This window comes from Melozone crissalis, unplaced genomic scaffold (assembly GCF_028551555.1).
Source record: "Melozone crissalis strain CALT ecotype California unplaced genomic scaffold, PUWL_Pcris_2 ptg000424l_1, whole genome shotgun sequence".
Taxonomy (NCBI): domain Eukaryota; kingdom Metazoa; phylum Chordata; class Aves; order Passeriformes; family Passerellidae; genus Melozone; species Melozone crissalis.
This window is the reverse complement of record NW_026536152.1, coordinates 186,765-256,971: the sequence shown is the minus strand read 5'-3', so window position 1 is coordinate 256,971 and position 70,207 is coordinate 186,765. Positions and strand designations below refer to the sequence as shown.

The 70,207-nt window shown below is 51.8% G+C and overlaps 2 protein-coding genes across 2 annotated transcripts in view; both read right to left on the bottom strand.

Annotated features, from left to right (window-relative positions):
* Nucleotides 1–13,512, bottom strand: part of MFSD4A (major facilitator superfamily domain containing 4A) — a 25,271-nt gene extending 11,759 nt beyond the window's left edge. The window contains exons 1-3 of the mRNA XM_054294973.1: nt 13,070–13,512; nt 4,848–5,046; nt 3,954–4,193 (exon numbers count right to left, since the gene is read on the bottom strand). Of these exons, the coding sequence (XP_054150948.1) occupies nt 3,954–4,193; nt 4,848–5,046; nt 13,070–13,509 (879 nt within the window). The 5' untranslated portion in view covers nt 13,510–13,512. The remainder of the gene's footprint in view (nt 1–3,953; nt 4,194–4,847; nt 5,047–13,069) is intronic.
* A 10,773-nt stretch (nt 13,513–24,285) lies between these two features.
* Nucleotides 24,286–64,061, bottom strand: CDK18 (cyclin dependent kinase 18). The gene is made up of 16 exons (XM_054294971.1): nt 63,765–64,061; nt 44,072–44,226; nt 37,240–37,367; nt 35,888–36,013; nt 33,991–34,047; nt 32,343–32,457; nt 32,166–32,260; nt 32,029–32,091; nt 30,603–30,726; nt 30,399–30,519; nt 29,113–29,210; nt 27,655–27,760; nt 27,438–27,480; nt 26,746–26,836; nt 25,314–25,391; nt 24,286–24,333 (listed from the first exon to the last, which is right to left on the bottom strand). Exons 2-16 carry the CDS (start codon nt 44,193–44,195, stop codon nt 24,299–24,301), a joined length of 1,404 nt encoding a protein of 467 aa, XP_054150946.1. The 5' UTR covers nt 44,196–44,226; nt 63,765–64,061; the 3' UTR covers nt 24,286–24,298.
* Between the last annotated feature and the right edge of the window lie 6,146 nt (nt 64,062–70,207).

The window sequence follows — 70,207 nt, the reverse complement described above, 5'->3', positions numbered from 1 at the left end:
CCCATTTCCCAGTCCCACTCTGGGTGTATCCCAGTCCCCAGTTTGGGATTCCCCAATTCCCAGTCCCACTGTGGGGTTTTCCCTGCTCTCCTGGACAACCAGATTTTGGTGCCATTTTCTCCCAGAATTCCTTCCCAGGATATTGTTTGCTGCTTTTTGGGTTTGTTTTTTGGGGTTTTTTTTGGTTTTTTTTTTTGGCAGGAAGATTTTCTTTTCCCTAGGGAAAAAGGGACACCAGAGCATTCCCCACCAGGAGCCAAGGGCCAAGCAGAGCACCCAACACTTACCAAATTTCCAGAGCTGCTCCCACCATCACCTGGTCAAGCAGAATTCCCAATTCCCAGCACCCAACACTTCCCAAATTCCCAGAACTGCTCTCTCCCCACCTGGCCAAGCAGAGCCCACAATTCCCCAATTCCCAGCACCCAAAATTCCCAAAATTCCCAGTACTACTCCCTCCTTCACCTGGCAGATTTATCCATCCCCAAAACCCCTCAAGCTGCTGCATCCCCCAGCTCAGCATAGGGATATTCCAGCTCCCTCCTAAATTCCCAGAGCTGCTCCCTCCCTCACCTGGCCAAGCAGAGCCCCCAATTTCCTGCACCCAAAACTTCCCAAATTCCCAGAGCTGCTCCCTCCCTCACCTGGCAGATTTATCCATCCCCAAAACCCCACAAGCTGCTTCATCCCCAGCTCCCTCCTTCCCTCCTGCTGCTATTTCTGGCTGTTCCCACCAGGAATCCGGGATCCTTCCCTGCCATTGTGTCCCAGGCTCCCGCAGAGCACAATGGAGAGTCCCACACTTCCCCTGGGACAGCACCTTCCTGACCAGCACCTCCCTCTGCACGGACATTTCCCCGATTTCCAGCCCCTTCCAACGCGCTGGGCGATGAAATTTCCGTTCTGTGGGAGAGCTGAACTCTAAAATATGGGGGGTTTTGTTCCAAAATCTGGATGAAAAGGCACAAAATTTTTCTCGTTGAGTGAAAGATTTTGGCTGGGAGTGCTCCAAGCGCTTTGTTTTGATTCTGCTGAGCTGCTTCATTTTCCCAAAGCAAACCCATTTTGCTTCAAAAACATCGGCACAGCTCCGCTGTCAGCTCGGCACCGAGCGCTCGTGCCAGAGTCAGATTGAGACATTTCCACTCGAAACAAAAGCAAGAGCTCGAAATGAATCATTTCAGCTCGTGCCTTGTCAGAATCCACACAAAAACCGGGCTGGGAATGTGGGATTTGGCCATTTTATAACCAAGCTGCTGCTCCTGGTTTCCATTTCTGTTGTTAACTCTTTTCACCCACGTCCCTGGAGGTTTAAAAACCCCTTCCCATCATCTTCCTCTGCTGTTTCCACCTTGAAAAGGGTCAGGACTTTGGAGCTGAGCTGCTCCCAGCAGGTTGGGGGGGATAAATAGAATAGAATAGAATAGAATAGAATAGAATAGAATAGAATAATAAAAAATAAAAATAAAAATTAAAAAATATAAAATAAAAAATATAAAATATAAAATCTAATAAAATATAACCCAGCATCTCCAGCAGGTTGGGGTGGTTAAAATAAAATAAAACACAATAAATAACATAACATAAAATAAATAAAAATAAATAAAATAAAAATTAATAAAAAATAAATAAAATAAATAAAATAAAATAAATAACATGAATAGAATAGAATAGAATAACCCAGCATCTCCAGCAGGCTGGGGTGGTTAAAATAAAATAAAGCACAATACAATAAATTAAATAAAATAAATTAAAAGAAATTAAAATAAAATATAAAATAAAATATAAAATAACCCAGGATCTCCAGCAGGCTGGGGTGGTTAAAATAAAATAAAACACAATACAATAAATTAAATAAAATAAATTAAAAGAAATTAAAATAAAATATAAAATAAAATATAAAATAACCCAGCATCTCCAGCAGGTTGGGGTGGTTAAAATAAAATAAAACACAATAAATAACATAAAATAAATAAAAATAAAGAAAAATAAATAAAATAAAATAAAAATTAAATAAAATAAATTAAAAAATAAAATAAAATAAAATAAAATAAAATAAGTTCCCTCCATGAGGATTTGGGGAAGGCATTCACAGCTTGGCTCAGGAGCTGAGCACATCCAACTCCCCACTGGGTGTTTGTTGTTTAACCCTTATTCCAAAACCTCCTTTCCACGTTCTGGTGTTCCTCCACAGCCTGTGGGAATCCTGGCAGTTCTGTATTCCACCCACCCACTGGTGCATGCAGCACTCCAGCGTGTCCTGATGCACAAACCCACAGCCCCTGGTGCCATCCCACCCCAAAAATCCCCTCAGGACACAGAGAGGGCCCTGGAAATTCCCAAATCAGACCAAACATCAGGTTCAAAGCAGGTGTGAAACTCTGCCTCCCAACTAAATGGGTTTGCTCGGGATCTGCTGGCTCTGGAGTAATTAAAATCACATTTCCCGCGGCACAGACAGAGCTGGAGGTGATTAAAGCTGCCCCTCCTCCCAGGCTGGGCCTTTTTTGGGTGATTCTACCCAGAAACTCAGCCCAGCACCTGCCCGAGCTCCTCCCACAGGAGGAAAACCCCCGGATGGGGGAAATTTGGGATGTTTTAATAATTTAATGAATGGAGAGAGCCCAAGGAAAGGAGGTGCAGCTCCCCTTGCTTGGTGCTGGTGGAGGGGTGGCAAACAGGGACAGGAGAAGGGGAATGTGCACATCCTCAAGCTCTGAGAGCTGAATTGCACAGGGAAGGAGCTGCCAGGCAGGATCACCCGTTTTACTGCTCCTGGGATGGGCAAAAGGGACACCAGGTCCCTCCTGTCCCCCTCAGAGGAAGGATTTTCACACCTGCTGGGAGCTCCAGGGAAAATAATAACCAGAGAAAGGCCCTGATCACTTCTGTCCCGTCATCCAGGGCATTTTCCTGGGAATGTTTCCAAATCTCCTCTTGCCAGGCCAGCCCCAGCTGAGCGGGAAGGAAAAACTCTGGATCTGAGCAGAGTTTGCTGCTCCAGCTCCTGCCTGGGAGGTGCTGGAGGCACCAACTGCCCCCAGCGAGCCTGGAGAAACCCCAGAATGGATCCCAGCAGGGGAAGAGCCCTGATAAAATCAGAATTTGGCAACAAATGATCCTTTCCTTGTTTCTCACCCCATTCCAGGACCCCTAATACCCCAGAATTGATCCCAGCAGGGAAGAGCCCTGATGGAAAAAGGATTTGGTAACAAATGACTCTATCCCTGCATCTCACCCCATTCCAGAACCCCCCCAAACCCCACAAACCCCAGAATTGATCCCAGCACATCCAGCAGGGAAGAGCCCTGATAAAAACAGAATTTGGCAACAAAAGATCCTTTTCCTGTGTCTGACCCCATTCCAGGTCCCTTCAAACACCACAAACCCCACAAATCCCTGGAGGAAGGACAATCCCAGCTGGATACTCCAGGGATGATCCCAGCTGGGAACTGTCACAGATGTATTTTATGAAAAATCCTTCCCTTAGGATCTTTTCTCCTGAGAAGCCTCAGGAACAAAATGTAAACATTGATTATCTGCTGCTGTGGGATGCAACAGGTGCATCTGTGATAGGTCTCATGTGGTTGTTTTTAATTAATGGCCAATCAAAGTGTGGCTGTCTCGGACTCTCTGGAGAAAAAATCCGAACAAAAGGATTTTTCATAAAATATGTCTGTGACAGGGTACTCCTGGGGGGATCCCAGCTGGATATTCTGGGATGATCCCACTGGATACTCCCAGGATGATCCCAGCTGGATATTCTGGGATGATCCCAGCTGGATCCCCCCAAACACCAGAAACCCCACAAATCCCTGGAGCAGGGATGATCCCATTGGACACTCCCAGGACGATCCCAGCTGGATACCCCAGGGATGATCCCATTGAATATTCCCAGAACGATCCCATTGGGTACTCCCAGGACGATCCCAGCTGGACCCCGCAGCACTCACGTTGATGAGGGCCATGATCCAGAAGGCGTAGGACACGCGTGTCACCACCATGCCCTTCATGGGCAGGGCGTAGTGGGACAGGTTGCCGGGGTGGTGCGGCAGCAGCGACTTGCGGATGTGCGGCAGGTTGCTGGAGGCGTTGGCCGTGCCGTTGGCCAGGATGCAGTTGGTGTCCGACAGGAAGGGGTCGGCGATCAGGGGGCTCAGCAGGGCCCCGAAACCCACGAAGAAGTGCAGGGCCTGCAGGAGGGGTGACATGCTGGAGCAGGAGGGTGGCAGAGCTCCCCCAACTCCTCCTCCTCCTCAGAATCACAGAATTAATTCAGTTGGGAAAGACTTTTGGGGTGATCGAGTCCAAACTGTGAGCTGACACCACTGTGTCTCCAGATCTGAGTGGCACTTTCCACAGACGCCTCTAGGGATGGTGATGCCACCTTCCCAATGACCAACCACCCATTCTGGGGAGAAATTCTTCCTAAACTCCAACCTAAACCTGCCCAGGGCAGTAAGGGCACCACGGTGCCACAGCCAGGCTTTCCAGGGATGGTGATGCCACCCTCCCAATGCCAAAGGAGCCTTTCTGGGAAGAATTTCCTCCTAAAGTCCATCCTAGAGCTGTCCTGGGTGGTGAAAGCACCACGGTGCCACAGCCAGGCTTTCCTCAAACACCTCCAGGAATGGTGATGCCACCCTCCCAATGCCCAAGGACCCTTTCTGGGGAGAAATTTCTCCTAAACTTCATCCTAAACCTGCCCAGGGTGGTGGGGGCACCACAGTGCCACAGGCGGGAATGGTGATGCCATCTTTCCAATGCCCAAGGACCCTTTTTGGGAAGAATTTCCAACTAAAGTCCACCCCAGAGCTGCCCAGGGGGGCTGGGGACCCCGCTGTCACCTGCAGGAAGATGGCAGAGTCCTTCTGGTAGATCTTGACCAGCTGCATGTTGGAGATGGTGTCGATGCAGCCCATGGCCAGCCCGGCCACGGCCATGACCACGGCCAGCACCACCACGTTGTGGCACAGGGGGATGATGGCAAACACCAGAGAGATGGCCAGGGACGAGGCAAACAGGGCCAGCAGGGACTGGGCCAGCCTGGGGACAAGAGAGAGGCAGGACAGAATCAGGGACATCACCAGGGCAGCAGTTAGAGGTGGGAAATGGATTTATAGAAAATTGCATGGTGTGGGTAAAGCTGATAAAGTGCTTTGTGATTAGGAGATACCTTCTGATTGTGATGGTGAGAATTGTAACACCTGTATTGTCTCACTCTTCACATGAGACTGAAAATTGAATAAAAGTTTTCAAAACACCTCTCAAAAACTCCATTTCTGGGTAAGAAAAAGATATAATCCAACAGCCACGCTGCCCCCCATCTCATTGATCTCAGCTCCTGCAGCCCCAGGTTTCCTGGTGAGAGGAGGGAGATGCTGCACAGCCCAGTGTCACCCACCCCTGGGCACTGCCACCTCCTCCTGCAGGGAAATTGAAATACGGATCTCCTCTCACAAGCTCTTGGAGATCTATTTCACACCCAAGATAGCTCAGCTACCTTAGAAGGCATAAAAGCAGCAGGATGGCTTTTGTGGGAGCGTTGGAAACAAGAACATTTTAATAAAAGGCAAAATAACAAAACTCTTTACAGAGAAAAACCCAGCCAGGTGCAAGAGGGATGGGATCTGTCCCCTCTGAGTGATGGGATCTGGAGGGGATCTGCAGTGTCCCCTCCAGATCCCATCCTTTGGAGGGGATCTGTCCCCTCAGGATTGGATCTGTCCCCTCGCAAGGCCAGGATCTGTCCCCTCCCAGAGATGGGATCTGTCCCCTCCCAGCTCTGGCAGTGAGCAGTGCCCAGGCTGGCACTGCATGGCCCTGGGGCTGCCAAGAGGGAAGGCAGGAAAGAAGGAAAGGAGGGAAGGAAGCAGGGAAGCAGGAGCAGAGAGTGAAGCACTGAGATGAGCTGAGATGGGGCTGTTGTGTTACAGCAGACAGAGTGGCACTGGCAGGTCCCTGTCACACCAGGGTGGTGGCAGTTGGTAATTATCAGTAATTGGGGAATGTGTGTCTGAGCAACGAAAACCCTGCAAGGAAAAACCTTATCCCTGCTCCACACCCCCAGCCTGGCTGGAGAAGGCTCTGAGGAGGAGGAGGAGGAGGGTGGAGGAGACCCAGCTGCCAACCAGGCCCTCCTGCCCGGCCAGGACAGCCTGGCCATGGCCATGTCACTGTCCCTGGGCCATGTCACAGATCTGGGCCTGTCCCTTGCCATGTCACTGTCCCTGGGCCGTGTCACTGTCCCTGGGCCATATCACAGGTCTGGGCCTGTCACTGTCCCTGGGCCATATCACAGATCTGGGCCTGTCACTGCCCTGCCGTGTCACTGTCCCTGGGCCATATCACAGCCCTGGCCCTGTCACTGTCCCTGGCCATGTCACTGTCCCAGGGCCATATCACAGATCTGGGCCTGTCACTGTCCCAGGCCTTGTCACTGTTCCTGGGCCATAATCACAGATCTGGGCCAGCAGCTGTCCCTGGGCCTTATCACAGATCTCAGCCTGTCTCTGGCCTTGTCACTGTCCCAGGCCCTGTCACTGTCCCCGGCCATATCACAGATCTGGCCCTGTCACTGTCCCTGGGCCTTATCACAGATCTCGGCCTGTCCCAGGCCATGTCACTGTCCCTGGGCCATGTTACTGCCCCTGGGCCATATCACAGCCCTGGCCCTGTCACTGTTCCTGGCCATTTCACAGATCTGGGCCCTGTCACTGTCCCTGGCCCTGTCAGAGCCCTCCTCCATCTGCAGCCCCACAGTGACCTGGCCCTCCATGTCCTGCTCGCTGCTCCTGCTGGTGCTAAGGGCACCTCCTGCCCCTCTGGCCGTGCCAGAGCCTCCCGGTGCCCAGCCCAGGGCAGGAGCAGCCAATGTTTTCCAAGCTGTGACTGCTGATGGTCCTCTGACAGCAGAGCCGTGGGATTTCTGGGGGAGGGAAGGAGGGAGGGAGCTGGGAGATGTGCACAGTCACGGCAGGAAAAGCGCCTGGCAAATGAGACAGGAGCAGCTCCGAGGCTGCTCCCTCCAGGGTGTGCAGAGGCACCAGAACTGGGGAGCCCAAGCCTGGGAGTGATGGGAAAACCTCCCAGAGAATCCTCAAAACTGCAAAATGTTTGGGTTTTTTGTGGAGATTTGGACTATCCTACATTTCATGGGCTGTCTGATGGGGCAGGGTGGGATGCAGGGTCATGCACACCCTGAAAAGAATGAAGAAAACTGCAGGACCCCCTTGCTGGCTGGGGAGCAGCTTCATCACCAGTGAAACACTGATTGGAAGGGTTAAATGTCCTTAATGAGCATTAAAAATGTCACCTTGGGTCAAAACTCCTGCCTCCAGCCATGGGTTAATGACACAATGGTGCCCCCTGCAAATGCCACCAGCCCAGGGTGGTGGCACGAGGGGGGACCAAAGCATTGCTGCTGCCAGTGCCAGGCCCAGGTGGGGTTGGGGACTCAGCTGAAGGATCTCCAGCACAGCCCCAGTTCCCCCAGTGCCCTCCTGGTCTCTGCCCACAGCACTGGGATCAGCCCAGGGCTGCCCCAAAAAAGCAAATTTTTAACAAGACACAAAAATGCCGTTTCTGAATTAAAAAAACCAATCCCAACACCAATCTGGGGCACTCTGGTGCTTCTGCCAGCAGCGTGTGCAGGGCTTCAACCTCACAATTCAAGCCTGAAATGCCCAGAGATGATTTCCTGAGACACAAAACCCTCAGGAAGCACCCAAAATGAGGCGCCCCGTGAACTCAGCCTGTCCTGATGATGCCAAACCTTTCCAAAGGGCTGGAAAAGCAGCCCTGGTGTCACAGCCTGGTCTCTGTGTCCCCAGCACAGGCCAGGCTCCCCTCCAGCAGGGTGTGAAATGTCCCAAATTTCATTTCAGAGCGCCCACAGCATGTCCTGCTCCATCCCAAACCCACAGGAGAGGTTTGGGCAGATCCTTGTAGAATCAGGATGGGAAATTCTCTTCCAGCAGGGTGTGAAAGGAGCCCTGCAATGTCCCAAATTCCATTTCAGAACACCCAGAGCACCTCCTGCCTCCATCCCAAACCCACAGGAGAGGTTTGGGCAGATCCTTGTAGAATCAGGATGGGAAATTCTCTTCCAGCAGGGTGTGAAAGGAGCCCTGCAATGTCCCAAATTCCATTTCAGAGCACCCAGAGCACCTCCTGCCTCCATCCCAAACCCACAGCTGCCCAGGAGAGGTTTTGGGCTGATCCCTGTAGGATCAGGATGGGAAATTCTCTGCCACAAGGTGCAAAATGAGCCCTGCAATGTTCCAAATTTCATTTCAGAGCACCCAGAGCACCCAGAGTGGTTTGCCTCCATCCCAAACCCACAGGAGAGGTTTGGGCTGATCCCTGTAGGATCAGGATGGGCAATCCCAGAGCCAATCCTGCACCCCCAGCCATCAAATCCCTCCCACAGGGATTTAGGAGCCCCCACCTCGGTGTTCCCGTTGGATCTCTCCAGCTCCCAGCACTGTTTTATTTTTTTTCCCCACCTCAGGGAGCGTTTTCCAAATCCCCGAGATCAAGAGGAAAAATGATAATCAGGCCAGCTCAGACTTGCAAAAGGGATCATCAGAAAGCCAAAGGCCCGAGGGGACAGGGACGAGGTGAGGATGTGGAGGAGGAGGAGGTGAGGATGAGGAGGAGGTGAGGATGATCTCACTGCAGCTCCTCTCGGCTCCTGCAGGCAGCAGAGCCACCCTCGGGGGGTTTGTGTCCCCAAAGGGCTCAGCCTGTGCTGCTCGCTGAGCCACAAAAGGTGGCAGTGACAGTGAAGGGTCCTGAGAGCTCCAAAAGCTCCAGGAGATGGGAATCTGACAGAGCAGGGGCTGTGAAAGGACAAGAAAAGGGTCCCATCCCCTCAGCCCTGCAGGAATGGGGTGGGTCAGGCTGAGAGGAGCCTGCCCAGGGCTCCAGCACAGCCCCAGTTCCCCCAGTGCCCTCCTGGTCCCTGCCCACAGCACTGGGACCAGCCCAGGGCTGCCCCAAAAAAGCAAAATTTTAACAGGACACCAAAATGCTGAACTTCTGAATTTAAAAAAAATCCCGACACCAATGTGGGGCACTCTGGTGCTTCTGTCAGCAGCGTGTGCAGGGCTTCGACCTCACAATTCAAACCTGAAATGCAACAAAATGGGGAAGGAAAATGAAATGCAGGAGCACTGAGCTCCCCAATGGAGCTGGCAGTGCCAGGAATGAGGATTTCCCCAAAATTTCACTTTCCCTTCATGTGTCTGAGTCCATCCCCTCAGCCCTGCAGGAATGGGGTGGGTCAGGCTGAGAGGAGCCTGCCCAGGGCTCCAGCACAGCCCCAGTTCCCCCAGTGCCCTCCTGGTCCCTGCCCACAGCGCTGGGATCAGCCACAAACCCTGGGAGCAAAAGCAAAATTTTAACAAGACACAAAAATTTAAAAATTGTTTTTAAAAATCCCAACACCAATGTGGGGCACTCTGGTGCTTCTGTCAGCAGCGTGTGCAGGGCTTCGACCTCACAATTCAAACCTGAAATGCGACAAAATGGGGAAGGAAAATGAAATGCAGGAGCACTGAGCTCCCCAATGGAGCTGGCAGTGCCAGGAATGGGAATTTTCCCAAACCTGCCCAGGGCTCCAGCACAGCCCCAGTTCTCCCAGTGCCCTCCTGGTCCCTGCCCACAGCACTGGGATCAGCCCAAGGCTGCCCCAAAAAAGCAAATTTTCAACAAGACACAAAAATGCCATTTCTGAATTAAAAAAAAAAAAAAGAAAAAATAAAAAATCCCAGCACCAATGTGGGGCACTCTGGTGCTTCTGTCAGCAGCGTGTGCAGGGCTTCAACCTCACAATTCAAACCTGAAATGCAACAAAATGGGGAAGGAAAATGCACAGAACTCCCCTCTGGAGCTGGCAGTGCCAGGAGTGAGGATTTCCCCAAAATTTCAGCTCCCCCTGGTGTGTCTGAGCCCAGGCTGCTCCTCCCAGCTCTCCCATCCCATTTCCATCGCTGGAGCTGCTCCTGCTTCCCCATCAGGGGCTCCTGGGGGTCTTTTCCAGCTGATTCCAGGCATGAAGAGTCCTTGGGGTGCTCAGAGGAGCTCAGGGCTCCTTTTGGGGCTCTCTGTGCTCCTGCAGGAGTCTCCAGCCCCATCCCAGGGATGCAAACCCTGGGAAAATCTGCATTTCCTGGGGCAGAGCTCCTCACACCTCCCAGCAAACCCCAGGGAGCTCAAACCCCATTTCCTGGGGGGCTGCTGCCTCTGCACCCCCAAAAAGGGACCAGCAGCAATCCAGGACTGCAGGACAGAGCAGCAGCATCGTTCCTCCATCCCCTGGCAGTGCAAACTTTGCATTTCCGTGAAATCGTGGAGCTGGGTCGTGCTGAAGGGACAGAGCGGCGCTGAAATCCCTGTCCCAGAGCTCCAGGAGCAGCTCCCAGCAGCTTCTCTGGGGACAGGAGAGCCTGGGTTCAGGTGCCACCACCCATTGCTGGCACCGCTGTCCCCCATGGGTCACCCAGAGCGATTTAACCCAAAGGAAGCTGTCACAGACATCTTTTCATGGAAAATCCTTTCCTTAGGGTTTTTCCTCCTGAGAAGCTGAGAGGCCTCAGGAACAAAATGCAAACATTGGTTATCTGCTGCTGTGGAATGCAACAGGTGGATCTGTGATTGGTCTCATGTGGTTGTTTCCAATTAATGGCCAATCACAGTCATCTGGGTCGGACGCTGTCCCAGCCACAAACCTTTGTTGTCATTTTTTACTATTCTATTCTTAGCCAGCCTTCTGATGAAACCTTTTCTTCTATTCTTTGAGTATAGTTTTAATGTAATATATATCATAAAATAATCAATCAGCCTTCTGGAACATCGAGTCAGATCCTCATCTCTTCCCTCATCCTGGGACCCCTGTGAGCACCAGCACAGGGAACAGCAAATTCTGCATCAGGAACCACCCTCAGCTCCCAGCCAGGCTCCAGGGATGCTCCACAGCAGGTTTCCATCTCCCAGCTGGAAAAATGACCTGCCCAGTGCTCCTCCCTGGCGGCCCCGAGGCCTTGAGGGTGCCATAATTTGATTTATAAAGCCTTGGCAGGCCGGCTCAGCCCATCCATCCCTGCAGAAGGGATTGCACCGGAGCTCCTGGAGCCTGAACAATTCTTGTTCCCACACATTTGGAGGCTGCGAGGCTCTGAGGGACCTCCCCACAACACTCACAAGCTCCAAATATCCCAAATATTCCCTCCTGCCTGCCTGGCAGCGCTGTCACTCCCCAGTGGGGACTCCACAAATCCCAAACACATCCTGCTTCCCAACCAGCACCGAACACACTTTTTCCCCCCCCCCCAAAACGCAGCTCAAACTTTGCGAATCCCAAGTCACAAAAGCCCCGATGGGTTCTGTGGGGCTTTGGGAAGGAGCTGGCAGCGGGAATTCTGCGTTTTCCTCCAAACATATGCGAGGCAGCCCCGGGGGCTGGCAGAGGCTCCGCTGCTGAGCCAGCGCTGCCGGAGCTGTGGCAGAGCCGCAGCAAAGTCCCCACGTGCTGTCCCCAATGCCCCAATTGTCCCCTCCACCCTGGTGGCACCAGCTCGCAGCTGCTCCAGCATCCAGGACTCCCCTCAATCCACAAATATCCCACACCCAGCGCGTTTTAAGGAGGTTTTCCCGAGGATTCCCGGGGGGTTCTCCCCGTCGAGGTGCGTGGATCTCACACACACACACACACAGGTTACATCACCGCCCCGGGATCGGTGACAACGTAAATTATCAGCTGATGCCCGAGCTGTCACCCAGCTCCAAATCAAACGCCTCCCTGGCAATCCTCAGCCCTGAGCCAGCCCGGGTGGTTTATTTGCGACACATCCTGGGCACGGGGCTGGCTCTGAGTCCCTTTTGGGGCTCCCCCCTTCCCCGTGTCCCCCCCTCCCCATCAGGACACCACGAGGACCACTCGCATCCCTCCACGTGTTCTCCCGAACTCCAGCCAAACGCGGCGCTGCCTCCATTTCCGACGCCGAGGTTATTAAAGCACGCTGCCAAAAATATTCTTGGTTGGGCGATAAACAACCAAGGTTAAGGAGGAAAAAAAAAAAAAATCCAGAAAACAACAAAACAAATAATTCCTGGCGGGAAGTTCTGGCTGGAACTCCACGCTGGGGCTGCTCCGGGGATGGAACCGCACCGGGAGCCGAGCGGGGCTGCCGGGGGAGGGAATCCCTCAGCGAGGGGGCCCCGAGGGCTGCGGACCCTCCGCGACGCCCCCCGTGCTCGCTTCCACTCGGGAGTGGTTTTTTCCTAAGCAACATCCACGGCTCGGTTCAGCCCCCAAGCCCGGCTCAATCCCCTAAACCTGTCTCAGCCCTCTAAGCGCGGTTCAGCTTCCCAAGCTTGTTTTACTCCCCCAAACCCGGCTCAATCCCCCAAACCCGGATCAATCCCCCAAACCCGGATCAGCTCCCCAAGCCCGGCTCAATCCCCCAAACCCGGATCAATTCCCCCAACTCGGCTCATCCCCACAAACCTGGCTCAGCTCCTCAAATCCGGCTCAATCCCCCAAACCCAGTTCAGCCCCCAAACCCGGCTCAGCTCCTCAAGCCTTGCTCAGCCCCCAAGCTCGGCTCATCCCTCCAAGTCCGGCTCAGCCCCAAAAACTCGTCTCAATCCCCTAAATCCGGTTTATCCCCCAAGCCTGGCTCAGCCCCCAAACCCGGCTCATCCCCCAAGCCCGGCTCAGCCCCCAAGCCCGGCTCAGCCCCCAAGCCCGGCTCAGCCCCCAAGCCCTGCTCAACCCTTGAAGCCCTGCTCAGCCCCCCAAGCCCGGCTCAGCCCTTCAAGCCCTGCTCAGCCCTTCAAGCCCTGCTCAGCCCCCAAACCCGGCTCAGCCCTTCAAGCCCTGCTCAGCCCCCAAGCTCGTCTCAACCCCCCAAACCTGGCTCAATCCCCCCCAAACCCAAATCAGCTCTCCAAGCTCCTCTCAGCCCCCCAAGCCCGGCCGGCGCTGCCCACCGCGCTCCGGGCTAAGGGCGGGGGGTCCGCGGGCAGCCCCCAGGGAGCAGCGCTGAGTTCTCCAGGCTCTTACGTCCTCTTGAAGACCCCTCCGAGGCAGCTGCCGAGCAGGAGGCAGAACTGCTGCGAGAAGAACACCCAGGTGATCTGCGAGAGCGAGCTCTGGGTCTGGCAGCGCAGGTCCAGCAGCGTGGGCCCCAGGAAGGCGATGCAGAGGCCGAAGCTGAAGAAGACGCTCCAGTAGGTGAGGGTGGGCTGCAGGTTCCTCCGGAACCGCGCCGACACCCGCTCGTCCCACCACATCCTGCGCTGCGGCGCTGGCGGCGGCGCGGGGCGGCCCCGCTGCTGGAGCTCCGAGCTCCGGGCTCCGGCTCCGGCCCCGCTGCCGCCGCCCCGCTCCCCGCTCCTCCTTCCCTTGCGGGATGTGGCTGCTCCCGATCCCGCCGCGCCGGGCGCTGGCTCCGCCTCCGGGGCCGGGCGGAGCGGGGCCTCCCTCCCCATCCTCATCCCCATCCCCATCCCCGCCGCCCCCGGAGCCGCCCCGCCGGACTCCGCGCATCCCTCGGGCACTGGAAGCAGCGCTTTGCTTCCCTCCCCCTCCTCCTCCTTATCCCCCTCATCCCCCTCATCATCGTCATCATCACCATCCTCATCCTCCTCATCATCCTCCTCCCAAAATGGGGCGACCCCTCTGCTCCCCCCCCACCCCGGCATTAAAGCACAGCCACAGCGGCTACACCCGCTGGAACAGAGCACAACGGAGCAGGAAATCAGAAATCGCGAAATCCAGAAACCCCGAAATCCAGAAATCCCGAAATCCAGAAATCCCCCCCTTTTTTTTTTATTTTTTCTGACAAGGTGCCACGGTGCCAGACAAACGCAATTAAAGTTGCCCCATCGCTGGGTAAAGCAGCACAAGGCGCCTTGGGGCTGGGGGAGGGCGCGGGTTTTGAAGCCGGAGCGGTTGGATGCTTACGCAAAAGGTTCTTCTCTAGAGGATGGGTTTATAAATATTTCACCTACTTTAGCTGGGGAAGGCTGGCAATTTTTAGAACGCTCTTTCCAGGCAGAGCAGCGCCGGTGGAGCCGGGCCGTGGCGGGGCGCTGGCTGCAGGTGGCCGGGCACGCTCGGGGACTCGCCCATCCTGTGACCCTGCGCCTCTGGAATGTCGCTCCGGGGCCGCAGGTGCTCATTCCCACCTGGCCGCGGCTTAATCTTTAGCCAACCCCAAATTACATGCCAGCCCTTGTTCTTCCGTGCCGAGAACACGGGGAGCCACCACCACCGGGACACAAAGGGATTGTGGCAGCGAGGGACGGTGATAACCGCGCCCCAAACCTCCCAAAATGCCCCAAACCCGAGGTTCCTGCGGCTGCCGGGCGCCTGAGGCCATTAAACAATCCAAGAGCGCCCCGAGGGCCGGCAGCGGTGTCCTTGGGCTGCGTGACCGATGGGGACAGCCAGGGCCAGGCGGGAATGAGGCGCAGGGACAGGGCGTGACTCAACAACGGCACGGCGGAAATGGGGTTTTATGGTTAGGGCATCGCACACCTCCCGAACCAGCCCGGATGGGGACGCTGAGCCGCAGCCTGGGGCTCTCCCTGCCGGCCAAAAACTCGGTTTGAGGCCGCGCTGCTGCAGCAGCCTCTGCTTCCCTTCCCCTGGCAGAAGGGGAAAAGGGTTGGGATAAAAAAAGCCTTTCCACCAAAAGGATTGGGATAACAAAGCCAAAGGGTTGAGATAACAAAGGGTTCGGATAAAAAGCCTTTCCACCAAAAGGGTTGGGATAACAAAACCTTTCTACCAAAAGGATTGGGATAACAAAGCCAAAGGGTTGGGATAACAAAGCCTTCCCATCCAAAGGATTGGGATAACAAAGCCTTTCCACCAAAAGGAAAAAGGCGGTAACAAAAGCTTTCCACCAAAAAGATTGGGATAACAAAAGCTTTCCACCAAAAGGAAAAAGGCGATAACAAAAGCTTTCCACCAAAAGGATTGGGATAACAAAGCCTTTCCACCAAAAGGTTGGGGCAACAAAATCTTTCCACCTAAAGTATTGGGATAGCAAAGCCTTTCTACCCAAAGAATTGAGATAACAAAACCTTTCCACCAAAAAGGTTGGGATAACAAAGCCTTTCCACCAGAAGAATTGGGATAACAAAGCCTTTCCACCTAAAGGGTTTGGATAACGAAGCCTTGCCACCAAAATGATTGGCATTACAAAATTTTCCATCAAGATTTTCCATCAAAAACTGCCGGGGAAGGCAGCCAGGAGCACCGGAGCACGCACCTGGGTGCGCTCCTGTGTCAGCTTCTCCAGGTGACCCTGGCTGGGTGATCTCCAGAGGTCTTTTCCAACCTGAACAATTCCAGGATTTTGCCTTTTCCCATCCACCTCCCTGCGCTGATGGAGGAGCTGATCCTCATCTCCCACACTCCAGGGGCTCTGCCCCAAAGGAACCACTGACAAAGCTTCCCCTGGGCCACATTCCTGATCTTTATCTGGAGATAAGGGACATCCAGGGACACCTGAGCTCGCTGCTCAGGGCATCAGCTCCCCGGGGCTTGAATTCCCACCCTGGAATGGCCCAGCCGTGCCCTCCCCAGCTCTGCAGCCTCTCTGCACCACCCCAGACACAAAGATGGCATCCAGAGGTGACAAATACAAATGTCAACCCAACCCCTACCCAGAGCCACACCAGTGACCCGGGTGATCCTGGGAATGTCAGAGTGCCACTCCTGGGAATATCAGTGCCAGCTCCCAGGAATATCAGAGTGCCAGCTCCCAGGAATATCCCAGTGCCACTCCTGGCAATATCAGAGTGCCAATCCTGGGAATATCAAGTACCATCTCCCAGGAATTACAGAGTGCCATTCCTGGGAATACCACAGTGCCAGCTCATGGGAATATCACAGTGCCAGCTCCCAGGAATATCACAGTGCCAGCTCCTGGGAATGCAATATCAAGTACCATCTCCCAGGAATTACAGAGTGCCATTCCTGGGAATACCACAGTGCCAGCTCATGGGAATATCACAGTGCCAGCTCCTGGGAATGCCAGAGTGGCAGCTCCTGGGAATGCCAGAGTGGCAGCTCCCGAGAATACCAGAGTGCCAGATCCCAGGAATATTAAGGTGCCAGCTCCTGGGAATATCAGAGTGCCAATCCTGGGAATATCAGAGTGCCAGCTCCCAGGAATATCAGTGCCACCTCCCAGGAATGTCACAGTGCCATCTCCCAGGAATACCAGAGTGCCAATCCTGGAAATATCAGTGCCAGATCCCAGAATATCAGAGTGCCAGCTCCCAGGAATATCAGTGCCACCTCCCAGGAATGTCACAGTGCCAGATCCCAGGAATACCAGAGTGCCAATCCTGGGAATATCACAGTGCCAGCTCCTGGGAATATCAGTGCCAGCTCCTGGGAAAACCAGAGTGCCATCTCCCAGGAATATCAGTGCCATGTCCCAGGAATATCACAATACCATCTCCCTGGAATACCAGACTGCCAATCCTGGGAATATCCCAGTGCCATCTCAGTGCCATCTCCCAGGAACGCCAGGCCCTTCCACCAGGGCTGCCACAACCCCTGCAGGATCTGCTTGCAAATAAGCCCCGAGGCGTGGGTGGGTTTAGTCAGCACAAGAACACCCAGATCCCTGCCGGCTGCACAGAAACGCGGCTCCCCTCCCCGGAGGGAGCTCATCAAAATGCGAGCCACAGGGGATGCGGGCCCCGAATTAGCTCCACGAGGAGGCACTTCCAGGCTGCTTTCCAAACTGGAATCGCTGTTGTGCTTGCGCTGAATTGAAACACCCCCAGCCCTGCACTTGCTGCAGGGGGAAGCCGTGAATGGAGGGAGGGCAGGGCTGCAGCCACGCGGTGCTCCACAGGGTGCGGGTGGCCTTTGGGAAACGCCTTCCTTCGCTTTTGCACGTTCCTGGGGCAGAAAGGATTTTTTTTTTAGACACATAAATTATTCTTTTCAACCAGAGGAACAATTTTTACAGTGCTGGGTCCTGCTTGAAGTGACTGCAGAGCTCCAGCCCCGATTTGTTGTGCTGTTGGAATCACCTCTCTCAGCCCAGGCTCAGCACAGTGGGGAAATCCAGCTCCAAAAATAAATTTTCTAAGGGTTTCCTTGGGGTGGAACCACCTGAGGCCCCACAGGACAGCAGATTCCTGGAGCTCCTCCAAGGCTCTCCCAGTGTTTGGGTTGGCAGCTTGGCCAAGGACTCGGAGCTCAGAGGTTGGGGAAGTTCTCCCTGTGCCCATTTAGGGCAAATTGGGGCTGAGAGACCCCTGAGACCCCCAGAGTTACCCCAGCAGCCACGTGTGATGGGCCCAGGAGCCCCGCGTGCGTTTGGAGATGGGACCAAACAAAAATCCCAGTGTCGCAGACATCTTTTATGGAAAATCCTTCCCTTGGGAATTTTCCTCCTGAGAAGCTGAGAGGCCTCAGGAACAAGATGTAAACATTGATTATCTGCTGCTGTGGAATGCAACAGGTGCATCTGTGATTGGTCTCATGTTGGCTGTTTCTAATTAATGGCCAATCACAGCCCAGCTGGGTCGGACTCTCTGAGACAGAAGCTTTTGTTATCATTCCTTCTTTTTCTATTCTTAGCCAGCCTTCTGATGAAATCCTTTCTCCTATTCTTTTAGAATAGTTTTAATATAATATATATCATAAATATATAAATATTTATATATCATAAATATATATATCATAAAATAATAGATCAGCCTTCTGAAACATGGAGTCAGATCCTCATCTCTTCCCTCATCCTGGACCCCTGTGAACACCAGCACAGGGGACAGTGGTGGCAGTGGCTCCAGGGATGTCCTGTACCATATACCCTACTGTATATATGACATTTTCTAAAAAATCCTTTCCTTAGGATTTTTTTCTCCTGAGAGGCCTCAGGAACAAAATGTAAACATTGGTTATCTGCGGCTGTGGAATGCAACAGGTGCATCTGTGATTGGTTGTTTCTAATTAATGGCCAATCACAGTCAGCTGGCTCAGACACAGAGCCTGAACCACAAACCTTTGTTATCATTCCTTTCTATTCTATTCTTAGCCGGCCTTCTGATGTAATCCTTTCTTCTATTCTTTTAGTGTAGTTTTAATGAAATATATATCATAAAATAATCAATCAGCCTTCTGAAACACGGAGTCAGATCCTCATTTCTTCCCTCATCCTCAGACCCCTGTGAACGCGGTCACACCCCAGCGCCACCTGAGCTGATAAGGAAATAACTCTGAAGCACTGAAGCAGCTTGAGGAATTCCTGAGGACACAGAGAAAGAGCTGCACCTGTTTGGCTGCAGGAAGGATGCTCAGCAAAGCAGAGACGGGACAGGGAGTGTTTGTTCACCTCGTGTTTTTCGGGGTCAGAGCTCCCGGCCGGGCTGGTTTGGGGAGCTCCCGTTCTAGGTCAAACCCCAGCCTGGAAGCCGCGGCAGAGCTCGTCACACTCGTCTGCAGGAGGAAGCGCTGCCTCCTCATCCCCTCCCTCCCATCCAGCTGGAATTGCTCCCACACCCTCTCCCTGCAGCCGCCACCCCGGTGCCTCCTCACCCCTGCCCCAAATCCGTGCCAGGGAGGGCAGCTGGGGGGGGGGCACGTTTATTTTTTATTTATTTTATTGATTATTTTTAAAGTTTTTCTAAGCCTTCTGATGTTTGCATTCCTGTAAGGAGCTTTCTCATGCACTTTCTGTAAATAACTGATTGCTTGGCGTTCATTTGTGGAGGAGGAGAAATCTGATGGGCTGCTGGTTTGTCCAGTGTCATTGGAGAGGTGGCACTGTCACCCCCCAATCCAGGGTCACTTTACTCGAAAATAATGGTGTAAATCCATCCTAAATGTTGGAGTCAGAAATTCAACCTCTTTCTTTTTTTACCTTGGAGATTCCAGTGTCCACGTGGATTTATTTCATGTCCTAAAGCAACGAGAGCCCACAGATCCCCCAAAAAGATCTCCCAAAGACCCCCACGGATGATCCCCCCAAAAACTCCAGATCCCTCAAAGATCCCACAGATCCCTCAAAGACCCCACAGATGATCCCCTAAAGACCCCACAGATAACCCCACAAAGACCCCAGAGAGTCCCCAAAGAACTCACAGAGCCCCCAAAGACCCCACAGAGCCCTCAAAGACCCCACAGAGCCCTCAAAGACCCCAGAGAGCCCCCAAAGACCCCACAGATGATCCCCTAAAGACCCCACAGAGCTCCCAAAGATCCACAGATACTCCCACAAAGACCCAACAGAGTCCCCAAAGACCCCACAGATCCCTCAAAGACCCCACAGATAACCCCACAAAGACTCCAGAGAGTCCCCAAAGACCCCACAGATCCCCCAAAGACCCCACAGATAACCCCACAAAGACCCCAGAGAGTCCCCAAAGACCCCACAGATGATCCCCTAAAGACCCCACAGAGCTCCCAAAGACCCCACAGATAACCCCACAAAGACCCCAGAGAGTCCCCAAAGACCCCACAGATCCCCCAAAGACCCCACAGATCCCCCAAAGACCCCCCAGCCGATCCCCCAGAGCCCAGCCTGGCTCTCCCCACCTCCCTGCAGTGCTGAGGGCTCTCTCCAGGAACGCTGCACAACAGGAACACCCCAAAAGGATATTCCAGAGCCGGGTATCCCAAATCCCGGGGGATTTTAGCAGCTGGATTTGTGGGGAAAAGGAAAATTTTTTCCTGAATAATTTGTCCCTGGTTCCTTCCTCACGCCTGGGCAGGGCCCGGCAGCTTTGGCTGTATTTGCCCACGGGGTTGTGCCAATATTGATTCAGGGCTCCGGGATCCCTGCGAAGGACACCAGGGACGTTTTCCCCGCCCAGCTCCATTCGTGTGGCATTCACATTTCTGTAAAAATCCCTTTGCACAGGATTTGTCTCTTGGGAAGCTGAGAAGCCTCAGAGAAAAAGGAAAACAATAATTATCTGATTTGCTTCTCCTGTGTTTTGCTGCTTTGGAATGTGGTTGGAGAATGTTTACCCACAGGTGATTGTTTCATTGGTTTTATACGAGTTATTTTGGCTCTTTGGCCAATCAGGGCCAAGCTGGAAAAAGTAATGAGTTCACATTATTATATTTTCCTTATTTCATTATCATATTTTCATTATTTCATTATTATTTTTTCCTTATTGCATTATTATCCTTTCGTTATTTCATTATTATATTTTCATTATTCCATTATCATATTTTCATTATTTCATTCTTATTTTTTCATTATTGCATTATTATCTTTTCATTATTTCAATATTATATTTTCATTATTTCATTATTATGTTTTAGCCTTCTGTAAGTATCTTTTCTGTATTTAGTATAGTTTTAGTATAGCATATAATATAATGTAATGTAATGTAATGCAATGTAATGTAATATAATATAATATAATGCAATGCAATATAATGTAATATATAGTATAATATAGTATAATATAATATAATATAATATAATATAATATAATATAATATAATATAACATAATATAATATAATATAATATAATATAATATAATATATAATATAATATAATGTAATGTAATATAATATAATGTAATATAAAATAATATAATATAATATAATATAATGTATGATATAGTATAATATAGTATAATATAGTATAATATAATATGGTATAATGTAATGTAATGTAATGTAAAGTAATGTAATGTAATGTAATGTAATGTAATATAATATAATATAATATAATATAATATAATATAATATAATATATTTTTAGCCTTCTGAGAACATGGAGTCAGATCCATCATTCCTGCCATGAGGATCCCTGTAAATAAAAGTTTTTTTCTCAAAATTCCAGCAGGAAAAGGGGCTGGAGCTGCAGGAAAAACTGATTTCCCTGGCACTTCCCACCTTCCTTCAACCCTAAAACACCCCAGATCTTTCTCCTATCAAAATTTAAAAAAAGAGGAAAAATCCCATACAAAAGATATCCCATAAAAATCCATCCCATATTCCATAAATTTTACTTTGGAGAATTCACAATCCAACGGGTCGGATGGAAAAACCCAACTAAAACATTGGAAAAACTTGGGAAAATGCTCTTTAATGGCTTTTTTTTCTTTCTATGTAAGGAGAAAAAAAAAAGAAGCACAAAATAATCTGGGAAAAAAAATAGAAACCTTATAAATTAAAAAAAAGAAATATATAAATATATAAAAATAAAAATAAAAAATATAATATATAATATATAATATATAATATATAATATATAATATATAATATATAAATAGAAAAAAGAAAATTAGAATCTTTTTCATCTGAAAAATTAAAAATAGAAATTTTTTTCAATTCTATTTTTCTGAAATAGAAAATTTGAAATATTCTTATAAAATATAGTCCAGACACTGACAGATGGATAAAATCCTTTATTATTATTATTATTATTAATATTATTATTATTATTAATTTTTTTGTACCTTTCCATTTATTCCAGAAAAACTCTCTCTCTCTATATATATATATAAAAAATCATTACTTCTTTCGGAATAAATCCTTAAAATCATTTATTTTAAAACAAGTCTTTTGTTTGTACAGCACTACTTAAATACATTTATTCTCAGTTTTCTGCCAAAAAATCACCCCAGAGAAATTCACAGCTTGGGATCCATCCCGGCCCCTTCCATCGATTTTCCTGCTTGAGGATGAGCTGAGGATGGAGGAAGGCAATGAGGAAATGTGAATTTTTATTTTTTATGCTCCAAAACCCGATTTTGAAGGGACATCCAAAATCCAAATCCAATTTTAGACCATTTGAGCGTCCAGATGTGCAGCACAGCTGCAGAAAAACCCAAACAAAACCACTGGAAAACCTTGGGAAAACGCTCCTTAATTCCACTTTTTTCACCTTTTGTGCAAAGAAAAAGGGGAAAAATTTATTTATTTTGTCCCGAATCTCCAAAACCCAAAGGAATTTTGTTGTTTGGATTTTCCACATGGAAGTGTTGGGCCAGGAGAGGAGGAGCCATGTGGGAATGCACACAAGAGTTGTTTTTTTGTTGTTTTTGTCCCAAACCCTGATTTAATTCTATTCCTTCACCCATTCCATCATCTGGCCAGACAAAAGAATACCAGGAATCCAAATTTCCTGAAGGCACAGCCAAAAATCCTCTTTTCTGCTAATAAAAAAAAGGGAAAAAAATTCCAAGAAAAACCAGCACAAGACAAAGCAACAATTTCCTTTTGCCTGCCCCCGCTCCTGGATGTGGTGGATGGCAGAATCCATGAAATGAGGGAGGAAAAAAAATGCTGGAAAACCACAGAAATTCCCAACATTTTCATGAAAATTCCAAAAAACCTGGGAAATCCTGCCCAGGGATGGGGTTTTTTTAATGGATGGGGCTGGAATTTTATGCCAGGCTTGGAAAAGAGGGATTTAATTCCAGGATTTAATTCCAGGATTTAATCTCCCCCTAAACCCAGCCTAAAAGGGCTGGAATTTTATGCCAGGCTTGGAAAAGAGGGATTTAATTCCAGGATTTAATTCCAGGATTTAATCTCCCCCTAAACCCAGCCTAAAAGGGCTGGAATTTTATGCCAGGCTTGGAAAAGAGGGATTTAATTCCAGGATTTAATCCCTGCTCTGTTTTTTTTTCCAGCTGTGGACATCAGAGAGTGGCACCAAATATTTACACTTCAAATGGGAATCAAATATTGGGATAAATGGGATTACCTGGAATTGGGAGCTGATCAGCAAAAGGGGGATTGGAAACCTCTGGAATTCTCTGGAATTCTGTAAACTTGGGGGGTTCTGGGTGTGATTCCAGAGGGAAAAAATCCCCAAAAAATCTCACAAAAATTCCTTGGAAAAGCTGGGATTCTAAAGAAAGGAAAAAAAAAAAAGTTTAGGAGGGAAGAAATTCCTGTTTTTCCCAGGTTTTGGGTGTTGCCAAATATTGGGAATTCTCTCACGAGGTGGAAACCTTAACCCCTCACCCTTTTGGGGGGAATTAAAGGGAAAAAGGGAAAGCCTGTGCAAGGATAAACAGGATCCAGCCGGGCTTTTCCTAATCCTGGGAATGTTGTCCTGGTTCCATGGGATTCTCCCAGCAGTTTGCCTTGATCTTCAGCATTTCAAAATTTCAGGAATTTTGGATCTGGATGCGAATTTCTCCCCCTGGTGATGTGGGGTGGCTCAGTGTCCTTGGAAATTCATTCCCACTCCCAGAGTTGGAAAACCTCGGGAAAACGCCCTTTAGTTCCATTTTTTAAATCTTTTTTGTAAGGAAGAAGGAAAAAAATGCACTTAATGATTGAATGTCCAATATCCAAAGGAATTTTGTTGTTTGGATTGTGGGAATGGGAAAACAGAGCAGGAAAACGGAGCAGAGACAGGGCAGGGATGCCCAGAGTGGGTTCCTGCCCTGCTCCAGGCTTTTCCCACTCCTGGGAATGTTGTCCTGGTTCCATGGGATTCTCCCAGCAATTTGCCTTGATCTTCAGCAGGAATTTTTGGATCTGGATGTGAATTTCTCCCCCGGGGGATGTGGGGTGGCTCAGCACCCCTGGAAATTCATTCCCAATCCCAGAGTTGGAAAACCTTGGGAAAATGCCTTTTAGTTCCATTTTTTCATCTTTTTTGTAAGGAAGAAGGAAAAAAAAAAAAAAATGCATTATTTTGTCCTGAATCTCCAAAATCCAAAGGAATTTTGCTGTTTGAATTGTGGGAATGGGAAAAGTGAGCAGGAAAACGGAGCAGAGACAGGGCAGGGATGTGCAGGGAGGGTTCCTCCAAATCTCGCAAATCCTCATTCCGAGTCCCCAAACGCCACAAATCCCCACTCTGAGCCCCCAAACCCCACAAATCCCCTTCCCAAAACCCTCCCAGGTGCCAGCAGCTCCTCCCTGGGGCTCCTCTCAGCGGGGACACCCCCAAACAAAGGGGGGACAATGCCCCAGGTCCGTGCAGGGGGGTTTGGGCGCTGCTGCCGGGGTTTGGGAGCTGCTGCCGGGGTTTTGGGGGTTTGGGAGCTGCTCCTGGAGTTTGGGAGCTGCTCCCGGGGTTTTGGGGGTTTGGGAGCTGCTCCCGGGGTTTTGGGGGTTTGGGCGCTGCTCCCGGGGATTTTGGGGTTTGGGAGCTGCTCCCGGGGATTTTGGGGTTTGGGAGCTGCTCCCGGGGTTTTGGGGGTTTGGGAGCTGCTCCCGGGGGTTTTGGGGTCCTGCTGGAGCCGGGAATTGTGCCCAGGGCCGGGTGGGAGCCGCTCCTTTCCAGCGTTTCCGTCTCCACGGCAGCCGGGGCGACGCCAAATCCCAGCTCAGAAGATGCTCTGCCTCCTGTTCTTGCCGCGGGCTGGGGAGGGGACACGGACAGGGGGGTCAGGTGTGCCCCAAGTGTGCCCAGGTGTGCCCCAAGTGTGCCCCAGATGTGCCCCAGGTGTGCCCAGGTGTGCCCAGGTGTGCCCCAGGCACTCCCTGTGCCAGGCCAGGCCGTGCCCAGCAGTCCTAATGTGGTCTCCCCAAAAACCAGAGGGTGCAGGGCAGCTTATCTGAGCAAAGGAGCATTTCCAGTAACTCCTGCCTGAGGCAAACCCCACAAATCCCCACCCTGAGGCCCCCAAACCCCCCAAACTCCCACCCTGAGGCCCCCAAACCTCACAAATCCCCACCCTGAGCACTCAAACCCCACAAATCCCCACCCTGAGGCCCCCAAACCTCACAAATCCCCACTCTGAGCCCCCAAACCCCACAAATCCCCACTCTGAGCCCCCAAACCCCACAAATCCCCACTCTGAGCCCCCCAAACCTCACAAATCCCCACTCTGAGCCCCCAAACCCCCCAAACTCCCACCCTGAGGCCCCCAAACCTCACAAATCCCCACTCTGAGCCCCCAAACCCCACAAATCCTCACTCTGGGGAGGGGATTCCGAGCCAGGGGCATTGCCAGCATCAGGGGAGGTGCCAGCCTGTGCCCATTCCCTGCCCATCCCCTGCCCATCCCTTCCCCATCCCATGCCCATCCCCTGCCCAGCCCTTGCCCAGCCTGTGCCCATTCCCTGCCCATTCCCTGCCCAGTCCTGCCCATCCCCTGCCCATTCCCTGCCCATCCCATGCCCATTCCCTGCCCATTCCCTGCCCATCCCATGCCCATTCCCTGCCCATTCCCTGCCCAGTCCTGCCCATCTCCTGCCCATTCCCTGCCCATTCCCTGCCCATTCCCTGCCCATTCCCTGCCCATTCCCTGCCCATCCCCTGCCCATTCCCTGCCCATCCCCTGCCCATCCCCTGCCCATTCCCTGCCCATCCCATGCCCATCCCATGCCCAGCCGTACCCGAGTGCTGGAAGGCCGAGCCGCGGTGCCCGGGGTCCTTCTGCAGCTGGATCTCCTTCAGGGAGAAGATGGAGGCGGCTGGGCAGAGAGGGCACAGACACAGGGTCAGGGCTGGCACAGGGGGCACCGCCACGGGGAGCTGCTGGCACCGCCCAGCCCGTCCCGTCCCACACAAATTATTTTTAATTTTATTTTTATTTTTATTTTTATTGTTGTAGTAGAAGTAGCATTTATGGTTACTATTATTATTATGCTATTATTATAATGACATTATTATTATTAATAATTTTTTAGTAGTAGTAGTAGTAGTATTTATGGTTGTTGTTATTATTATATTAGTAGTAGTGGTGTTCATTATTATTATTATTACTAGCATTATTAGTAATTATTATTATTATTAGTAGCAGCAGCAGCAGCATTTATGGGTATTGTTATTAGTAGTAGTATTAGTAGAATTAATGTTTTTATTATTTATTATTTTTATTTAATTACTATATTATTATCAGTAGTATTTATTGTTATAACTATAATTATAATATTATTAGTAGTAGTGCTTATTATTATTTTTATTAGTAGAAATATTAATATTATTAGCATTATTTGCAATTATGGTTCTTATTATTATAATATTATTAATAGCAGTAGCATTTATGAGTATTATTATTACTATTATAACTATTATTTTAATTTTTATTAGTAGTAGCATTTATGGTTCTTATTATAATTATAATATTATTAGTAGTAGCAGTGTTTATTATTATTACTTAGTAGTAGTAGTAGTAGTAATAATATAGTATTATTAGCATTATTGGTATTTAAGATTCTTCTTCTTATAATATTTGTTATTAGGAGTAGTAGCTATTATTACTATTATTATTATTATTATCATTACCATTATTCACTCCCACAGCCATCAGCCCCTGCCCCACCCTGCTGCAGAGACGCCCCTGAGGGAGCAGGGAGGTGCCTGCAGCCCCTGTTTTACCCTCTTTTACCCATTTTTACCCATTTTTGGGGGCACTCACTGTCAGGCAGGAGGTGCCTGCAGCCCCTGTTTTACCCCATTTTTACCCTTTTTACCCATTTTTACCCATTTTTGGGGGCACTCACTGTCAGGCAGGAGGTGCCTGCAGCCTGTTTTACCCATTTTTACCCATTTTTACCCATTTTTGGGGGCACTCACTGTCAGGCAGGAGGTGCCTGCAGCCTGTTTTACCCCATTTTTACCCTTTTTACCCATTTTTACCCATTTTTGGGGTCACTCACTATCAGGCAGGAGGTGCCTGCAGCCTGTTTTACCCCATTTTTACCCTTTTTACCCATTTTTACCCATTTTTGGGGTCACTCACTGTCAGGCAGGAGGTGCCTGCAGCCTGTTTTACCCCATTTTTACCCTTTTTACCCATTTTTACCCATTTTTGGGGGCACTCACTGTCAGGCAGGAGGTGCACGCGCTCTCCCAGGCTCCTGAAGTAGGGGTGCTGCAGGGCGGCCTCGGCTGAGATCCGGCCCTTGGCTCTGTACTGCACAACGCCCCAGAGAAAAACAGAAATACTCAGCTATGGCACACATCTGGGCACCTTTCTACATCCACACCACACATCTGGGCACCCCTGCACATCCACACCACACATCTGGGCACCTTTCTATATTTACGCCACACATCTGGGCGCCCTTGTACATTCAACTCGCACATCTGGGCACCTCTCAACATTTTTATCACCCATCTGGGCACCCCTGCACATTTACACCATAGATCTGGACACCTCTCTACATTTACACCACACATCTGGGCACCCCTGTACATTTATATCACACATCTGGACACCTGTCTACATTCACCTCACACATCTGGGCACCCCTGTACGTTTCCACCCCACATTTCCTCTCCACATTTATACACCTTTCTACGTTTATATCGCACGTCTGGGCCCCCCTGCCCACCCCAGCGGTGCCACCCGCCCGCCCCGTGGCACTGCCCTGCTCCAGGTGCCCCTTCCCTTCCCTTCCCTTCCCTTCCCTTCCCTTCCCTTCCCTTCCCTTCCCTTTTCCCCATTCCCATTTCCCCATTCCCATTTCCCCTTTTTTCCCCTTTCCCCTTTTTTCCCCTTTCCCAGCACCCACCAGCAGCAGATTTGTCAGCAGGTCGACGCCTTCCGAGTCCAGCCTGGGAGAGAGGGGAAACAAAACCAAAACTGCCCCAGGGCTGCACCCAGGAGGCTGCAACGACCACAGGGAGGAGGCACGAGTGGCACTGCAGCCTCGAAACGAGCCTGGGCTGCCCAGGCTGCCCCTTCCACCCCTCGAACCCCCCAATTTTCTCTGTCCTGCCCTGGGGTACCTTGGGGCGTGATTGATCAGGGGCTGGGCTCGGTACTGGCTGAAGTTGTAAGCCTTGAACTCCTCGTTGGACGTTATCCCAGGCCAGGTGTCCTCTGTGGGAGTTCCTGTGGGGGGACAAGGGACCTGCCACGGGCTCTGGGTGGGATGGAACCTCCAGGAGTGTGGGGCTGTCCCTGAGAGGGCACTGATGTGCCCAGGGGTGGCAGTGCCAGCAGGGAGCCGCTCATCCTTACACCCGTGCCAGCCTGGAGGGGCTGCGGGCAGCTTCTGTCCGTGCCAGCTGACCCTGGCCCAACCCAGCCATGTGTGCCCATGTCAGCCCAGCCCTGCCTGTTTCATCCCATCCCTTCTCACCCCATCCCATCCCTTTTCATTCCTGCCCATCTCATCCCACTCCACCCCATTCCTTTTCCCTCCTTCCCACCTCATCCCATCCCATCCCATCCCTGTTCATTCCTGTCCACCTCATCCCATCCTTGTTCCCTCCTTCCTATTGCATCCCACCTCATCCCTGTTGATCTCATTCCACCCCATCCCTGTTCCTTCCCTCCTTTCCTTTCCACCCCACCCCTTTTCCCTCCTTCCCACCCCATCCCAGTTCATCCCATCCCTTTTCCCTCCTTCCTACTGCATCGCACTTCATCCCTGCTCATTTGTCTCCACTCCATCCTATCCCTGTTCCCTTCTTCCCGCCCCATCCCTGTTCATTCCTGTCTATCCCATCCCATTATTCCATCCTATTATCCCATCCCATCCCATCCCATCCCTTTCCCCTCCTTCCTACTGCATCCCACCTCATCCCTGCTCATTCCATCCCACTCCACCCCTGCTCATTCCTGTCCATCCCATCCCTGTTCCCTCCTTCCTATCCCATGGATCCCATTCTATCCCATCCTATCCGACCCCATTATCCCATTTTCCCAGCCCGCTCCCATTCCCGTTCCTGCTCCCGCTCCCGGTGCGGTTCCCGCTCCCATTCCCGTTCCGTTCCCGTTCCCGGGCAGGCAGTGCCCCCGCGCGGAGAGCGGGCTCGGCGCTCGCTCCCGTTCCCGTTTCCCGTTCCCATTCCCGTTCCCAGTGCGGTTCCTGCTCCCGTTCCCGTTCCCGTTCCCGTTCCCGTTCCCATTCCGATTCCCGTTCCCATTCCCGTTCCCGGGCCGGCAGTGCCCCCGCGCGGGGAGCGGGTTCAGCGCACGGCGCTCGCTCCCGTTCCCGTTCCCGGTGCGGTTCCCAGTGCGGTTCCCGTTCCCGTTCCCATTCCCGTTCCCGGGCCGGCAGTGCCCCCGCGCGGGGAGCGGGCTCAGCGCACGGCGCTCGCTCCCGTTCCCGTTCCCGGTGCGGTTCCCAGTGCGGTTCCCGTTCCCATTCCCATTCCCATTCCCGTTCCCGTTCCCGTTCCCGTTCCCGGGCCGGCAGTGCCCCCGCGCGGGGAGCGGGCTCGGCGCTCGGCGCTCACCCAGCAGGCGGAAGATGAGGTGCAGCTCCTCCTTCACCGTGGAGCCGGGGAACATCGGCCGGCCCGTCACCATCTCGTAGTGGATGCAGCCGACGCCCCTGCAGGGCAGGGGACACCCGGGGGTCACAGGAGACACCCGGGGTCACGGGGGACAAAGGCCGCGGGTGGAGCGGGACCGGCTCCGGGAGGAGGAACCGCTCCCAGCGGGGTGGGGATGGCACGGAGCGACCCCGAATGCCAGGAGATGGGGAAACTGCAATGGGGACATGGGGACAGGGAAATCTGCTCTGGGAGAACCTGGGGACAGGGAAATCTGCTTTGGGAACAGGGAAATCTGCACTGGGAGAGCTCCGGGGACAGGGAAAATTGTTCTGGAAGAGCCCCAAACCCTCTGGTGTAAAAAGCCTCAGGGGACAGGGGAAACAGCTCTGGCAGAGCTCCAAGGACAGGGAAAACAGGTTTGGAAAAGCTCCCAAACCTCTGGTGTCAACAGACCCAGGGGACAGGGAAACTGTTCTGGGTGAGCCCCGAGGACATGGGGACAGGGAAATCTGCACGGGGAGAACCCCAAGGACAGGGAAACTGCGTTGGGAGAGCTCTGGGGACAGGGAAACTGTTCTGGGAGAGTTCTGGGGACATGGGGACAGGGAAATCTGCACTGGGAGAGCCCTAGGGACAGGGAAATCTGCAATGGGACAGCCTGGGGACAGGGAAACTATTCTGGGAGAGCCCTTGGGGCAGGGAAAATCTGCTCGGGGAGAGCCCCAAAACCTGTGATGAAAAAGCCTCAGGGGACAGGAGAAACAGCTCTGGGAGAGCCCCAAGGACAAGGAAACTGTTCTGGGAGAGCTCTGGGGACATGGGGACAGGGAAATCTGCACTGGGAGAGCCCTGGGATCATGGGAACAGGGAAATCTACACAGGGAGAGCTCTGGGGGCATGGGGACAGGGAAAAAGCTCTGGGAGAGCCCTGGGGACAGGGAAATCTGCACTGGGAGAGCCCCAAGGACATGGGGACAGGGAAACTGTTCTGAGAGAGCCTCAAGGGACAGGGAAATCTGCACTAGAAGAGCCCCAAACCCTCTGGTGTAAAAAGCCTCAGGGGACAGGTAAAACAGCTCTGGGAGAGCCCTGGGGACAGGGAAACTGTTCTAGAAGAGCCCTGGGGACAGCGCAAACAGCCCTGGGACAGCCCCCCACCCTCTGTGGTACCCAGCACGGTGAGGATGAGGATGGAAATGCCCAACCCCTCCTGGCGAGCCCCGGGCAGCTCGGTGGGTGCTCACCACATGTCGATGGGCGTGGAGTACTCGGTGGAGCCCAGCAGGACATCGGGGGGCCGGTACCACAGCGTCACCACCTCGTTGGAGTAGGTTTTTGTGGGGACAGACTTGGCCCTGGCTAGCCCTGAGGGCGGCAGGGACGCGCATCAAGGAGCTGCTCCCCCTTTTTATCCCAACCCTGCATCGCCCCCGGGGGGCTTCGCCTACCGAAATCAGCCAGCTTGAGCTCCCCCCGCTCGTTGATGAGCAGGTTCTGGGGTTTGAGGTCTCGGTGCAGGATTTTCCTGCCGTGGCAATAAGCCAGGCCACGGAGCAGCTGGAACATGAAGATCTGCGGGGAGGAGGAGAATTGTCACAGAGATATTTTATAAAAAAATCCTTTCATTAGGATTCTTCTCCTGAGAGGCTGAGAGGCCTCAGAAATGAAATAAAAACAATAATTGTCTGCTGCTGTGGAGTGCAACAGGTGCATCTTTGATTGGTCTCGTGTGATTATTTTTAATTAATGGCCAATCACAGGTCCTGCTGTGTTGGGACTCTGAGCAGTCACAAGATTTGATTGTCATTCCTTCCTTTTCCAGCCTTCTGATGTCTCCTTTCTCTTTTCCTTAGTATAGTTTTACTATGTCACTAATATAATATAATGTAATATAATGTAATATAATGTAATATAATATAATGTAATATAATGTAATATAATGTAATATAATGTAATATAATACTATATAATATAATATAATATAATATAATATAATATAATATAATATAATATAATATAATATAATATAATATAATATATCAGCCTTCTGAAACATGGAGTCAAGATTCTCTTCCTTTGTCCTGGGGACCCAAAAACACCACCATGGAGGAGGAGGAGGAGGAAGGTGCATTTAGGACTAAAACTCAACCTGCCTTGAGGAATTTGGATGTTGTGGGCAGGAAAGACCCCTTGGAACTGCGTTCTGGGAAAGGGTCACGGGATGGGATGAGTGAAATGTGAATGTGCAGTGATTTTATTTAGGGTGGAAACACTGGGGGAGCTCAGAAAGGGCAAAGGGAGCAGGAACTGAAGGGTGAGGGGATCTTCAGGCTCAGAAAAGGGAAAAGGAGCAAGGACTGGAGGGCGAAGGGATCTCCAGCCTCAAAATGGGCAAAAGGAGCAGGAACTGAAGGGATCTCCAATCTCAGAAAGCAGAAAAGGAGCAAGAACTGGAGGATGAAGGGATCTCCAGCCTCAGAAAGGGCAAAAGGAGCAGGAACTGGAGGGTGAGGGGATCTCCAGGCTCAGAAAGGGCAAAAGGAGCAGGAACTGGAGGGTGAGGGGATCTCCAGGCTCAGAAAGGGCAAAAGGAGCAGGAACTGGAGGGTGAGGGGATCTCCAGGCTCAGAAAGGGCAAAAGGAGCAGGAACTGGAGGGTGAGGGGATCTCCAGGCTCAGAAGGGGCAAAAGGAGCAGGAACTGGAGGGTGAGGGGATCTCCAGGCTCAGAAAGAGGAAAAGGAGCAGGAACTGAAGGGATCTCCAGCCTCAGAAAGGGCAAAAGGAGCAGCAAATTAAGGGTGAAGGGATCCCCAGCCCCAAACCCCCCCAGTCAGCACGAGGAGCAGGGCAGGGCTCCCCGCACGCCCCTCACCTTCACGTTGTGCACGCTCATCAGGTTGCCGCAGTTCTCCAGGTACTGCTTGAGGTCGTTGTCCTGCAGGGGCAAGGACGCGTCAGTCTCTGTCCCTCCCTCGCCCCCCCAGCCCCCGGAGGAGCCCCCAGACCCACCAGGTACTCGAAGACGAGGGTGAGGCAGCGCTCGGTGTGGATGATGTCGTGCAGGGTGACGATGTTGGCGTGCTTGAGGTTCTTCAGCAGGGACACTGCGGGGACAGGGGGGCTGAGCGGGGCCACAGCCACCCCAAATCCCTCTGGGAACCCAAGGGAACCCTCTCCCAGCCTCACCTTCCCGGATGGCCGTGCAGGGAGCGCCCTCCTCGTGCTCCAGGCGGATTTCCTTCAGCGCCACCAGGTTCTCTGTCAGCTTGCTGCGGCCCTTGAACACCGTGGCGTAGGTGCCCTGCGGACGCGGGGACATGGCGCAGACAGCTTGTCATGGAAAACCCTTTCCTTAGGATTTTTCTCTTCCTGAGAAGCTGAGAGGCCTCAGGAACGAAGTGTAAACATTGATTATGTGCTGCTGTGGGATGCAACAGGTGCATCTGGGATTGGTCTCGTGGATGTTTGTAATTAATGGCCAATCACAGTCAGCTGGCTTGGACAGAGAGCTGAGCCACAAACCTTTGTTATCATTCTTTCTTTTTCTATTCTATTCTTAGCCAGCCTTCTGATGAAACCTTTTCTTCTATTCTTTTAGTATAGTTTAAATGTAATATATATTATAAAATAAGAAATCAGCCTTCTGAAACATGGAGTCAGATCCTCATCTCTTCCCTCATCCTCGGATCCCTGTGAGCACCAGCACAGAGACATTCCCACTGAGAGGAATGCTGGATTTGTCTTTACAAACAAGGATTAATTCAATTTTGTAAAACCCCTCCTCTGCTCCCTGTCCCTTTGCCTCCATCTGTTTTTACAGCAACAATCAGGAAACATCCCCTGTATGAAAATAACGTGTATTCATTCAACTGGACCGAATCTTTCTGAACTTCCTCGTTTGCCGAGCAAATTATAATCAAGGAAAACAAAGGACATTTAAGGTCTGGCTGAATGGAGGCTCAGAACCCGCTGGAAATGATATTTTGGGTGAATTTGTGCTGGTTCCCACAGGTGGAACTAAAACAAAGCTGGGTAAAAGGTGCAGCTGCAAACCAGCAGCTCTGAGAGCAGTGGATCAAACTCTCTGTCATATTTGATGTAAAATCAGAGGTGAATCCACAACCTGGACGCTTCCAGTGTGAGAGGAATGACAGATTTGTCTTTCCAAACAAGCTGTGGGTAGATAAAACCAGCACTGAGAGATAAACAATGGGAAGGATTCCACTGCTTGATGAATGGTAAAAGGTATTTGATTTTACAAATAAAGTTTAGCTTTGCTGATAAATGAAATTGGATATTGAAAGGTGAAAGAAACAATGGGGAAAACTCCTAAATTCTGTAAGAATTAAAAATGAAAAGGGAGGGTTATAGGGGAATTAGAGGGTTAGGGAATATATGGAATATACAGGAGGATTAGAGGGGAAATCTCTGGTATCAGGTGTTTTGGGGAGTCTGAACCTCTCAATTACCTCAGAAATGGGGAATGAGAGAAGGGAAATGTGGGAAATTGGGATAAAAAGGAGGCTGAGTCCTCCAAAAATCTGAGAGACCCCAGGGGAATGCCCCATGGCCTCTCCCTTTATTGGAATAAAGTCAAAGGACTCCTCTGTCTCCCTTTTGGCCATAAATCTCTGATGTTTGTGGATTGATTTTCCTAACACCAGGGTGGCACAGCACTGGCGTGCCCAAAACATTTGGAGGAAGGACCATGTGAGGTGCCAGCACCAGGCCTGAGCTCCACAAGAAAAACTTGCTCTGGAAATTTCTGGATATTGACGATTTTTGCCCTTTGAATTTCATTGAATTCCTTCCAGGGGTGTCACAGATTACTCACCTCTCCCAGTTTGTCCAGTTTAATGTAGGTTTCCAGCTTCCCAAAGCCAATATCTGACTGTGAGAGAGAAAGGAAAACATCAGTGGGGAGGAGGGAACCTCATCCAGGCATGGTTCCACCTCCAGAGGGGTTTCCACGGACACTGAGCAGTGACAACTGGGATTTTTACTCCATTTGCAGTGAAAATTGGGATTTTTACTCCATTTGCTGCCCAAATGGGAAGGATTCCACTGATTGGTGCATGGAAAAAGATATCTGATTTTACAAATAAACTTCAGGTTTGCTGATAAATGAAATTAGACATTGAAAGATGAAAGACACAAATTGGGATTTTTACTCCATCTGCTGCCCAAACCCTCCGTGTATCCTGGGAAAAGCCGAGTCCTGAGCAGGGGGGCGAAGGTGCTGGAACAACCCCCAGAGCCACATTCCTTATTCATGAGGGGCTCATGAATATTAATGACACGTTGCCATGGCTTTGTTTTATTGCTCAGACAGCACAGGCAGGTGAATTCCAGCTCTCCATCCCTCCTCTTCCTCCTGAAGGGGCACCTCGTGTCCCAAAATGCCTCCTGAGCCCTGGCTGTGGTACCTGGGCGCCTCTGGTGTCTGCACAGGGAGATTTTTGCTCCTGGTTTGTTGCGCACAGAGTTTTTGTTCCCATTTCTGCTGCTGCAGCAGCAGAGGAAGGGAAATGCCAGCACTGGAGCCAAGGCTGATTCATTATTTATCCCCGTTTGCATTTGGGCTGAGCTGCAGGAGGGTTTCCCTCCCCTGCTTTGGGAGGGAGCCAGGCTGAGAGGGCAGCCAGGTGTGCACAGGGGAGGGAGGGAGGGGAAAATGGCCCAGCAGGGGCAGGTGGGGAAGGGAGAATCATGGAATCATGGAATTATTGAGGGTGGAAAATCCCTGTGGGATCATTGAGTCGAAGCTGTGCCCGATCCCCACCCTGAGCCCTCAGTGCCACCTCCAGGGCACACCTGCAGGGATGGGCGCTCCAAACCCCCCTGGGCAGCCCCTTCCGGCCCTTTCCATGAGGAAATTCCTGCTGATGTCCAACCTGAGCCTCCCCAGCCCAGCCTGAGGCCGTTCCCTCTCCTCCTGTCCCTGTTCCCTGGGATAAGATCCCAAATCCTCCCCGGCTGTGCCCTCCTGGCAGGAGCTGTGCAGAGCCAGAAATTCCCCCTGAGCCTCCTTTGCTCCAGGCTGAGCCCCTGCCCAGCTCCCTCAGGGCTCTCAAAACCCTCCCCAGCTCCCTCAGGACTCTCCAAACCCTTCCCAGCTCCTCCAAACCCTTCCCCAGCTCCCTCAACTCCTCCAAATCCTCTCTCAGGATTCTCCAAACCCTTCCCTGGTTCTCTCAGGACTCTCCATTCCCTTTCCCAGTTCCCTCAGTATTTCTCCAAACCCTTTCCAGGATTCTCCAGACCCTTCCCCAACTCCTTCAGGATTTTCCAAACCCTTACCCAGCTCCCTCAACTTCTCCAAATCCTCCCTCAGGACTCCCCAAACCCTTCCCTGGTTCTCTCAGGATTCTCCATTCCCTTTCCCAGCTCTCTCAGGACTCCCCAAACCCTTCCCTGGTTCTCTCAGGATTCTCCATTCCCTTCCCCAGCTCCCTCAGGACTCTCCAAACCCTTCCATGCTTCTCTCAGGACTCTCCAAACCCTTCCCTGGTTCTCTCAGGATTCTCTAGACTCTTCCCCAGCTCCCTCAGGACTCTCCAAACCCTTCCCAGGTCTCTCCAAACCCTTTCCCAGCTCTCCCAGCCCCTTCTGGTGCTGCCGGGGCTGAGCAGGAAGGGCTGGGACTGGGCAGGGACGTGAGGGGACCTCGGTGACAGTGAGGGGAGCTGGCACAGCAGGACAGGGGGACACCTCTGCTCGGTGCCACTCACGAGGGAGGCGCGGCGGGACATCCTGCTCAGGGGCTTGGGCAGCTCCAGGCTCTCCATCTGCAGCTTCTGCAGGAACTCGGGCGGCAGCCGGATGTCCATGGGCAGCGAGAGGCGCCTGCTGACGTCCTGCAGGAGGGGACACGGAGGTGACACGAGGAATTCCAAGGGGAAGAGCTCTGCCATTGATGTGGCAGTGTCACCGTCACGTTTTCTGGAAAATCCTCTTTGCCCAGGATTCTTCTCCTGGGAAGCTGAGAAGGCTCAGAGAAAAAGGAAAACAATAATTATCTGATTTGCTTCTGCTGTGTTTGGTCTTTGGAATGTGGCTGTGCATTGTTTACCCACAGGTGATTGTTTGATTGGTTTCATGTGAATTGGTTTTAATTAATGACCAATCAAAGCCAGCTGTGTTGGACTCTCTGGTCAGTCAAGGGTTTTTATTATTCGTTTTTTTCTGGACTTCTGATGTATCATTTGTCTATAGTTTAGTACAGTTCTAGTATAGAATTTCTTATAATTTCATAGGATTTCTTATAATTTCATAGAATAGAATAGAATAGAGTAGAATTAATGTAATATAATGTGATGTAAATATAATATAATATAATATAGTATAGTATAGTACAGTATAGTATAGTACAGTATAGTATAGTATAATAATATAATATAATATAATATAATATAATATAATATAATATAATATAATACATAATGTCTATATTATAAATATCATAACGTTATAAATAATATATATTATAAATATAATAAAATAATAAATTAGTCTTCTAAGAACATGAACTCAGATTCATCATTTCCTCACTGCCACGGGGAACCCCAAAAATCCCACATGGCAGCGCCACTCAAGGGAAGGGGGTGGTGGCACATGGTGGCAGTCACAGCAGAGGATGCCAGGGCTGGTGTGTGACACTGCCACGTCCCAGAGCACACCCAGCCCACGGGGAGGTGACACCCAGATGTCTCCATGTCCCCAGCACTCACCCAGCTATCCCCATGTCCCCTGTCCCCAGCACTCACCCAGCTGTCCCCATGTCCCCAGCACTCACCCAGCTGTCCCCCTGTCCCCAGCACTCACCCAGCTGTCCCCCTGTCCCCGTGTCCCCTGTCCCCAGCACTGACCCAGCTGTCCCCGTGTCCCCGTGTCCCCCTGTCCCCAGCACTGACCCAGCTGTCCCCATGTCCCCATGTCCCCAGCACTGACCCAGCTGTCCCTGTGTCCCCGTGTCCCCATGTCCCCAGCACTGACCCAGCTGTCCCCATGTCCCCGTGTCCCCTGTCCCCAGCACTGACCCAGCTGTCCCCATGTCCCCGTGTCCCCTGTCCCCAGCACTTGCCTCCATGGAGCAGCGCCGCTGGCCGTGGTTGCGGTAGCGCACGGCGCCCACCGGGGACCGGCCCTGTCCCTCGGTTGGGGACACGGGGCTGCCGTCAGCTGCCACCTCCCTGCCCAGCTGGGCCAGGTCTGGGGACGAGAGGAAAGCAGAGTGTGAAAAATGCGTGTATTTTATGATTGGCTTCTCGCAAATATTCAAATGAATATTGTATGTGTTGTGTTAGAAAGTGATGCTGTATTAATTCTCTTAAGTCGTGTGTTTTAGGTGATAAAATGTTAAAATAGAAACTGTGCTGTGTAGGATACGTTTTTAAAGAAAGGACTCGCAGCGAGACAGCAGGCACAGGACACCTGAATCTTTCAGAGAAAGAGAATTTATTGCTCCATTATCAGGAGAAACGAACTTCTTCCCGCCTCGAAGGCGCTGTCAGGATTCAGAGGAAGAAGTTGAAGATGACCAGAGAGAATCCTGTGTTTGAATGGAATTTATGCATCATGTGTGAGGTGTATGAATGTGCAACAGGCTGTTGCTTTTAAGGGTTAATCCTTGGTTAACGTGGGGCCTTTTTGGGGCTCGCGCTGCCCAGAAAAGGTAGCCAGACATCCATAACTCTTTGTATTTATTGTCTCGTATTGTCCTAATTCAATTCGTCCAAATTTTTATTACTCTAATTGTATTACTATTTTTATAACCATTTTATTGCTATTAAACTTTTAAAATTTTAAAAACAAGTGATTGGTGTTTTTCACAAGAGGAGCACCAAGGAGTGAGGGCGGGACAGGGATGCTCTGGGGAATCTCTTCTTCCTTCTCTGAGGCCAGAGGGAATTCTGAGTTTTGCTCTGGATTCCTGGGGCATCACCACCCTCAGCATTCCCAGAGCACACCCTGCCTGCTGTGACAGAAATCCCAAATGCAAATCACTAAAAAGTGCTCTGCCACTTTTAGCACCCCTTGCTTTGGGCCTTCCTTTTTATTGGAATAAATGCTGAAATCACTTTTAATAAATAAATAAATCAGTAAATAAATAAATAAGTGCTGAAATCACTTTTAGTAAATAAAAATTGTCAAAATCACTTTTAGTACCCCCTACTTTGGGCCTTTCTTTTTTTAGAATAATGATATGATATGATATGATGTAATGTAATGTAATGTAATGTAATGTAATGTAATATAATATAATATAATATAATATAATATAATATGTAACATAATGTAATATAGTATAATATGATTTGATATAATGCAATATAATGTAATGTAATGTAATGTAATATAGTGTAATATGATATGATGTAATGTAATGTAATGTAATGTAATGTAATGTAATATAATATAATATAATATAATATATGATTATAATATAATATATATCATAAAATAATAAATCAGCCTTCAACATGGAGTCAAGATTCCCATCTCTTCCCTGTCCTGGCACACCTGTGAACACCCCCACAGGGATTTTTCCTCCCCAGAGCAGTGAAAATCCCACGGGGGTGCCCCAGGCTGAGCCCCATCCCTGTCCCTGTCCATGCCCAGTCCTGTCCCTGCCCTGCCCCTGTCTCTCTCCCTGTCCCTGTCCCTGTCCCTGCCCTGTCCCTGTCCTGTCCCTGCCCTGTCCCTGTCCCTCTCCCTGTCCCTGCCCTGTCCCCGTCCCTGCCCTGTCCATGCCCTGTCCCTGCCCTGTCCCTGTCCCTCTCCCTGTCCCTGCCCTGTCCCTGTCCATGCCCTGTCCCTGCCCTGTCCCTGTCCCTGCCCTGTCCCTGCCCCTGCCCCTGTCCCTGTCCCTGTCCCTGTCTCTCTCCCTGTCCCTGTCCCTGCCCTGTCCCTGCCCCTGCCCCTGTCTCTCTCCCTGTCCCTGCCCTGTCCCTGTCCCTGCCCTGTCCCTGCCCCTGCCCCTGTCTCTCTCCCTGTCCCTGTCCCTATCCCTGTCCCTGCCCTGTCCCTGTCCCTGCCCTGTCCCTGTCCCTGTCCCTGCCCTGTCCTGTCCCTGTCCCTCTCCCTGTCCCTGCCCCTGCCCTGTCCCTGTCCCTGTCCCTGCCCTGTCCTGTCCTGCCCCTGTCTCTCTCCCTGTCCCTGTCCCTGCCCTGTCCCTGTCCCTGCCCTGTCCCTGCCCCTGTCCCTGTCCCTGTCCCTGTCCTCGTCCCTATCCCTGTCCCTGCCCTGTCCCTGTCCCCGGGCTCGGGGACAATCCCGGCTGCTGCGGGGATGATCTCATGGCTGCAGAGGGAGGGAGGCAGGGCTGGATTTCCAGGGCTGCCGAGCAGGGCTGGGCCCTGGCTGCGGTTTGCCGGGCTGATGGATGAGAGCTGGCAGGGCAGTGACCTGGCAAGGGCCGTGGGTTTGTGCCACGGGCACAGGGAGGGCAGCGCTGGGTGCCCAGCCCACGCCTCCCCCAGCGCTTCGGAGGGGCTGAAACGGCGCCAGGGTGTGGAGAGCCTGGTTCAAACATGGCTTAAAGAAAAAGGCCGCGAAGGTATACAGCTGATGGAAAAGTAAAAGGCAGCTGTAAAGCAGCAGTTCCCAGGCTTGATTCTGTAAATAATTAGGTTCTCAAGCACATTTTTTATAAACACCAAGATTCTCAGACAGTCTTCTCATAACAGGTAAACATTCTGTCCTTGGCTGCTCTGGGAACAGATATGAAGGTTTTGAGAACTTTTCATATCACGGTGAGAACACTGGTCTTGGTTTCAATAAACAAACCACAGGTATTGTAAAACAAAAGGAGGGGTTTGAGTTTTCTCTGTAGCCTATCGTGAGCTCGAATTTTGCAATATGCATGAAGTTAATTAACACTGTTATAAAAGGTGACTGATTTGATCAATAAATTGGAGTCGATGCTGATCAACAAAGATGGGTCGTCTCCCTTCGCTCTCAACACCAGGGCTTTGTAAAACCCCTCCTCTGCTCCCTGCCCATTCCCCTCCATCTGCTCCCTGCCCATTCCCCTCCATCTGCTTTCACAGCAGCAACCAGGAAACGTCCCCTGAGTTAACCGCAGGTATGAGAATAATGTGGATTCATTCAACTGGACCGAATCTTTCTGAACTTCCTCGTTTGCCAAGCAAATTATAATCAAGGAAAGCAAAGGATATTTAAGGTCTGGCTGAATGGAGGCTGAGAACCCGCTGGAAATGATATTTTGGGTGAATTTGTGCTGGTTGCCACAGGTGGAACAAAAACAAAGCTGGGTAAAAGGTGCAGCCTGCAAACCAGCAGCTCTGAGAGCAGTGGATCAGAGACAATCTCTGGCATCAGGTGTTTCAGGAACCTCTCAGGTACCTCAGAAAATGGGGAAAAACCCCTAAATTCTGTAAGAAATAAAAATGAAAGGAAAGGACATTTAAGGTCTGGGTGAATGGAGGATGACCAACCCACTGGAAATGATATTTTGGGTGAATTTGTGCTCGTTCCCAAAGGTGAAACTAAAACAAAGCTGGGTAAAAGGTGCAGCTGCAAACCAGCAGCTCTGATCCAAACTCTTTGCCATATTTGATGTAAAATCAGAGGTGAATCCACAACCTGGACACTCCAGTGTGAGAGGAATGGAGGATTTGTGTTTCCAAACAAGCTGTGGGTCTCCTGGTAGATAAAACCAGGAGATAAACAAATGAGAGTTAAAAAAAATGAGAGATAAACAATGGGAAGGATTGCACTGATTGGTGAATAGGAAAAGAGATTTTGCTTTTAAAATAAACTTCAGGTTTGATGATCAATGAAATTGGACACTGAAAGGTGAAAAAACAATGGGGAAAACCTCTAAATTCTGCAAGAATTAAAAATGAAAAGGGAAGGCTGTACATTAGAGGGGAATCTCTGGTAGTATCAGGTGTATTGGGAAGTGTGAACCTCTCAGGTATGTCAGCCAATGGGGAAAAACCCATAAATTCTGTAAGAATTAAAAATGAAAAGGAACATTTAAGGTCTGGCTGAATGGAGGCTGAGAACCCGCTGGAAATGATATTTTGGGTGAATTTGTGCTGGTTGCCACAGGTGGAACAAAACCAAAGCTGGGTAGGAGGTGCAGCTGCAAACCAGCAGCTCTGAGAGCAGTGGATCAAACTCTCTGTCATATCTGATGTAAAATCAGAGGTGAATCCACAACCTGGACGCTTCCAGTGTGAGAGGAATGACAGATTTGTATTTCCAAATAAGCTGTGAGCTTGCAGGACCTTGCAGAGTGAAGCTGTGAGCTTGCAGGACCTTGGTGTGAAGCTGTGGGCTTGCAGGACCTTGGTGTGAAGCTGCGAGCTTGCAGGACCTTGCAGGACCTTGCAGGGCGCAGCTGTGGGCGGGCAGAATTCCCTGACAGGGAAGGAACGAGGCTGCTGCTGTATCAAAGGAAGGGGAGCAGACACAGCAGCCCTTTTTATAAATACATTTATACATTTCAACTCCTCCTCTGCCCAAACAAGCTTTGATCTCCCAAGGAAAGGGGCCAGGACCCTCCTCTGCCTGCCTGCCTTGCAACTTTGAATTTTTTTCTGAGTGTGAATTTGAACTTTGAATTCCTTTGCTGAGTGTGAATTAAAGCTTTGAATTTCTCTGCTGAGTGTGAATCAGAATTTTGAATTTTTTTCTGAGTGTGAATTTGAACTTTGAATTTCTTTGCCTCCTCTCCAGGCTTGGTTTCTTCGCCCTCCTTCCTCCCCCTCATCATCATTTCCTCAGGGCCTGGTGCTCCCGAGGTCAGAGCTGGCTCTGGTTTGTCCCTTTCCAGCCCAAACACTGAATTTTGGGAGGGCACAGCAGGCTGGGGGTGTTTGGGGGGTGCTGCTGGATGCCCCCAAACCCACCCAGCCCTGATCCCTCTGTAAAACCTGACTCAGGCTGCACCAAGGTGACATTGCTGGTGACAGCATGTGTCCAGGCTGGAAAGCTGTTTGATTTTCCAGCCTGGAAAAAGAAAAACAAAACCCAAACCTGTTTTTCCTCCTTTTATCAGCATCTGTGGGGCTGAGGTGGTGAGAAGGAGGGGATGGGGAGGATGGAGCTGGGGATTTCTCAGCAGATGGGGCGGCTTTGTCCCCTGCCTGTCCCCTCACAGGAGCCAGAGCAGCTCTGGAGCAGGAATGGGAGGAGTTTTGGGGTCCCTTCCAACCCAAACCTTCCCTGATTTTGTGATTCTGGCACTCAGAGCCACCCAGGTTTGGGATTTGCAGCCAGGGATTTCTGAGGCTGGAGGGAAAAGAGGGGAAACCAAACCCCAGGCAATTCCCTGAGGAAAGGAGAGCCCAGGTGTTGGTCCCTGCTGGCATCTGCCCCTGTCCCTGGAGCCAGGAGCACCTGAGCTGGCCCCGGCTGTCACCAGGGTGGGCTCTGGACCATGGGGACACGGAGAGCCCAGGGACAGCTCCAGGGATCCTGCCAGGAAGGGAAAAGCTGCAGCCCCGAGCGAGCTCCAGCACCCTGGGCAGCCAGGCTGGCACGGCCGGGCCCTCCCTGCTGGTGCCAGGCACTGACACCAGGGCTCAGCCCCTCAGAGAGGGCAAACAGAGCCTGAGCGGGAGCTGGGGGCACGGGGCGGGCCGGGCTGTGGCACAGCTGGCAGGAGGCAGCGTGGCATGGCTGGGATTTACCTGGTGCGAGCCAGGCCTCGCTCTGCCCGGCTCCCTGAGCCCAGCCTGGCTGTGCCCAGCTCCCCAAGCTCTGCCAGGCTCTGCCCAGCTCTCTGAGCCCATCATGGCTCTGCCCGGTGCCCCAAGCCCTGCCCAGGCTCTGCCCAGCTTCCCAAGAGCTCTGCCCAGCTCTCCCCCAGGCTTTGCCCAGCTCCCCAAGCTCTGCCCAGCCCTGCCAGGCTCTGCCCGGCTCCCTGAGCCCAGCCCAGCTCTGCCTGGCTCCCCAGGACCAGCCTGGCTCCCCAGGCTCTGCCCAGTTCCTCAGGCTCTGCCCAGCTCTCTGAGAAATTCCTGTCAGGGAAGGAGCTGAGGGCTGAGGACAAGCACAATCCCATAAATCCTATAAATCCCCAATTTGGGATCCTGTATCCATATGGGACAGGGCAAAGCCCAGCCCAGCTCTGCCCGGCTCTGCCCAACTCCCCAAGCTCTGTCTGGCCCTGCCCAGCTCTGCCCGAGCACGGCTGCCCAGGCTGGGCTGCTCCCAGCGCCTGCAGCGTCCCCAGCCTGCCCTGAGCCTGCCCCAGCCTGCACCTGTGCCCGGGCTGGGATTTAACCCCTCATCTGCCTGAGATGTGCCCCAGCCTGCCCTGGGGGCTGTGTTGGCACAGGGGATGTGCCCAGGTTTGGATTTAACCCTTCATCTCCCCGGGCCCTGCCCTGACCTTTGCCTGCACAGGGGCTGTGCCCTGATTTGGATTTAACCCCTCATCTGCCTGAGATGTGCCCCAGCCTGCCCTGGGGGCTGTGTTGGCACAGGGGATGTGCCCAGGTTGGGATTTAACCCTTCATCTCCCTGGGCCCTGCCCCAGCCTGCCCTGGGGGCTGTGTTGGCACAGGGGATGTGCCCAGGTTGGGATTTAACCCTTCATCTCCCTGCATGCTCAAAGCCAACGCAGAGGGAGGGGCAAAAGCTCCTCCAGCGAGCCCCCAGGACAGAACAGCCCCCTTGGCTTTGGGAACACCAGCCTGGAGCCCCCACAGGGGTCACCCCCCTCTTCTGGGGAGATCCCACACCTTCCCACTCTCCACCTTAACCACAGCTCCCCATTTTGTGCAAATTCCTGTCCCTCCCATCGGCCTTTCCTGGTGAAGGATAAATCTCTGTGCAGCTTTAACGCCGAGGTGTCGCTCACACAGAACAAGGGGCAGACACTTCCACAAACCCCGAGGGTTCCTGGGGAGGCTCTCACCCAGCCCAGGGCTCCTCACCTTCGTTCCTCTGGTTGTTGAGCTGGTTGAACTGCTCCGTGAACTCCGTCAGGGACTCCTCGATGGTCTCCGTGCGCGGCACCGAGAGCGAAAATCTCCTCTTGAAGTTTTTCATCTTGTTCATCTTCCCTCGAGCTGCCAGGGATGGCAGAGCCCTGCAGGGGAAGGGGACAGCAGGCTCAGGGGGATGGACAGCACCAGGATGGGCCCCCAGCCCCAAGGCTGCTGCTCTTTGGGGTTGGTAATGTCCTGACGCAAATTTCTACCCCACAGCTGCTGCTCTTTGGGGTTGGCAGCATTCTGATCCGAATTTCCACCCCACAACTGCTGCTCTTTGGGGTTGGCAGAATCCTGACCCCAATTTCTACCCCACAGCTGCTGCTTTTTGGGGTTGGCAATGTCCTGACCCCAATTCCCACCCCATAGTTGCTGTTCTTTGGGGTTGGCAGCATCCTGATCTGAATTTCTACCCCACAACTCCTGCTTTTTGGGGTTGGTTCCATCCCAGCTCCATCCCAGCTCCGGTGCCTCCTCCCGCCGGGCGTCAGAATCGCCTTAACCGCAGATGAGATTAAGGCAATGAAACCCTTAAAGGAAGAAAACCCTCGGGGCACGGAGCCGGCCCCGGGCGCGGCTTTGCCTTTCCTGCTTCGGCTCTTGCCAGGACCCGGCTGGAAGCGCTGCCAGTGTGGGGTTTGGGTTCCAGCCCCGCTGCAATTCCTCCTGCCCAGCACGGATCCAGCACTCCCTGGATTTACAGACACGAAATCCCAGAATCTCAGACCGGTTTGATTGGAGGGACCTTGGGAATCATCTCACGCCATCCCCTGTCCCAGGTTGCTCCAGACCCCGTCCAACCCGGCTTTGGACACTGCCAGGGATGGCACATCAGTGTCCCACCCCCCTTCCAGCCTCAGGCCTGAGCAGGTCTGGGTCTGTCCCTCTCCTCTTCCCAGCCCCAGCAGTGTGGGGATGCTCCTCCTGCATCCCTCACCCTCTGGACACTCCATCCTCCCTGCCAGGAGATTTTCCATGAACAGGCCTGGATTCTAACACTCTCAGCCCCCAGCCCAATCTGAAGAGCTCAATCACCCCTTGGTACCAAACAGACCCCACAACTTCTAAGAGATGATTTTCCCAACAAGGAACATCACTTTCCTGCACATCCCATGTCTGGAGCAGCTCAGCCTCTTCCTCCTGGGTGTCCCCACTCCAGCTCTCCCCTGGATGTCCCCAGAGCCTCCTCAGGTTTATCAGCACCACCCTGGGTTCTAACACTGCTCTCAGCCCTTGGTACCAGACCCCAGAACATTTCAGGGATGATTTTCCCAACAAGAAGCGGCTCTTTCTTGCACATCCCATGTCTGGAGCAGATCAGCCCCTTCCCCCTGGGTGTCCCCACTCCTGCTCTCCCCTGGATGTCCCCAGATCCTCCTCAGGTTTATCAGCACCACCTTGGGTTCTTAATGGTGCTGTCAGCCCAATCTGAACCAAATCAACCAAATCTGAAGAGCACAATCACCCCTTGGTGAAACAGACCCCAAAACTTCTCAGGGATGATTTTTTCCCCACAAGGAGCAGCTCAGCCTCTTCCTCCTGGGTGTCCCCACTCCAGCTCTTCCCTGGTTGTACCCAGAGCCCCCCCAGCTTTATCAGCACCACCTTGGGCTCTTAATGCTGTTCTCAGTCCCCAGCCCAGTCTGAAGAGCTCAATCACCCCTTGGTACCAAACAGATCCCAGAACTTCTCAGGGATGATTTTCCCAACAAGGAGTGGCTCAGCCCTTTCCTTCTGGATGTCCCCACTCCAGCTCTTCCCTGGTTGTCCCCAGAGTCCCCCAGGTTTATCAGCACCACCCTGGGTTCTAACACTGCTCTCAGCCCTTGGTACCAGACCCCAGAACATTTCAGGGATGATTTTCCCAACAAGAAGCGGCTCTTTCTTGCACATCCCATGTCTGGAGCAGATCAGCCCCTTCCCCCTGGGTGTCCCCACTCCTGCTCTCCCCTGGCTGTCCCCAGATCCTCCTCAGGTTTATCAGCACCACCTTGGGTTCTTAATGGTGCTGTCAGCCCAATCTGAACCAAATCAACCAAATCTGAAGAGCACAATCCCCCCTTGGTGAAACAGACCCCAAAACTTCTCAGGGATGATTTTTTCCCCACAAGGAGCAGCTCAGCCCTTCCTCCTGAGTGTCTCCTCTTCCTCCTGGGCGTCCCCACTCCAGCTCTCCCCTGGCTGTCCCCAGACCCCCCCAGCCCCCTCCCATGTTTATCAGCACGGCCCCAGGGCGATCGCATCGTTCCAGACCGATCTCACACCGCATCCCCGTCGCCAGGACAACAGCGGCACCGCCCAGCCCGGCGTGCCCGCATGTGAACGCTTTAAAGGATGATCCCCCAGCAATGTAAACACTCGGCTGGGCGCCTGCCAGGCTCTGCGGTGAGGCACGGCACCCTGCAGCGGGTGAATCCCCTGAAAATCCCGGGAATTCACTGAAAATGCCGGGAATTCGCTGAAAATCCCGGCGATTCCCTGCCGCCGCTCAGCTCCCACCTTGCTGAGCATGAAGGCTCGGCCGTGCCTGGATTCGGGGGGTTTGCCGGGGGTGGGAAGGGAGGCGGGAGGGTTGGAGACACCCCCATTCCAGTTTCAGGGTTTCAGCCATTGGAATGTTTTCCCAGCGCTGCTGGAACGTGCTCGGACACAGTGAGGATGCTCTGGGTTCCAAAGGAGATTGAGGAGATCCAGAAGTGAATCCAGCTCCTGGTCCTGCACTGGGGACAAAATCCCAGCCTGGCAGGGGCTGGAATGGGATAAACAGGACATCAAGCAGGATTTTGGGATCTTGGGAAGGTGCTTGGCTGAGCAATTCCTGCTTTGATCATCCCCCATGGAGCTGATCCATAACCTCCTTTGATCTTTTGGTCAGGACCAAATCTGGGTCGGGAAAGACGCAGAAAACAGAAAAACACTCGAGTGAATGAGGAAAATGAGGAGAAGTGGTGTCTCCATCCATAACCTCCTTTGATCCTTTGGTCAGGACCAAATCTGGGTCGGGAAAGATGCAGGGAACAGAAAAGACACTCAGGTAAATGATGAAGATGAGGAGAAGTGCTGCCTCCATCTTCTTTCCCCTCCCCAAAAAGCTGTGGATGGTTTACAGGGAATCAGCTCCTCGCTGCCACAAAACTGCTCCACAAATCCAAATCCTTCCTGCAGGAATGCCAGCAGCTCTAAATATAAACCTGGGAGAGGAGAGGAGCGGAGAGAAGGGTAAAAATAGCCCCGGGCTGGCTGCAGCCTCTCCTGCCACGCCCGAGCCTCTCCCCGCTCCTGTCTCGCCTCCTCGGGTTCATTTTTCCAGCTACACCTGGAGCTGCTCGGAGTTCACGTTAAAGATGGGATTTATGGGATCCCAAAGCTGGGATTTATGGGATTGCGATGTGGGATTTATGGGATTGTGCTTGTCCTCAGCCCTTGGCTCCTTCCCTGACAGGAATTCTCCTTCCCCAACAGGATTTTGCCCTATCCCATACAGATACAGGATCCCAAAGCTGGGATTTATGGGATTGTGAGCTGGGATTTATGGGCTTGTGCTTGTCCTCACCCCTTGGCTCCTTCCCTGAGAGGAATTCTCCTTCTCTGACAGGAATCTGCCCTGTCCCATATGGATACAGGATCCCAAAGCTGGGATTTATGGGATTTATGGAACTGTGCTTGCTCTCAGCCTGACAGGAACTCACCCTGTCCCATATGGATACAGGATCCCAAAGTTGGGATTTATGGGATCCCAAAGCTGGGATTTATGGGATTGTCCTTGTCCTCAGCCCTCAGTTCCTTCCCTGACAGGAATTTACCCTGTCCCATATGGATGCAGGATCCCAAAGCTGGGATTTATGGGATTGTGAGCTGGGATTTATGGGTTTGTGCTTGTCCTCAGCCCTTGGCTCCTCCCTGAGAGGAATTCTCCTTCCCTGACAGGAATCTGCCCTGTCCCATATGGATACAGGATCCCAAAACTGGGATTTATGGGATTGTGAGCTGGGATTTATGGGCTTGTGCTTGTCCTCAGCCCTTGGCTCCTTCCCTGAAAGGAATTCACCCTGTCCCATACGAAATCCATACAGGATCTCAAAACTGGGTTCCAGGGGGAATTTAGGGTCAGGATGGGGCAGGAAATGTGGGGTTCCAGGGGGAATTTAGGGTCCAGCCAGGAAATGTGGGGTGCCCCACAACCCCCCAGGGGTTCCAGGAGCTTCACGCACTCTCCAGCCACATTCCTTGTGTGATAAAAAAATCCCTTTTCACAGCTGCTCTCCCAGCATGGATTTCAAAGGAAGAACTCCTAGCGACCGCCTCTCGTTTTGTTTAATTTTGTTTTAATTTTGTTTAATTTTATTGGGGTTCCCCCCCCCCCCCCCCCCCCCCCTCAGCGTGCTAAAGGAAGCGTTTATTGACTTTCCGAGGGGAAGTGACACTTGTTAAGCACAGCCGTGACATCACTTTGGGTTTTACGGCCTGGCAGGATCCCTGGATGCTGCCGGGGACGCAGAGCCAGCCGGATAATTAACAGCAGGCAGCAACATGACACGAGGGGAAGGAGCAGCTTCACACAGCAATGAGGAATTTAGGCATAAAAAATGAAATCACCCTGCTTGGAAGCCGGCCAAAAACCAGGATTAAAACCAGCAGGGCGAGTGATCTGCGTTTACTGGAACTGGGGTGGAGGGTAAATACCCGGCTGGAGCACTTCAAAGAGCCCCAAAGGTGAATCCCAGCAGGAAAACTCCTCACAAGGAGTTAAGGATCCTTTAGATGCTGCTGCCTTCAAGGCTGTGTCCGGAAATCACCTTTGAGCTGTTCTGCATGGGAATGGATTTCTCCTGAGTGAGAAATTACAAATTCCCTGAATTTACAGATTCCCTGCTCTGGAATTCCCGAGCCAGGTATTTTAGGCATCACCAGGGTATGGAGCTGTCCCCTCCCTCCTCCAGCAAAGCTTTGCGGCACTAATTATTTACCTCAAAAATTATCAATTCTCTGTTTTTTTCCCCGTATATTTTACCAGATTTCTGCCCCCATTTCCCAGCTGAAAGAGAGGAAGGCTCGGAGGGAAAAGTTTGCTTGTTTTAAACCGTTTTTTGTTTTGTTTTGTTTATTTATTTATTTCTTAATCCCCGGAGAGATTACCAGTGGTGTTTTTACAAGGCAAACTGAAAAGCCCTATTCAGCACTCCTGGCTATGAGGCGGCATCGATTCACTCCGGCAAGGCCCGGAGAAATGGGGGAATTCTGCTCCTCCTCGTGGAGCTTTTATTTGCTCAGCAAACACGGCAATCCTGCAACGCTGTGTGTGGCTGCAGGGCCCAACCGACCCCGCTGGAATTCACAGAATTCACAGAATTCACAGAATCACTGGGTTGGAAGAGAACTTAAAGATCATCGAGTCCAACCCAGCCCCAGCACCTCAGCTAAACCCTGGCACCCAGTGCCACATCCAGGCTTTGTTAAACTCACCCAGGGATGGGGACTCCACCACCTCCTCAGTCCCTGGGAATTCCCGAAATTCACAGAATTCCCAGAATCACAGAATTTCCAGGGTGGAGGAGACCTCAAAGATCATCAAATCCAACACAGCCCCAGGACCTCACTAAACCCTGGCACCCAGTGCCACATCCAGGCTTGTTTTAAACTCACCCAGGGATGGGGACTCCACCATCTCCCCAGTCCCTGGGAATTCCCAAAATTCCCTGAATTCCCTGAATTCACAGAATCACTGGGTTGGGAGAGACCTTCAAGATCATCCAGTTCATCCCAGTCCCAACAGCTCAGCTGAACCCTGGCACCCAGTGTCACATCCAGGCTTTGTTAAACACATCCAAGCTCAGACAATGCTGGGTAGGGAACACAGAATCACAGAACCACCAGGCTGGAAGAGACCTTCAAGAGCGAATCCAACCCATTCCCTGACACCTGAACTCACCCCTGGCACCCAGTGCCACATCCAGGCTTTGTTAAACACACCCAGGGATGGGGACTCCACCACCTCCCCCGGCAGAACATTCCAGAACTTTATCACTCTTTCCGTAAAAAAGCTTTTTCCTAACATCCAACCTGTGGCATTCACATTCTCTGTTAAAATCCTTTCGCCCAGGATTTTTCTCCTGGGAAGATGAGAAGCCTCAGGGAATAAAGAAAACAATTCTTATCTGGTTTGCTTGGGCTGTCTTGGAATGCCACAGGGATAAATCAGGAATGATGGCAAGGCATCCTCCCCGCTCCATCCCTCCCTCCCTGTCAGCTGGTTTGAATTCCCTTGGGAGGCGAGACCCTGGGGAATGTGAGACCTTGGGCTCACAGCTTCCCATCCCCACCCTGCAGAATTCCAGCTGGGAATTGTTAAATTCCAGTCGGGAATTCCTTGTTAAGAGACAAAGCCGCGTCCTGAGAGGCAGGAGAACACAGGGATAGCCTGGGAAAGGTCAATCCATGGAAAATTTCCTTCCAGGTCACTATGGACTCATGGAAGCACAGAATGGAGTGGGTTGGGAGAGACCTTAGAGCTCATCCCATTCCCATGAGCTGGGATCTCAGAGCATCAGCAGGGATCTTGAGACTCATTCCATTCCCATCAGCAGGAATCTTAGAGCTGATCCTATTCACATGAGAAGGGACCTTAGAGCTCATCCCATTCCCTAAAGAGGGATCTTAGAGCTCATCCCATTTCCACAGGCAGGGACCTTAGAGCTCATCCCATTTTCCATGGGCAGGGGTCTTGAGGCTCATCCCATTTCCATGAGAAGGGACCTCACAGCTCATCCCATTCCCATGGGCTGGGGTCTTAGAGTTCATCCCATTTCCATGAACGGGGATCTTGAGGCTCATCCCATTCCCATGGGTTGGGATTTTAGAGCCCATCCCATTTCCATCCTATGAGCAGAGACCTTAGAGATCATCACATTCCCATGGGCAGGGATCTTAGATCTCATCCCATTCCCATGAATAGGAATCTTAGAGCTCATCCCCATCAGCAGAGATCTTAGAGCCCATCCCATTTCCAAGAGCAGGGATCTTAGAGCCCATCCCAATTCCCATAAACAGGGATCTTAGAGCCCATCCTATTCCCACGATCAGGGACATCTCCAGGTTGCTCCAAGCTGCCCTTGGCCACTCCCAGGGCTGGGATCCCAACCTGTGCTGGCTGCAGGGATGGGAGGCAAGGGCAGCCTCCCGTCCAAGGCTGGATGCACATTCCCACCCGGGTTTGGAGCTGACAACGAGCCCAGTAACGGGAGCACACAAAGGACCTTTGTTCTGGGGTACTTTGCCTTTCTCTGTGCCCTCAGCTCTCCCTCAGCTCCTGGTGAGCTCAGGGCAGCTCTGAGCGAGGCATCCCAGTGCCAGGCATTATTCCAGCAGCTCAGAACACTGGGCACTTATTCCCTAACCTGGGACAAGTGGCCAGAGCTCAGCTGCAGCAACAACGGGGCCGCTGCTGGCCAGTTGGGCCACCCCAGCGCTGGGGCAGCTCAGGGCTGGCATTGTCCCCACCCTGCTGGGGTCGTGTCAGCGCTTCCCTGGTACGTGCAGCATCCCCAGGGTGGGAGCAGCCTGGATTCTGAGGGTTCTGAGCATTCTGAGGATTCTGAGGGTTCTGAGGATCCTGAGGATTCTGAAGATCCCTGCACTCAGGATCAGCAGGTGCCCTGCACTGCTGGTTTGCTCCAGGAGGGCTGGAAGTAGGAAATGTCAGGGAAAACAGAGCAGAAATTTCTCCCTCAGACACAATTCTGAGGATTCTGAGGATCCCTGCACTCAGAGAGTCACAGCCCCTGGATCAGTAGATGCCCTGCACTGCTGGTTCACTCCAGAAAGGCTGGAAGTGGGAAATGTCAGCAAAACTGAGCAGGAATTTCTCCCTCAGACACAATCCTGAGGATTCTGAAGATCACTGCACTCAGGGACTCACAACCCCTGGATCAGCAGGTGCCCTGCACTGCTGGAAGTGGGAAAGGTTTTCCACTCTCTACTGAACAGGAATTTTCTTCCTGTGCCCTGAGGCCTCTTCCTGGTCCAGGAGAACGAGGCTGAAGGGAAGTTTGGGTGCAAAATGAGGATATTTGGGGAAGGAATCCCTTGAGCTGCAGGGTGGGTTTGACCCGGGGGGTGACACAGCTCGGCAGGGACAGCTGAGCACAGGAATCCCAGCCCGGCTCCCCTTTCCAAAAAGATATTTAAAGCACCAGGAATGACATCCTGGACACCCGATAGCCCCGTGGAATTTGAGAAATGCAGCCACCTCTGGCACACAGGAAAGGAGGGGCACAAAGAGCAGCACAGAAACAGTGAAGAAAGGGAAGCCAGATCCTTGGGAAAAGCCTTTCCAGAGGGATCCTGGCCTCAAAGGCTCTGGACAGGATTAAATTTCCCAGAAAAAAGCCCACACAAAACAGCTGGAATCTAAACAAACCCCAGGTTTCTGTGGAGGAGCAGCAGCACCATGAACACTCAGAGCAATTAAGAGCTCGGCTCTTTGCCATGGGTTTTTGAGGAGACTGGAAATGTTTTGTCTTGACAAAAGGACTTGGAAGAAACCTCAAATCTCTGCCTGTTTGGCTCCACAGCCTGGAGACACCTGGATTTCCACAACCTAAGGAAGAGCTGGAGAGCCTTCAGTGGGATTAATGTTCCATCCTCTCCCAGCAGGATCCCAGCTCCTCAGAGCTGCCACTGCTCCTGAACCAGCCCCAAACCTGGGACAGATTTGATGGAATGGGATGGAATGAAAGGGGAAGGTGCTGCTGAAAAAACCTGAAATCTCTGCCTGTTTTTCACCACAGCCTGGAGACACCTGGATTTCCACATCCTAAGGAAGAGCTGGAGATCCTTCAGTGGGATTAATGTTCCATCCTCTCCCAGAAGGATCCCACTGCTCCTGAACCAGCCCCAAACCTGGGGCAGATCTTCCTGCAGAGCAAGAATGGAATGAGAGGGGAAGGTGCTGCTGAAAATAAACTGAAATCTCGGCCTGTTTTTCACCACAGCCTGGAGACACCTGGATTTCCACATCCTAAGAAAGAGCTGGAGAGCCTTCAGTGGGATTAATGTTCCATCCTCTCCCAGCAGATCCCAGCTCCTCAGAGCTGTCATTACTCGTAAACCAGCCCCAATCTGGGGACAGATTTTTCCTGCAGAGCAGGGATGGAATGAGAGGGGAAGGTGCTGCTGAAAAAATCCTGAAATCTCTGCCTGTTTTGCTTCACACCTTGGAGACACCTGGATTTCCACATCCTAAGGAAGAGATGGAGATCCTTCAGTGGGATTAATGTTCCATCCTCTCCCAGCAGGATCCCAGCTCCTCAGAGCTCCTGAACCATCCCCAAACCACCCTGGGACAGATTTTCCTGCAGAGCAGGGATGGAATAAGAGGGGAAGCTGCTCCTGCCCTCCTGTCCCTGCTCCAGTCACTCCCAGTCCCAGCCATGGCCAGGGCTTCCCCCAGGACAAAGCTCTGGAGCAGCAGTGCCACAGTTTGGCATTAAAGGCACAAAAACCCCCTGGGCTGAAGGGTTGGAAATCTGATTTATTTAAAGCCCTGCGAGGATCACGTGGCTGGGAGGGAGGGAGCAAACCCTGGCTGCACTAAGCTGTGATTAAACCTTAAACCAGCCCTGCACCCATCCTTGGAGGGCCCTGTGTGTATGGGGGAATATCCAATATTTCCCCATGGGGTGGGGAGGAAAAGCAGCCACAGGGAGGGGAGTGAGGGGGAGCCAACATTTGAGGGACCAGAGGGTTTCCAAGCACAGCAGGAGCTGTGAGCAGTATTATTTTTATTTAAATAAATATAGAAATATGATTATTTTTTGATCCCTCTCACCTAGAAAGGGAAATCATGCAAAACCTTTCATCCTGACCCTTCCTGATGATCTCAGAGCCCCAGATGGGTGAGATGTGGGATCTGTGGGGTCCGTGGGGTCTGTGGGACCTGTGAGATCTGTGAGATCCTCCTGGCCTGGCTCTGCTTACCAAGTAAGGGAAGGGATCATCCCAGTCCTTGCTTTTCCCCTAAAAAATTAAACTTTTCCATGAAAAACCTTCAGGGGCAGTTATGGAAAAGTTTAAATTTTTAGGGGATAATTCAGATAATTTTAATAAGGAGCTAACATAAAATCTTGTTTTATGTTAGCTCCTTATTAAAATTATCTCCAACTTCACTTCCAAGTTAAGGAAAAGGCAACAGAACAGAGAAATCCCAAGTGCAATAAACAGATTATTCCTGCCTCAGTGCAAGCCCTGATCCCTTTTCTGGGGAGGAAACATTTCAGGCCTGTCTGGGAACCCCGGTGAGCACGGAGTGTTTGGATAAACCTTGCTCCTTGTTAAACTGTAAATGCCATCTGTGCCACCCAGCCAAGGCCAGCCCCGTGTCCTCAAAGCTGTGGTGTCACTTGTAGACAAAACAAATACATTGGTGGGGCTGAAAAGCATGACTTTTCCTTTTAATATTATTATATCTTAATAAAATAAATTAAAAACATTTTAACATTAAATAATATTAATGTTTAATATTATTCAATAATATATTTAATATAATTTATTTAATAATAATTTAATATTTTATTTTTAAGATTTTTTCACTTCAATCCCAGCTTCTCTCTGCTATAAAAGCCTCTCTGGGGGAGGGAGCCCCGGTGTCCTTGACAAGCCAGGCTGGTTCCTGCACAAGCCTTGGAGAGATAACAGAGCCCAGAGCGAGACAACAGAGGGAAAGAGAGGGATCTCCCCCAGGACAAGTCATGGCCGGGCCCCCAGGCCTTGGACACTGCAGCCTGGCTGCATAAAAGAGGATCAGAAGAGGAAAATAATGGAAATAAATTCAAATATTGTGCTTTCCTCCCTTTTCCAAACCAAAACATAGAGGAATTTCCATGTGGTTTTCACAGGAAAATAATGGAAATAAAATCAAATATTGTGCTTTTCCCCCCACTTCAAATCAAAACATAGTGGAATTTCCAGGTGGTTTTCACAGGAGTGAGGAAAAGCCACACTAAAAAAAAGGATGACACTGAGCAGGGCCTTGGGCACTGTCAGGGAGGAGAGGCCTTGGACACTGCAGCCTTCTGTGTATTAAAGAGGCATGAGAAGCAGAAAATAATGAAAATAAATTCAAATATTGTGCTTTTCCCCTCACTCCAAATGAAAACATGGAGGAATTTCTGCATGGTTTTCACAGGAGTGAGGAAAATCCACACTAAAAAAGGGATGACATTGAGCAGGGCCTTGGGCACTGTCAGGGAGGAGAGGCCTTGGACACTGCAGCCTTCTGTGTATTAAAGAGGCATGAGAAGCAGAAAATAATGAAAATAAATTCAAATATTGTGCTTTTCCCCTCACTCCAAATGAAAACATGGAGGAATTTCTGCGTGGTTTTCACAGGAGTGAGGAAAATCCACACTAAAAAAGGGATGACACTGAGCAGGGCCTTGGGCACTGTCAGGGAGAAGCCTTGAACACTGCAGCCTTCTGTGCATAAAACAGGCATCAGAAACGTAAAAATAATGAAAATAAATTAATATATTGTGCTTTTCCTCTGCCTCCAAATGAAAACATGGAGGAATTTCTTTCTGGTTTTCACAGGAGTGAGCAAAATCCACGCTAAAAAAAGGGATGACAACGAGCAGGGCCTTGGGCACTGTCAGGGAGAGAGGCCTTGGACACTGCAGCCACCAGAAGCAGAAAATAATGAAAATAAATTCAAATATTGTGCTTTTCCCCTCACTCCAAATCAAAACAGAGGAATTTCCATGTGATTTTCACAGGAGTGGAAGAAAATCCACGTTAAGAAAGGGATGACACCAAGCAGGGCCTTGGGCACTGCAGCCTGCTTTACACTGAAGAGGCATCAGAAGCAGAAAATAATGAAAATAAATTCAAATATTGTGCTTTTCTCCTCACTTCAAATCAAAACATAGAAGAATTTTCATGTGGTTTTCACAGGAGTGAGGAAAATCCATGTTAAAAAAGGGGTGACACCAAGCAGGGCCTTAGACACCGTCAGAGAGACACTGGCCTGCAGCCTGCTGAGCATTGAAGAGAGATCAAAAATGTAAAAATAATGGATATAAATTCAAATATCGTGCTTTTCTCCTCACTCCAAATCAAAACAGAGGAATTTCCATGTGATTTTCACAGGAGTGGAAGAAAATCCACATTAAAAAAGGGATGACACCGAGCAGGGCTGTTCCAAGTGCATCCAATCCTCCTCTCCTGCCTCCCAGCTGATAAGGAAACGCTGGAGATAAGGCAGGATTAGAACCCTGAGGTTTCAATAGAGGAGGGATTTTGGCCCAGGCTCTCTCAGCAGGGCCTCCCAGTGCTCCCAGTTGTGATTTGGTTCAGCACTGGTGTGGCTTCCTGTGCCTGCTGCAGGCTGGGCCTGCCATGCTATGATAGCGCAATTAGTGGCACAATTAATCGTTAATCAGGGGGGATTGGGAGGGATTAAGTTCTTAAACAGCACACGTGCTGCTAATGGTGATTTATAAAAATGCTCCTTCCCCCTCGGATGCTCTGCTGTGTTTGCCTGGAATGAAAATGCCCCAATTTGGCCTTTTCTGGGCACTTTTCTGAGGAAACGGCTCTGCCCATCCCCTGTGGGGGATCCAGAAGATCCCAGCCAGGCTCTGCAGGGACAGGGCACCCACGGGAGTGAGGGGACAGAGGTGGGACAGAGATGGGACAGAAATGGGATAACAGTGGGACAGTGATGGAGCAGTGATGGGAGAGCATGGGACAGTGAGAGGACAGTGATGGGTCAGAGAGGGGACAGTAAGGGGACAAAGATGGGACAGTGATGGGATAACAATGGGACAGTGATGGGGCAGTGATGGGACAGTGAGGGACAGCATGGGACAATATGGGACAGAAATGGGGCAGTGATGGGATAACAATAGGATAATGATGGCACAGAGTTGGGACAGTGATAGGAGAGCAATAGGACAATGATGGGACAGAGATGGGCTAAGGATGGGACAGCAATGGGACAGTGGTGGGACAATGATGGAACAGCGATGGAACAGGGATGAGCCAGAGATGGGACAGAGATGGGATAACAGAGATGGGACAGAGATGGGATAATGATGGGGCAGTGATGGGACAGTGAGGGGACAGTGAGGGACAGCATGGGACAATATGGGACAGAGATGGTACAGTGACGGGCTAATGATGGCATAATAATGGGACAGACATGGGATAAGGGTGGGACAGCAATGGGAGAATGATGGGACAGTGGTGGGACAGCAATGGAACAGCAATGGGACAGTGATGGGACAATGATGAGACAGCAGTGGGACAATGATAGGACAGCAATGGGACAAAGATGGGACAGAGATGGGAGAGCTCCTGCTGCTCCTGCTGTCCCCAGGGCCTTTGGGAGCCACTGCTGAGCAGAGGATGTGGCAGGCAGGGTGTGGGCTGGTGTTGGGCTGATTTGTTCAATTCAGTTTGTCACAGAGACTCTCTTTGCATTTTAATTTGGATCAGACACAAACCAGACACAAACCAAACCCTCCAGTTCTGCCTCCTCCTCAGAGCCCCCAGGCACACCAAGATCATTTCCTTGGTTCTGCTTTTTATGGATCATGGATCTGCTGGATCAGGGCTGCATCCTCAGTCCCTGACATCTCCTGAAGATCCCTCTGGATCTACATTTCCTCCAGCACAGGCTTGGCCATAAACCTCCAACCAAAAAGGTTTTCCACCCAATAATTCCAGTCATAGATGGCATAAATCCAAGCTCCAGGTGATGTTTCATGCTGGAATGCAGGAAAAAAAACCCCAAAGCGCTGAATTTATATTTCTGTGCGTGTTCCCAAGTGCAGAATCGAGGCTCCTGCTCACAAACCTTGTCAGATTTAGCAACTAAAAACAGCCAAGGCTCTGAGAGTGGGAAGTGCTGGGAGCAACAGGAGAGAGGGAAAAGCTGGGGGGTGTTTTGAGGATAAATCCCCCCAGGATCAGGAATCCCAACCCCTGAGTGACCAGCACATTAATGCTGCCTGAATAATTAAATAGAAAATAAACATTAAAATCAAAATGGAGAAAGAGCAGAAATAAAAGGAACGCTGGGAATGTTTTCCTGCTTCCCAAAAAAGGCACATTTTGATTTCTTTGGGGGTTTTGGTGTTTATGGTCGGCTTCAGCAGCCTCTCCTTTTAAATGGAGCGATTCAAGGCAAAATCAGCACAAAAAAACTGCTCAGAGCCAGTGCCCAGCCCCACTCCAGCTGGGAAAATTTGGGTTGTTTTAAAGGAAATGGCTGAGGATTTCAGGGACTGGGGAAAAAAGAGAGGGAGAGGGTTCATGGAGAGGGTTCAATAATAAAAACACTGAAAACGTGCCCAAAAGATGAATTAAATTGATAAACCCCAGAGCACAGCGAGCCAGAAGCTGTTTGATTCAGACCAACACATCCTGGAGAGATTTTTAGGTCTCAGGTTTGAGATCCAGAGCTGCCAGTGATGGGATTTTCCCAACCCCAGGAATAAAATCTGTGCCTCAGTTTCCCAGCTGATAAATGAAGATGACAAGGGCAGTGCAAGGGAGAAAGGTTTGGGTGTCACCAATAAAGTAAATAAGGGAAAAACTTAAAAACTAACAAAATACTGAACTGAAAATGCCATTAATTGGAGTGTGTTCATTAACAGCATCCTTCTAGGTGCCCACAGGAGCTCTCCCTTCCCAGGCACTCAGGAAAGGGCAGCGATTCCAACCCCACTCTCTGCATTTTCCCCTCTCTCAGGTGACCCAGGTGTCCCAGCAGAGGTGACAGGGACCGAGCTCTGACAGCTCTGGATTGGGAATTCACCCCTCAATTTATGATTTTTGCTGTGGCAGTGCCTGCAGGCCCCAGGGATGGAGGGGTCACAGTGACAAACCTGAAATTGTCCCTGCTTTGAACCCACACAGGGAGGGGAAAGGGAAGCAAACCCAGCTGAGATCCCTGAAATGTCCCATCTGAGCTGCTCCTGAACCCCAAAAGGCAGCAATCCCTGCAAACAGCAGCTCAAACACCCCCCTCTGAACACCTCCCAAGTTATTTCTGCCCCCAGCACCCTGGAGGTGGCAGAGATGGCAGAAAATGAGAAAAAAAGTCACAATCAAAGATGGAATTGTTGGTGCTGGCAGTGGGATTGAGTGCCTGGAGCATCCTCCTGCTTCCTGAGATTCATTTTGTAGGTCCTGCCTCCACTTGGAGCATCCTCCTGCTCCCTGAGCTGCATCCTTGCTGTCCTGCCTCCACCTGGAGCATCCTCCTGCTTCCTGAGCTGCAATCCCACACCCCTGGAGCATCCTCCTGCTTCCTGAGCTGCATCCTCACAGTCCTGCCTCCTCCTGGAGCATCCTCCTTTATCCTGCGCTGCATTTTGTAGGTCCTGCCTCCCCCTGGAGCATCCTCCTGCTCTCTGAGCTGCATTTTGTAGGTCCTGCCTCCACTTGGAGCATCCTCCTGCTCCCTGAGCTGCATTCTTGCAGTCCTGCCTGGCCCTGGAGCATCCTCCTGCTTCCTGAGCTGCAACCCCACACCCCTGGAGCATCCTCCTGCTCCCTGAGCTACATCCTCACAGTCCTCTCTCCACCTGGAGCATCCTCCTGCTCCCTGAGCTGCATTTTGTAGGTCCTGCCTCCCCCTGGAGCATCCTCCTGCTCCCTGAGCTACATCCTCACAGTCCTCTCTCCACCTGGAGCATCCTCCTGCTCCCTGAGCTGCATCCCTGCACCCCTGGAGCTGCACTCTGCACCCAGAGCTCCTGCTCAGGTGTGGGAAGGAACACCCAGATTCCCGGCAGGGATCAGGAATTGATGTGGGCAATTCCCAGTGGGGAATGAGGCTGGGAAAATCCTGTGCTGGCTCAGAGCTCATCCCTAAAAGAGCAGGGAGAGGCAGGAGGAAAGGGAAGGATCTGAGGCTGGGGTTGGAAGGAGCTGTGTGGAGGGAGGGAGGTGAAGGACGAGCAGACAGATGAGAGGTGGCAGCAGCGGCAGCAGCACAGACGAACCCCAGCCCTCTGCCAGGGCTTCCCGTGCTGCTGCCTGCCTCCAAAATCATCCCCCAGCAGTTTCCAGTTTCCCTTCCAGCCAGACAAGAGATGGGAGCCAGAGATTGGGAGGCACTGAGCAAACAAGCAGCAGATGAGCAGCACTGGCTGCGGGCAGAACGCCGCTGCCTTGGAAGGGAGGCCGGGCTGGGAGATTGGGAGAGGGCAAAAGATGCTGGGGCTGATTACAGAGCACTCTGCAGAGTTAATTGTTCACCAGATTGGGATCTGGGCCACCTCCATCAACAGGCTGCTTCCTGCCGTCGGCTTTCCTGGACAAACAGCAGGAGCCAGTGGATTTAGAGGGGAGCAAAGCCAGCAGGGCAAAGCTCTGCCTGCACAGGGTTCACTGCTGAACCCCACCAGAGCCCTCTCATCGCTCCCCTGCCTGCACGAGGCAAACCCAGCCCAGCTGAGCTCAGCTTTTGGGGCGTCAGCACATGAATTACACAGAGCAGAACTCGCTCCAGCCTCGGGATCTCCTCTGAGCTGAGCCAAGCTCCCCTGTCCTGCTGCCTCCATTTCCCTGAGGATGCAAGGAGAATCTGGGAGGCTCCTCCTGAGCCTAAGCCCTTTGGGAAACTCTTACTCCTCTTGGACATGACTGCAAACAAACAGATCCCAGCTCTTCTGGAGATTCTCAGCCCTCCTGGCCCAAGCCTCAGCACTGTGGAAGCCAGAGGAATGTCCCAGGGTTTACAGGCATTGACCAAACATTCATTTCTGCCCAAAAGGCCAGACCAAGGGGATGATGGTCTCAGTGAAAACTGCAACGTGGATATTTTAATGCACATGGTGAGTGGACACCCAGGGTTCTGCCTGACCAGGACAGGGAGAACTGAAGGATCCTCATTTGGGATCTGGGAGATGAAAACTCAGCTGAGCTCCCTGCAGCACCCTGAGCCATTTTGCCTCTGTGTTTTATTTTTACCCCTGTGCAAAATGCAGCTGCTCTCATTGAGTGTGAGCAAGGGAAGGCAAAAGCTGTCCCCTGCAGCACCCTCTGCACCCCAGCCTGTCCCCAGGGCACAAGGGACACTGACTGTCTGTCACACACACCTTTTATGAAAAATCCTTTCTTTAAAATTTTTCCTCCTGAGAAGCTGAGAAGCCTCAAGAAAAAAACATTGATTATCTGCTGCTGTGGAATGCAACAGGTAGATCTTTGATTAGCCCATGTTGGTTGTTTCTAATTAATAGCCAATCACAACCCAACTGTCTTGGACAGAGAGCCAAGCCACAAACCTTTGTTGTCGTTCTTTCCTTTTCTATTCTTAGCTAGCCTTCTGATGAAATCCTTTCTTCTATTCTTTTAGTATAGTTTTAATATAATATATATCATAAATATATAAATATTTATATATAACATATATCACAAATATATATCATAAAATTATAAATCAAACCTTCTGAAACATGGAGTCAGATGCTCGTCTCTTCCCTCAGCCTGAGACCCCTGTGAACACGGTCACAACTGTCCCCTGCAGCACCCCCTGGACCCCAGCCTGTCCCCAGGGCACAAGGGACACTGGCAAGGAATGCACACCAGAGGCAGCAGCTCAAGATTTAAAGCAGCTCGTTTGGAAGGCAATAAAAAGCGGCCAGCTGCACTTGAGCCACCTGTAGCCAGCAACGTGTGACACCATCCCTCCCCTCTGTCACCCTGTCACCAGCACAGCCTCTCTGAAGGGCCCATTCAGGGCCCCACAAAGAGCTGCCTCAGTGAAAGGGAGATGGAGATGAGGATCCAGCGCTTCCCATCCCTGCCAGCATCCCAGGGCTCTGCAGAGCTCGGGGAGCAAAGCCCTGGGAGCAAAGCAAGGTCAGGAGCTGCCAGATGGGGGGACTCGGACGTGGGGACAAGGCGGTGACGCGGCCAAGGCCAGGCAGAATCCCTGGCAAGGCCATGGACACAGGGAGATCTCCAGAGCCCTGATTAGCTGGAATTTTTTCTCTCTTTCTCTCCATCCCAGCAGGATGAGAGAGGAGGAACTCCCAGGATTTCTGGCGAGGTTGTTCCACTACTCATTTCTGAGCTGCTCCCATTTGGACGTGGTGCTGATATTTTCCAGCGTGAGTGAGTAAGCCTGGGAACTTGGGAACAAATCTGTGAGCCCTGCCTGGAGCACGGACACCAAAACTTGCTCAGAAATGTTCTGGTGTCAGAGAAAGCCTGAAAATCAGCACACGCTGAGCTGGGTGCCTCACACACTGAGGAAATTCCATGGATGGGGTGAGCTGGGTGCTCTCCTATTCCTGCCTCTTCCTTCTGGGACTCTTGGACGTCCCCTCCCACCTTTTTTTAGGGAGGAAAGGATTCTCCACACCACAAATGCACTGAGATCTCTGTGTGTGCCTGCTGACACCGTGTCCATTACCCAATGGCCAGATTCCTGGAGGGAATCTCTTCAGGACCATGGGAACTGCTTTTCCCGACCTCTCCCCTGCCCTGTCACAGCCTGGTGAGGCTGGAGAGCAGGACTCTGCTTGCACTGACCACATCTCAGCCCCACGTGCTGGCACATCCCAGATCCACACCCCAAACCTGCCCCACACCACCGAGGAGAAGGGAATTAATTAAAATTAATCCCAGCTCCTTGCAGGGCCCTGTTTGGCGGCTCCTGCCCTTCCACAAACCTCATCCAGAGGCTCCAGCTTTCTGCCCGATGCTCGTTCAAAGCTTTTCCCCCTTCAGGCACCATCTCCAAGCCCAGAACACATCACATCTCGATGCACAGCACAAAACCCAGCGCCAGCAGCCCCAGGCCTGACCCTGATTCTTTCAGAGCTGATGCCACCATTGTGCCAACACGCTCAGCCCAGGTTGTTTTCACCGAGAGATGAGGCTGTTAAAGCTTTTCATGCTGCCCTGGCACGGAGGGCAGCTCTCAAGGGGCTGTCTGGGGACATAGAGGGTGGCACATTCTGGGGCACAGCCCCGGGAACTGTCACAGCAACAGGAGAGATGCAGCTGATGGTGACAGCCGCCTAAAACCGCAGCGCCAGGGGAATGCCGAGCTGCCAGCCCGGGGCAGGGCTCCCTCCCACCCCACAGACCCTGGGGGTCACTTCCACTCTCAAAGGGCCCCCCCAGGCCCCTCACAGCGCGCCCACCCAGGGATGCCCAGCACAATCCATAGCCTGGAACAGATTTAGGGCCGAACACGCGCAGGGATTCCCTCACCGGGGAGCACCGGGGTACAAATCCGAGCTGAGCCCTCCCTCTCCCTCTCCGTGCCTGCAACTCCAGCTCTCCCCTCCCCTCGGGACTTGGGACTCCTGTCCCAGCCCCAAAGGCAGCGGCGGTGGCCCCCGGAGGAGCAGGGTCCCCGGAGGGGCTGGGGGGACGAGCAGGGTCCCCAGAGGGGCGAGCAAGGTCCCCGGTGGGGCTGGAGGGGCGAACAGGACCCCCAGAGGGTCTGGAGGGACTGGCATGGCTCCCGGAGGGGCTGAGGGGCGAGCAGGGTCCCTGGAGGGGCTGGGGAAGCGCTCAGGGCTCCCGGAGGGTCTGGGGGGCCGAGCAGGGCTCCCGGAGGCGCTCGGGGGCGATCAGGGTCCCCGGCCCGCGGCGGGGTGACCGCGGCACTCACCGGGCGCCGAGCCGGTCGCTCTCCCTCCCTCCTGCCGTGTCCCTTCCTCCTTCCTGCAGAGGGGCAGAGCAGGGGCGGTGCTGCGGGAGCCGCGGGGCCGCTCCGGGAACGGGGCCGGGCTGCGAGAGGAGCGGGGCCGGCACCGGAGAGCGGCTGGAGCGGCACCGGAGCGGGGCGGATGCTGGAGGCGGTACCGGAGCAGGAGAGGCTTGGAGCGGTCCGGGAGAGCTGGAGAGGTGCCGGTGCCGGAGCAGGAAAAGGGTTGGAGCGGTCCCGGTGCCGGTGGAATGGGAGCGGTGCCGGTGCCGGGGAGTCGGAGCGGTGCCGGGGGAACGGGAGCGGTGCCGGTGCCGGGGGAATTGGAGCGGAGCCTGTGCCGGTATCGAGCAGGGCGAGTGGGAGCGGTGCCGGTGCTGGTGCCGGAGCAGGAAAAGGGTTGGAGGGTCCCGGTGCCGGTGGAGGGGGAATTGGGAGCGGTGCCGGTGCCGGTAGCGGAGCCCGGGCAGTCGGAGCGCAGCCGGCGCCGGTACCGGGGTAGTCGGAGCGGAGTCGGTGCCGGTGCCAGGGGAATCAAAGCGGCGCCGGTGCCGGTAGCGGAGCCCGAGCAGTCGGAGCGGTGCCGGTGCCAGGGGAATTGGAGCGGTGCCGGTGCCGGTACCGGGGCAGTCGGAGCCGTGCCCGTGCCGGGGGAATTGGAGCGGTGCCCGTGCCGGGGTAATTGGAGCGGTGCCGGTGCCGGTACTGGGCAGTCGGAGCGGTGCCGGTGCCGGTGCCGGGGGAATGGGAGCGGTGCCGGTGCCGGTACCGGGCGGTCGGGGCGCGGTGCGGGACCCGGCGCGGTGCGGGAGCGCTGCCGGCGCTCGGTTCCGTGCGGCGCTGGCTCCTCCCCGCCGCAGCCCCGGGAGCAGGAGCCCGCTCGGCCCCGCCGGCCCGGGCAGGAGCCGCGCACCGAGAGCACAAACGCACAAACACACACACAGCGATCCCCGCCTCGCTCTCCGGTCCAGCTCCCTCCTGCGGCTCCTCCCGAGACACCGGCACCGTGCGGGTTTCAGCCTCTCCGGGTTGTGGATTTAGCAGCGGCTCCCCCACCCATTCCAGCTCCTTGTTGTCGTATATTTAGTCAAACATTCTGGGTTGGCCAAAAATAGAGCAGCCGTGGAAATAAATCAGGCTGACTGGAGGTGCCAACATCGTCTGCCTGAGAGTAATTAATTTCTTATATCCTCGGCTATATTAATCCTCGCCTTCCCTGCACACGCCGCCCTGTCTGTCAGCAGAGTTGTTGTGATTAGCGCCGAGATCTGGGGGATGTGCGGGAGTGGGGAAGGGCAGGGGGAAACTGAGGCAGGGAAGGCACAAAATCCATCTCCACAGAGCGTGAGGAGGGGAAACACAGGGCACAGCAAGGCTGGTGAGGAGGATGGAAGGGGATGCAAGTTCTGCAGGGGAAAAATCCAACATTTAGGGTCTTCTTTCCAGACGTGGATATCCCACAAAAAAAAAAAAAAAAAAAAAAGCACAAACAAAAACAAAAACCAAAAAACAAACAAACAAAAAAACCCACAAAAAACCCCCACCAAAAAACACCAAAAGAACAAAACAAACCCAACAAAAAAAAGGTTCCAGGAGACACAAATTTGGGCTTCCGCAGTTCTGCTGCTGCCAGAACTCCTTTTCCCCGTGTTCTGTCCGAATGTGGGAGTCTCGCTGGATTTGCTGACTCTCATTTCTTATCTCAGAAGCACCAGGCTGGCTGGGGACACCTCGGGGAGCGGGGCAGTGCTTCCCCGATGGCGCAGCAGGAGCATCAAATCCGAGCCCCCATGGAGGGAAGGGATGTTCTAGAAGGATCCATCTGTCACCTCAGCCTGTCCCAGGGCAGCACCCCTGAGGCCCTCGCGGGGTGAAACCTTCAGCAGCAGCTCTTCAGTGGGAGCAGGAGCTGAACCAGCCCCTCTAGGAGCGTGTGGGGGGCTCAGAACTGAGGCACGGTGACGCAGCGGGGACGTGGTGGCTTTGCAGCAGGGGTGAGAGGCCGTCCTGGGTGGCACAGGGTGGGCAGCTCGTCTGTCACCCGTGTCTGATGGGGATTGGCACCCTGGGCTGTGCAGGGCTCGGGGAGGAGCAGCAAAGTGGGGTCAGGGGGGATGTGGGTGTGGGGTGTGATGCAGGGTGTGACATCCAGGCTGTGTGTGACATCCAGGCTCTGTGTGACATCCAGGGCTACGTGTGACACCCAGGGCTATGTGTGACAACCAGGGCTACGTGTGACAACCAGGGCTCTGTGTGACACCCAGGGTTATGTGTGACACCCAGGGTTATGTGTGACATCCAGGCTGTGTGTGACATCCAGGCTGTGTGTGACACCCAGGGTTATGTGTGACACCCAAGGCTGTGTGTGACACCCAGGGCTGTGTGTGACACCCAGGGTTATGTGTGACACCTAGGGCTACGTGTGACAACCAGGGTTATGTGTGACATGCAGGGTTGTGTGTGACATGCAGGATTGTGTGTGACATGCACAGTTATGGTGTGACACCCAGGGCTGTGTGTGACACCCAGGGTTATGTGTGACACCCAGGGCTGTGTGTGACACCCAGGGTTATATGTGACATCCAAGGCTATGGTGTGACACCCAGGGTTATATGTGACATCCAAGGCTATGGTGTGACACCCAGGGCTGTGTGTGACACCCAGGGTTATGTGTGACACCCAGGGCTGTGTGTGACACCCAGGGTTATATGTGACATCCAAGGCTATGGTGTGACACCCAGGGTTATATGTGACATCCAAGGCTATGGTGTGCCACCCATGGCTCTGTGTGACACCCAGGGCTGTGTGTGACAACCATGGCTCTGTGTGACACCCAGGCTGGCTCTGTGGCCGCTGCCCTCCCGTCACCCCTGGTCAATGAGTAGCCGGTCATGTGTGTGCCCACTCACTGCCCTGTGAGTGCCCACCCCGCTCCCTTCCTGTGCACCAATGGGGGCACTTTGGGGAGGCTTTCCCACATCCCAGTCTCTGCCATGGCTCTGACTTCCACATTCCCCGTTTTCCTCCGTTTAGAGGGGAGATGTCACCTTGGGGGAGATGTCTCAGGCACTTGTGGGTCATTCCCAACAACTGCTGCCACCCCTCCCATGCCACAGTTCCGGTGCCTTAAATCCAGTTTGAAACTGAAAGGAAAAGAGATTCTCAGGAAAAGAGATTCCCAGGAAAAGAGATTGCCAGGAAAAGAAATTCCCAGGAAAAGAGATTCTCAGGAAAAGAGATTCCCAGGAAAAGAGATTCACAGGACAAGAGATTCCCAGGAAAAGAGATTGCCAGGAAAAGAGATTGCCAGGAAAAGAGATTCACAATAAAAGAGATTCCCAGAAAAAGAGATTCCCAGGAAAAGAGATTCTCAGGAAAGGAGATTCTCAGGGAAAAGAGATTCCCAGGAAATGAGATTCCCAGGAAAAGAGATTCACAGGAAACAAAATTGCCAGGAAATGAGATTGCCAGGAAAAGAAATTCCCAGGAAAAGAGATTCACAGGGAAAAGAGATTCTCAGGAAAAGAGATTCCCAGGAAAAGAGATTCTCAGGGAAAGAAATTCCCAGGAAAAGAGATTCACAGGAAACAAAATTTCCAGGAAATGAGATTGCCAGGAAAAGAAATTCCCAGGAAAAGAGATTCACAGGGAAAAGAGATTGCCAGGAAAAGAGATTCACAATAAAAGAGATTCCCAGGAAAAGAGATCCACAGGAAAAGAGATTCTCAGGAAAAGAGATTCCCAGGAAAAGAAATTCTCAGGGAAAGAGATTGCCAGGAAAAGAGATTCTCAGGGAAAGAGATTCACAGGAAAAAAAATTGCCAGGAAATGAGATTGCCAGGAAAAGAAATTCCCAGGAGAAGAGATTCTCAGGAAAAGAGATCCACAGGAAAAGAGATTGCCAGGAAAAGACATTTCCAGGAAAAGAGATTGCCAGGAAAAGAGATTCTCAGGGAAAGAGATTCTCAGGAAAAGAAATTCCCAGGAAAAGAGATTCACAGGAAAAGAGATTCACAGGAAACAAAATTGCCAGGAAATGAGATTGCCAGGAAAAGAAATTCCCAGGAGAAGAGATTCCCAGGTAAAAGAGATTCACAGGTAAAGAGATTCTTAGGGAAAGAGATTCTCAGGAAAAGAGATCCACAGGAAAAGAGATTGCCAGGAAAAGACATTTCCAGGAAAAGAGATTGCCAGGAAAAGAGATTCCCAGGAAAAGAGATTCTCAGGGAAAGAGATTCTCAGGAAAAGAAATTCCCAGGAAAAGAGATTCACAGGAAACAAAATTGCCAGGAAATGAGATTGCCAGGAAAAGAAATTCCCAGGAGAAGAGATTCCCAGGTAAAAGAGATTGCCAGGAAAAGAGATTCACAATAAAAGAGATTCCCAGGAAAAGAGATCCACAGGAAAAGAGATTCTCAGGAAAAGAGATTCACAATAAAAGAGATTGCCAGGAAAAGACATTTCCAGGAAAAGAGATTCTCAGGAAAAAACTCCAGCAAATGAAGCTGAAGGCCCCAAACTGGAGCTTCAGAGCGAGCCCCGTGCAAAGGGCAGGAATGTGACACAATCAGGGGACAGAGCCGCGGGCTCGGTGCTTGTGCCACACCAGCTGCTCGTTGGTGCAGAACATTCCTCACAAAGACAAATTCCAGCCCTGGGCATGCCGGGGATTGCTGGGAGAGCCCCAGAGGAGGATGAGCAGAGGGAGAGCGCCCAGCTGGCAGCGGGGAGGAGGGCAGGGATCGGGGTGGGATGGATGGGATGGTCCCGGCACGGCTGGGGGGGATAACGAGGCTGATTTTAGGAAAATTAACCCACAAACAGCAGAGGTTTATGTCCAAAAAGGAGACAGAGCAGTCCTGGAACTTTATTTCAATAAAGGGAGAAGCCATGGGGCATTCTCTGGGATCTCTCAGATTTTTGGAGGACGCAGCCTCCTTTTTATCCCAATTTCCCTTCTCTCTTTCCCCATTTCTGAGGTACCTGAGAGGTTCAGATTCCCCAAAACACCTGATATCAAGGATTTCCCTCTAATGCACAACCTTCCCGTTTAATTTTTAATTCTTATGGAATTTAGGGGTTTTTCCCCATTTCTGAGGTACTTGAGAGGTTCACACTTCCCAAAACACCTGATACCAAAGATTCCCCTCTAATGTGCAACCCTCCCTTTTAACTTTTAATTCTTACGGATGGAATTTAGGGGTTTTTCTTCCCCATCGTTTCTTTCATCTCTCAATATCTAATTTCTGTTTATCAGCAAACCTAAAAGGTTTATTTGTAAAATCAAATCTCTTTTCCCATTCGTCAACCAGTGGAATCCTTCCCATTGTTTCTTTTATCTCCCAGTGCTGGTTTTATCTGCCAGCTTGTTTGGAAAGACAAATCTGCCGTTCCTCTCACTGCTAATGGGGCTGGGGCCACTCCACCAGTAAGGACCCAAAGCAAAATGTCCCTTTACATTTCTGTGTGCTCTGAGGTGGGTTTTTTGAGAGTTTTTTCTAGAATTACTTTGCATTTTTTTGTTGTTTTTTCTCTTTTTTTTGTGATCATAGACCCTCTCGGAGATCTCCCCCAGACAAAACTGCTGGGGGTTTTTGGGAGTTTTTTCTAGAATTACTTTGCTTTCTGCCATTGTTTTTTGGGGTTTTTTTTTGTTTGTTTGTTTTTGTTGTTGTTTTGTTTTGGCTTTTTGTTCGTTTTTTTTTTGTTTGGTTGGTTTTTTGTGGGGTTTTTTTGTTTGTTTGGGGTTTTTTTGGTTTTTTTTTGTGATCCCAGACCCTCAGTGAGACATGAAGGAAATCAAGGATGAAGATGGGCTGGTTGCAGTCGGGAGTGTTCCTAAAAAATGGGTCTGGTTGGGAAAGTCCAACCCTTTGTGTCATGGCTGTGATCACCTCAGCTTGTGCTGGGGGAGACTTCAAATCCTTCTCTTCCTCCTTCTCCTCCTCTTCCTCCTCCTCCTCCCAGTGTATTCCACACCAGGAATGGTCACAGCTCCCAATCTGTCTGCTGGGTCTCAGCCCACATTAAAATTCAATTTTAATGTAAATTGAATTTTTTTAGGGATACTCCTGCTGTGTTTCCTCACCCTGGGTATCACAACAGAGGGAGCAGCCATGCCAAGCATCCTTTGGTGGAAAAACACTGAATTTTTGGTGTAAGCACAGCCAGTTCAGGAACCAGCCAAGGAAGATCCGAGCTCCAAAGCGAGCCGTACCCAGCAGGCACCGCTGTGTCCCTGGGGACAGCTCCAGAGCTTCGATCTGCAGCCCAGAAGAGCCCTGGCCGTGGCCAGCAAATGCAGAAAAGTCGATTAAAGCTGACAGCTCAGGCTGAGGCCGTGGAGAAACAGCAGCAGGAATGGGCCTGGCTCCTGCAGGAAGCACAGGGCAGCTCTGGGGGGGAAA

What these genes read in the sequence shown, in the direction of transcription:
- CDK18 (XM_054294971.1), bottom strand. Translation starts at nt 44,195, where the DNA reads ATGAACAAGATGAAAAACTTCAAGAGGAGATTTTCGCTCTCGGTGCCG. An exon ending in CTGCACGGCCATCCGGGAAG is followed by an intron (nt 32,261 to 32,342) that starts GTGAGGCTGGGA and finishes CTGTCCCCGCAG; the next exon opens with TGTCCCTGCTGAAGAACCTC. An exon ending in TGAGCGTGCACAACGTGAAG is followed by an intron (nt 30,727 to 32,028) that starts GTGAGGGGCGTG and finishes TCCTCCCCGCAG; the next exon opens with ATCTTCATGTTCCAGCTGCT.